General features: G+C 35.1%; 2 protein-coding genes across 3 annotated transcripts; one reads left to right on the top strand and one right to left on the bottom strand.

The window, feature by feature from the left end:
• The first annotated feature begins 8646 nt into the window (after nucleotides 1–8646).
• Nucleotides 8647–9405, top strand: LOC145671544 (zinc finger MYM-type protein 1-like). The gene has a single exon (XM_081740731.1). It carries the CDS (start codon nucleotides 8647–8649, stop codon nucleotides 9403–9405), a length of 759 nt encoding a protein of 252 aa, XP_081596857.1.
• A 25167-nt stretch (nucleotides 9406–34572) lies between these two features.
• On the bottom strand, nucleotides 34573–71587 carry Elp5 (Elongator complex protein 5). Of its 2 annotated transcripts, none has more exons than XM_081739908.1 (6): nucleotides 71449–71587; nucleotides 61209–61571; nucleotides 56687–56868; nucleotides 51940–52127; nucleotides 49718–49868; nucleotides 34573–43598 (listed from the first exon to the last, which is right to left on the bottom strand). In XM_081739908.1, exons 2-5 carry the CDS (start codon nucleotides 61462–61464, stop codon nucleotides 49775–49777), a joined length of 720 nt encoding a protein of 239 aa, XP_081596034.1. In that variant the 5' UTR covers nucleotides 61465–61571; nucleotides 71449–71587; the 3' UTR covers nucleotides 34573–43598; nucleotides 49718–49774. The 2 variants fall into 2 exon arrangements, with proteins under 2 accessions (XP_081596034.1, XP_081596033.1); XM_081739907.1 differs by lacking the exon at nucleotides 71449–71587 and adding an exon at nucleotides 70818–71062.
• Between the last annotated feature and the right edge of the window lie 502 nt (nucleotides 71588–72089).

Below are 72089 nucleotides of genomic sequence, written 5' to 3'. Positions count from 1 at the left end.
TTATAGACTGATGAAAACTTTTTACTCAACAATTCAGAAAAGATGGCAATGAAAAATTCTAATGAACTTCGAAGTTTATTTTCAACGCCAGAAAAGTCACATGACCAAACAGGCTGTTATTATTTCAGCTTACTTGATCTGATGGTAACCTAGTTGTCAGTACACGTAGGCCAAAAGAAGGTACGTAAATCCTAAAGAAAGTAAGGTATGACCCTACATATACGTATCAGTTCTAACTGGATCTATTTATTCGAATCATTCTACCCAATTAGAATCTTTCGGTGCTATTCGTGCTGTTATTTATTCTGCTTTCGTGCTCAAATTGTACAAACTGCCGCTGGTTAAGCCACCAAGCTGTTATTCTAAATCCAATACATCACCGAAACTCCGTATCTATCCCTCTTCAATGGTCGCATTCAAATCGAGCTTCTGGAACTGATTAAAATGGACGCCAAAGATTGTTCAACAGACAAAATATATTCTGCATTTACCTTATGCTTTCGTGAGAAAAACATATGAGTGATAAGAGGCTTTGAGGCCTATCCATTTTCTTTCAGAAATTACAATGAATAAATTATGAACATCCTTGTCACAGAATGTTAGAGAATCTAAGTTGACAAAAAAGATTTTATTGTAAGATAAAGAAATCGTGATTAGCACCACTGCTATGAACCTTCGCGACCAGTGCCTCAGCCACCAACGGAACAACCGCCAAGTCACTGAGGAAATCGCGCGAGAAGACCTGCTGCTGATAATCTGCAAAAGAGACCGGCCTCAGACTTGTCGACTTTCGTTTTATGTATATATACACACAGCGTGCTCCTTCGACTGTCTCCGACTTCGATTTAATATGACAAACAAATATAGGACAAGAGCACATTATATTATTAGAGCATATTATTGAGTGGAAGTGTGTGTGTGTTTTTGTGATATTGTGAATGGCTTTTTATTTTTTATAAAAGTGAACGAGACAAAACGCCTGAGTGGTCAGAAACATAAACCTAATAGATTTCTTATTAAAAAATCCCCTATCTCAGTGCTCATTTGAAAATAAATGTATTATTAAAGAATGAAGACCAACGCCAATATTGCAAATAGAACAAACAGACGGTAAGAAGGTAAGAAAGCATGCATTGGTATGAAAAATATAAATGGCTGACTGGATACAACGATAAAATGTATTGTTTTTATTGCGTTATGTTTGGTAGTGAAGCAGAATGACCATAAGAACAAAATGTCTCCTTGAAAAATATCGCACGTAAAACAACGAAACAACAAGGGTCTGAAACACACACACACACAGCTGACACACACACACAAAAAAAAGTGAAAACTTTTATTTACTAAGCCAAACGCAAATTGAGTATCAGAGGTCATGTTGAGAACGCCGAATCTGATAACAAGGGGAATTATTTGAAGTTGTTGGAATTGTTAACACAAGAAGAGCAATTTATGAAAGAGCATTTTGAGTCTGACTCTGTTTTTAAAGGAACATCAAGTGATATACAAAATGACTTGATTGAATGCTTGTCATGTGTTTTGAACAATATAATTAAATACGAAATTTTACGCGCAGAGTTTGTTTCAGTGCAAGTAGATGAAACAACAGATATTTCTTGTAGAGCGCTGATGAGTGTGATAGTGCAATACTGTCTGATCAAATGTAAGAGAGATTGGTAGGGTTCTTCGATGTGTCACGTAATAAAACTGCACAAGGAATGTCAGAAATCATTCTTCGTGTTGTGAAAGAACTCAATGCAGACAAAAAGTTTGTGTGTCAAACGTACGACAGCGCGTCTGTAATGGCTTCTTAGAAAGGAAGTGTGCAGTATTATGAGAAGAAAGAATGTACGTATGCATTGTTTATATATTGTTATACCCAGAGGTTGAACTTCGTCTTACTACACGGTGCAAAAACCATAAAACGTGTAAAATTGTTTGTTTGTGACTTGACTGCGTTCAATACGAAGAGAAACGAGCTATTGAGAGAACAGGGTTTCCATCTTCCCTACCCAAGTTCCACATGGTGGAATTACCACTCACAAGCAATTGAACCACTTAAATCGCATTACGGCGAATTAAAATCAGCCATGATTCACATACGTGAATCTAATGATGAAAATTGGGATCTGGATTCAATAAGCCTACAATTACGCTTAAAGTTATTTGAATTTGTCTTTTTGTTGTGTTTGTAAAGCAAAATATTTGTGTTTACTGAAAATCTGTTTATTATTTTGAAAAAAAAAAAAAAAAAAAAAGTACTTCGAATGTTATACTATGTTGCAAAGGAGTCAAGCAAACATTGCGTTGAAAGAACTGCGCTCAGAAGAGACTGTGCACGAATGCATTATGAAAGGTAAAGATATCAGTTCGTTGCACTTCAGCAATAAGGAAAAGCAAACCTTAAAAATACTCTCCTACGAAATTTTGGACACCATGCAGTTCACATGGAAACGCATTATCGTGATTTGTCCTCCTTAGAATTTGTAATAATTACTTGATTGTGAACAGTTTCAGGATTACAAAAGTGATTTTTCTAGAAAGAAACTACATAATCATCTTAAACTGTACCCCTTTCTCGACGCAGAGCAGCTGCGAAATGAGCTGACAGTCATCTACTCAGACGAAAATAAATATCTTAAACCTATTATTCTACTTGTATATATCACATCAAAAGGCTTGCAAGAAGTGTACACAGAATGTCTTCGATTGTTACATTTGTGCTTGAGTGTTCCAGTTACTACAGCATCATATGAGACAAGCATGAGTGTCCTGAAGAGAACTAAAACATTACTGAGGAGCACAATGAATAACGATAGACTCAGGGGTTGGCTTCAATCTCTCTCTCTCTCTCTCTCTCTCTATCTATCTATCTATCTATCTGTCTATATCTATCTATCTGTCTATATCTATCTATCTATCTATCTATCTATCTATCTATCTATCTATATATATATATATATATATATATATATATATATATATATATATATATATATAACTCTTGTATATATATAAACTCTATATAAACTCCTATATATATATATATATATATAAGACAACAGCCACGGACCCATGGTGGAAAGACTACAAGGTGGTTGCATGCGCATGTCGCCTGTAGCGCTGTCGTGGGTGTGACGTCATCTGGTTTGCAAGGGACAACGGGAAAAGGCGCGGCTGGAAGTGACAAGTGGAAATTCTTTGTTACTTTGTTCTGTTAAGTGATATCGAGAATGCCTAACTGTGCTGTGTACGGCTGTAGTAATTACTACAGAAAAACCAAAGGAACTCCGCCGGCGGGGTATCCGCCATAATCCCGCTGCTCCCCCGCCTTTAGCTGATACCCAGCCCCTGAAATCACCCACGGTAAGTGGAAAGAAACAGCATCCATTCTTAAGTTAATAAATGATTGGTTTGATGTTTCTAATTCGTATAGAAATTTCGAAGGTAATCCTCTGAGACGAGGTTATGAAACTGTTTTGGAGGTGCAAAAAGTGACATAGACAGTCTCATGGATGATTTGCGCGTGAAAGGTAATACACAAAAGCTGCCTTTTCAGTATGGCATCCAAATGTGCAATAATTCACTTCGAATGTTGTTATTCGACATGCAAGCTCTATTTGGAGTGAAGTATATCATAACATGTAAATTAAGTTAAGATGTACTTGAGAACTGTGTTTCTTATATTCGTAGTATAGGTAGTACAAACGACCATCCTATTCCACTTGATTTTAAACATAGAATGCGCGGTTACATTTTAGGCTAGAATTCGTCAGCGATTTTAGTTAAACAAAGAAACACAACCGCAAATGAAGATGAAAATTGCTTGAGTCGAATACAAAACTTTGAAGATGAATCTGCGATGGGGTGCCAAACCGCCACTTTATTGGAAAAAAAAAAAAAAAAAAAAAAAAATGTTGAAGAACCACAGTTGAAACTGAGGATCCAGTTGATTCAATGAGAAACGAACTTGAAAACACATTAAAACTCGACAAAATTTCAGAAGAAAGTCTGAAGTATGTCGCAGGTTTTGTAGCCCATCATTTCAGGAAGGAATACGATAACCTAGATGTAACAGTGCTGCCAGGAGGAAATTACAAAGCTGCAGAAGGAAGTTGGGTAAGGTTTGTCGCATCAAAACAATTGACGGAGCCAAGTGAATACTTTTTTTCTGTGGTAAAAGTGTCAGAGAATTTCTTCCTGGTCTATCATGGTAGCTTCTTCAATCGAGGGCGTGGCATAATTCAAGTTTAACACAAATAATTTATAACCAAATTAAACACAGTATGCCTCTGGAATTTATTAATTACTTGGTGAAAATCAGGACATATATCAGGATAAAAGAATTCAATAAAGAACTGCGAAGTGCAAGGGCTACAGAAAAGAGAAAACTTATCAAGAAAATGAAGAAAATTATGTAATTTTATGGTTTATATGTTTTCTAGTCTAGCTGTAAAACATTTACATCGTCTTCACCTACGTCTAGTACTTTGTTTCATCCTTGAAATAGTCATGTTGTTTTGCAATTTCTTTGTTTGAGGTGATTTGTATATACATATTTATTTCTATATATTTTAGAACACGATAGTATGTGTAATGTTCTATTTCGCACAAATGTTTAATAATACAATTTGTTGTAGCGTAAATTTTGACACTAATATTCAGAGAACTGTCAATTTCACCAACCCTCTTATTCAAATACAAATTCTATAAATAAACAATCAGCGATTTTAAATAAGATGATTTTCTATAAATCAAAAATAAAAACGATGTTTAAAATATTAAATACGAGGGTCCCTGCTCAATAAAATTTTTAACCTACCTTGCGATTCTGATGAAACTTACATGGGAGCAACCTCTTTAAATAAAACTGTCCAAGCTTAACGAAAATATACTTCGTACAAATCTGTTTACGAAAACCATTAATTCGCCCCTGAGATATTCTCAAAATTTATATGCGGTCATCAGAAAGAATTCTCTTTCAAGCAAAATAATAATAATAATAGTAAATCGAAACCGATCAATGTGCTACAAAAATACACTTTAGCATAATGAATATATAATTATGAAATGCGTTAACGACACACTGTGTTATAGACTATTCAAGCCTATACATGCTCGAGTGTATTACTTCAGATGTTAGAAAAAAGAAAAGAAAGAAAGAAAGAAAAAACAGAGAATGTAGTGAGCAATATTGGTTTGTTCAAGCTTCAAAGTTGTTTAATATGAACTGATATTGCTGTTTCTTTTGCTATTGTAAATATCATTCTTTGAATTCACTTAGCTTAATCATTGAATACATTACGTTTATATAATTACTGTTTGTACTAAAATTTTCACTTAGTTGGAGATCACTACAAATACAAGAGAAGTTTGCGTGTTAAAAGTTCATCTGCTTGCGTGTCGTTGGCCACGTTTGAGACCAAGATGGCGTCATGCGCCAGAGCGACAAGAATGTAGCACTGCATTGCATCCACCTTGTAGTATTTCCATCATGCACGGACCCAGCTTTTAAGGAGAAAGTAACATATGTATTTGCTGAGAAGAAAAACAGGCGTTTGCAATATAAGTTCCTTGTTCTCTTTTAGCATAAAACAATCAAACAGAAACATATATCTAAGGTCAACGATACTTAGGGTATTTAAGGACAGCGAACTAAAAGAGAAAGGAAAGAAACTTAAAAGATAATTAATGCCATTTTTTTTTTTACTGTACATAAATATATATTGTGGACTACGAAAAGAATAACAGTTGGTGGAAGTGTCTCTGTACCCTGTCCTGTTGCTTTTGCTCACTGCTCTCAGTGTCAACTCTTAACCGTGACCCTTAACCATAGAATTAAAAATAAACTAAATGGATCTGTAAGATATAACTTTAAAGAAGCCAATTATGACTTGCTATACAGAGAATTTCTGAAAGTAAACTGGAATTTTCTCAATAGATATTAAGATGTAAACGAGGCTACTGAGCATTTTTACAATGTAGTTTATATGATTTTTGATAAATGTATTCCTTGTGTAAAAGGATCAAATGTAAAATATCCATGTTGGTCAGTGGCGGCGAAAACGGCCCCGCAGACCCTGTGGTGCGAAGGAGGGGGGGGGGGCAAGCTGAAGTGGCCCTCGTAAGAGGCTGAGGGACAACCTAGGATGTTATGCATCATGATGTATGTTGTTTTGGCAATATTTGTTTGTTTTTATTCTGGGGTTGTATATGGATTAGGAAAAGTCGTCTTCGTTCATCCTCTTCTCTCTCTCTCCTCAGTGGCTGACTGGCCAAACCGTTACTTGCGGCTGAAAGATGTATTTGCGAGGTGATCGAACTGCTGGAGTTTATTCTAGGATCACGGACACTTGGAACACTTTCACTTTGGTCAGGGGGAAGTGAGTAGTAGTTTCTTGTAGTTTGTTTTGTTTACGTTCATATTCAGTGCATTTTCCGGTGTATATTTGGTACCGTCTATGGATAGTTTATCGTATTATCACGCGTGAAATCTGACAAGGGTTGAGATGGGGTCAGAAGAGAACATCTGATACCGTACTGTCAAGAAAGTTATAATTGTTCAAGTGCGGGGATCTACTGCAGACTTCCCTCATTCTCTATATATTTTTTCTCTCTCTCTCACTTGCCGCTACCAGTCGAGTAGGGGCCTACGTGGAAACCCTGCACGAACAGACTTTTTTCTTCTGCAGCGCCTCCCTTCGTTCAAACGCGTAGTCTTGTGTTTGAGTGAAGTCGATAGAATCCGCAGTGGTCAGTGTTTGTACTTTCAAAAAGTGGACGACTGTTATATTCCCAGGGTTCCTTTTCTTTTTTGTGAAAGGAATTGAATTTTTCCACATACAATGTCTGACAAGCGTAAATATTTAAGCAGGGCTAAGAAACGGAAAAAGAAGCTGCTAATAAAAGACTAAAGAAAATAGAAAAAAATTTTCTTGCCAGCAACGAAAACTTCGACGCATACTGGTAATGAAAAAGCAGGAAGTAGTGCTAGTTCCCAACAAAAACCTAGGGATATTTCGATTTTGGATAATAATAATGGTGTTGTAAGGGCCAGTGAATGTGATACTAGTGTAAGTAGTGCTCAAGGTACTTCCCAAAGAGAAACATGGGATTTTTCAATTTCGGACAATAATAATGACGTTGCAAAAGCCAGTGAATGTGATACTAAAGCAAACGCCAAAAATATAGGCGGGTTGCGCGCGCAACAAAAAATGGGTGTAGAGAGGAACAACCAACTAGCAACCTACGCACTAACCACATTTACATTTGTCTTGCTCAATCACTGTCAAGGTTTCATGTTTCGCGCGCGTTTGGAAGTTTGCTACATTTAGATTACTTCATATTTTAATTTCTGTGATTTGTGATTCCGTGTGACTGCTTGTGTATTTGATTTGTGTTTGCTTTACCTTCATTAATATGTAAGTATTAATGCTTTATGAGTGGAGTTAGTGGTTATTTGAAATACATTATGGATGAGCTTCCCGGTCCGTCAACTGAGTGTGTAACGCCGAAAAAAAAAAAGACACCTGATCATCGGAAAATCTCGAAGAAAATTGTAGATAATGTTTATAATTGGTTTAAGAAGTTATCTGATGAAAATGTAAGAAGAAACATTGATTGGTCAAAATGTCAAGAACTGACGGCTGAAGCCTGTGGAATAGGGCTAAGAACTGATCAACGAATAAATTGTGAAATTAAACGTGATGGACATTTTCATTCTCCTAAGAAAAGAAAATACAAGTCTAAAAAAACCGCCACAAAGCTTGATGACTTTGAAAAGGATTGTGGTAGTCCCCTCCTCTCCCACAGAACTCTGCAGGTGGTCATCCCAAAGGTTGGCAACACTGCTGTCCAATCGGTGAGCCTACGAAGCGGCTATACTTGGCAAGCAGCGGGAGAGACTCGTTCACTTCGTACTCGACGGCCACAGGAGGAGGGAACTGGGAATGCAGGAGCATGTAGTGAGCTCCTAGTGAATCAAGAAGTGGAAAACACGTGCTGCACGGCAAACAATAATAAGTATCACAGTATAAAGGAACATTGGACGAATATTTTGAACAGATATTTACTTGCACTGTAAAATACTCTGAATGTATATTTAAATATTTAGGCCCTCAGCCTAATAAATGTTGTGATTTCAGTTCGGTTGTTTTCGATCATCCACCTGGTTAAGTCGCGTGCCATTAGCTTTAACTTTTCTTGCATGTGTTTTATCTACGTTTTAAGTGAGTAACGAGGAAGCGTATTCCTGCTGTTAGCTGCCGTGGCCGACAACGGCGAAATTTTCACTTGTTGTGAGGGTTTGTTGGTCCCCGGATCATTTAATTTCGAATATTTCTTCAAAATTCTTTTAATTAAATGAGTCGGTGTCCACAGGATGTCGTGAGACGAACTGTTCACGAAATGTACGACAGAAGTGAGTTTCCTACCGCAGATAAGCTTCGTATTCGCCTTCAACAAAAGATAAACTTTTCAGTGTTGTTGACATCTATGTACCGAATTTTGTACAAGTTAGGGTTTAAGTATAAGTAGTGCAACGATGGTCGATGTTTCCTAATGAAAAGAAGTGATATTGTGGCACACAGGGCTAAATTTCTTCGGAAGATGCACGATCTTCGCTAAAACCAAGATACAAGACCTAGGATGTATTTAGATGAGACATGGATTAAGCGTTCATGGCAAAATGGCGATATTCGGGATTGGAAAGGGCTCAGTAAAAAAATTAAGGTGCACGAAAAAAGCAAATTTCATTTGCAAGCATGTGTTACGTATACTGTATGGAAGAAAAATGGCACAGTAGAAGATCAAATGAATGAAGAACGACGAAAATGGAGAGACATACTAACACGTATTGTTGATGTTGTGCGAACTTTAGCGAAGTGCGCGTTGCCCTTTCGAGGCCATAGGGAGGACAGGCAATTAATTGATCCAGGAAGTGGAAATTTTCTCAATATAATTGATTTGCTTTCAAGATACGATTCGTTACTAAGATCGCATGTAACAATCAAGGAAACACGAATTAAGTATTTACATCATGATATTCAGAATCAGATAATGGAACTACTGTCAAATTCTGTTCTGAACGCGTTAACAACAGAAATAAATTTGGCCCCGTTCTTTTCCCTGATTGTAGATACCACACAAGATATTTCTAAAAAGGATCAACTCAGTCTTATTATTCGCTATGGTGTGTTTAATAATTCACCTGAAGGTCTGAAGCTTCAAATAAAGGAATCTTTTCTAGGATTTTGGGAAATAATATCACAAACTAGTGAGTCATTTCAAAACAAAATTTTAGGAATTCTTGAAAAAAATGGAATAGACATTAATAATTGCGGACGTCAAGGTTACGATGGCGCAGCGAATTTGAGTGGTAAAATAGTGGTTTTCAAACGAGAATAAAGAAGAAAGTTATTAATGTAGAATTTGTGCATTGTGCTCCTCATAATTTAAACTTTGTTCTTAACGATTCTGTGGCAAATGTTAATCAGGTGAAACAATTCTACAATATTCTTCAAGAAGTGTATATTTTTTTCAGTGAAAGTTTACCTCGATGGCAAGAGCTGAACAAAACATTAGCTGAGGACGGTGAAATTTGTATCACATTAAAGAAGTTGTGTCCAACAAGATGGCCATCTCGCTATGATTGTCTTTTAGCCATACGAAATAACTATCAATCCGTAATGAAATGTTTGACCAACGTACTGTTTAACGTACCAACGAAGTGTTTAAAAGGACTTATCAATGAGAAATTTCAGATAAAACTTGTCTATTTGTTGACAAATACAAGAATGACATTTCGGGAAACCTTTTAGAACAAGTGTTAGCGTTTCGTTGTTTATTTTCTAAGGAGATAGCTCAAAGGAAAACAATTCGAGACATAGCGATATTACTAATTGAAGAAAACAGTTGTCTTGTAAGTAGTTTACCGGAATTGACAACAGCCTTACAACTTTACCTCACACTCCCTGTCACAACTGCTACAGCAGAAATAAGTTTCTCAAAACTAGAACTAATCAAGAATTATTTACGGAGCACAATGGCACAACAAAGATTACGTTCACTGGCCATTTTGAGTATTGAACATGATCAAATAAAAAGGATCAACTTGGATGTAATTGTGGATCAGTTCTTACTCCTGAAAAAGCGACGATTTTCTGAATAAACTCACTTCTGTATTTGATATTTGATAAGGGACAGACAAGTATCTGGATTTGTCATTAACCTCTTGTGTAAGTGAAGATTGTGAAATGTAGTGAACATTTTTAATTACTGAGAACCACTTTATGCTCGTATGTAAGTGTTAATTGAAGATTGTAAACTGTAGTGAACACTTTATTTATTTATTTATTGAAAACCAAAACACACTTTTCGTTTTCTTATGGTACGTTTTATGAAGCTGGTGCAATCTAATAGTGGTACAAGAGGAGTGTCGCAAATGGTGTTTCAGACAAACTACGCGGAGTTAACGGAAGTACAAATTAGTCTATCTATATTTATCTAAATTTTTCTACCACAGTGCTAATGTCTATGAACACAGCTTTGTGTGTATTCACTGTTCTCACCAAATATCAACTAGAACCTATATGCTCAGTTTGTAAAATCAACCAGTATACTACGTCCATAATAATGGTATTACAGAAAACACTAGGAATCATGATTAACATAGGGCCCCTTTTAAATCACTGTGGGTGGATGGGTGGATGGGAAGCCGGTTTCGCCTAAGATGATCAAAATGATCAATATCAAAGGAATGTATCATCGCAAACTCAAAATGAATTAAAGGGACGGGTGAATATGGCATTTCATATAAACACTTCAGTAGTTTGCGTAGGAACATAAAAACCAAGTAAAATTAGAGTACTCGAATTACACACAAATTATGAAATCCTACTACCCCAGCAGGCTTTGGAGTTTTATTAACTCAAAAGAGAAACACTTGCGCAACAATGCATTAACATTTAGCAATAAAGAATTGCACAGTAACAAGGACATTGCTCACTCCTTTGCAGCATTTTTTAAGTCTGTGTTCGGAGAAAATCATGTATACAACACGACACCTGTGGTAGAGCACAACACCAACGATTTCCTAGGCATGCTACATATTGAAAAAATATATGACGAGGTTAAGGCAGCCATTAAAAAATTGAATCCAAAAAGAACATTGGGTCCTGATACTATACCGAGCTATATATTGAAAGGATGCGAAGAGATCTTTATCTACCCCTTGATTATTTCGTTCAACTTATCACTAAAAACAGGCATTACCCCGACATTTGGAAAACATCACAAATCTGCCCCATTCCTAAAACTCAGACTTGTTAAACAATAGAAGACCACAGGCCTATTGCTATATCATTGTCATATTCCAAAGTGTTTGAAACCATTCTGTTTGAACGTATAATGGCTCATACTAGAACCGCTATCTCTGAATACCAGCATGGCTTTCTTACACAAAGATCAACGGTAACAAACTTGACGTTGATAACAAACTTTATCTCCACTACACTTGACAATGGCAAAACACTGATTTTACGAAAGCGTTCGACAAAGTACATCACCAAACTCACTAACTAAACTCGGACACCTTAATTTTACTCAACATATTGTAAAATTCTTTTCATTCTACCTAACAAACCGTAAACAATTCGTAGTGTACAGATCAAACAAATCATTCACATTCTCACCAAGCTCAGGCGTACCCCAGGGATCGAACTTAGGACCACTCCTATTTCTCATTTATATCAACGACCTACCGGACTGTATAAGTAAATCACATAAGTTACTATTTGCTGATGATCTCAAAATCTATGTGGAAGTTAACTCAGTTCAAGATTGTGAACTGTTGCAAGCGGATCTGCACCACAAAAGCAGTTGGTGTAAAAATAATTATATTGAACTAAATGCTAACAAATATAGTGTAATGTCAAATACCAGAAGACAGTCCTGTATTTCATTTGAGTATGTAATTAACGAACAGCCACTATTTAGAAAAGATGTAGTCAAAGACCTACGCGTGAACTTTGATCCGAAATTAAAGTTCAGTGTCCATATTGAACATATTACCAACGAGGCATTTCACAATCTAGGCCTAGTCATAAGGTTAGGTAAAGAATTCGAAAATATCAATACCTTGAAATCATTATACTATGCGTACGTACGCTCAAAGCTTGAATGTGCGTGTACAATTTGGGATCCTCAAACCAGTAAAGATAAGTTCATGCTCGAAAAAAATCAAGCTAAATTTCTGAGATTTTTAACGTTTAAGGACACAGGTTTTTATCCAAGTAAATTTAGCTCCTCTACCCTGTCTAGTAACTATAACATGTTGACGTTGGAACAAAGAAGACTTCCAAATACTCTTTTATATTTATATAATATTTTGCATTCGAAAGTCGATTGTCCAGAAATTGTATCCAGCTCAGTTCCGTCGACTAAAACACGGAACATGAATTATAATTTCTTTAGTATTAATAAATCACGCACTGACATAATGACTAAGTCACCGATAGTAAGAATCAGTGCTGCCTACAATAACACAGTCAAATTATGTCCAAAAATTGATGTATCTACAAACAACATTCGAACATTTAAGAGAGATGTTATAGATATAATGAAGCAATACGCCAAATAAGTAAACAACTAATATTGGTAATCAACACATTATTGGAAATATTATACTTTCACTGTAGTAAGAATTATGTATAGTCCGAACACTGTAATTGGGAGCTATCCTGTTGTGTTCTACTTAATAAATAAATAAATAAATAAACTCTTGACAATGATTTGTGTGATATTTTTCTGTTGACCGCCGAATTCTCTCCTCTCGTACGATAGCGTCTTTTTCAGCCTGCGGGCTGATAGACCTCGTCTCCTCCCGTTAGATTTGTAGCTGAAAATATATTTTAAAAAAAACTAATGAAGTATGTAAATAAATATTAACTAAACTAATGTTCTTGGAATTTTCGTTCTTTAAAACAATGTTTCCCATCCTAATACCCTTTCGTTTTTTGTTTTAAAGTATGATTTAGTTTATATTAGTTTTAGCTTCAAAATATGTAGCTTGATGCACTGTCGGACATCGTCTTGTCCAGCTCTCAAAGGCAGACGAAATCTGAGAAGCGCCTGGTGGAAATATAAACAATGAAAGACAGTTTGGCTAGAGAGCGAGAGAGAGAGAGAGAGAGAAAGAAAGAGAGAAAACGTGTGTCCACAAAAGGGATGTGAGTTGCATTTTCTTTAGTTTATTGTCGAAAGCTGGTAGTGAGAAGAAGCAGTTTGTGTGTGTGTGTGCTGTTCACGAAATTCATAGTGACAACAAAACTTAAAGGAACTTTTGGCAGACGAGTCGTAAAGCTATAAAGCAATTTTAGGATATTGAGATATTTGACATTAGGATATTTGGATGTTATAAATTTATTTACTTGTCAAAAGCTCAATATATATATATATATATATATATATATATATATATATATATATATATATATATATATATATATATATATATATAATATTGTAGAGGAACTCGATTTTCGAGAATAATTATTTGTATATTTCAAATTTATTGTTATGTTTATGTCTTGAAATTATTAAGAAAGGTTATGGGAATTTAATGTTGAATGTGTAAAGTTAATGCAAGCTGCACAATCTCGCTAATAGTAGTGTCAGCAATTCATTGTAAACAATGTTGTATAAAAATGTCATCGTATCGTGTCTGGCAATGTAGGAAGGAAATGTTGAAAATGTGTCTTTCCTCACATTAGCCAGATTCTGGAAATTGTACAAAAACATGAATTTGTGGGATGGTATGAATTTCATGAGATTACGGATGTACGGAGAATTGCTTAGGATCGGAAAATCAGAACGTGTCGAGGGTTGCAGTTTTGAGTTTTGACACATGGAAGGAATTTGTCTCTCCATGTGAAAACGGGGTCACACGTGCAACAGCAGACGAAACAGCAGACGATGGTAGTTGGACCCAGCCAAACAAAACCACAGGACGAGAAGGTTTTCGGATCAGTTCATGGAGATCGGAGGAGTTCATGGAGTTCGGATGAGTTCATGGAGATCAGTGCATGGAGATTGGATCAGTTCTAGGAGTTAAGATCAGATCTTGAGAGTCAGTTCTAAGAGTTCCAAGATTGGTCTTCGATTTTGAAGATACTTGGGTTCGAGTCTGGAGAACCAAGTTACATTTAATTAGCCACCAGATGATAGGAGAAGACAGTACGTTGTACTTCGACAGATTATAACGACGCAGAACTTCGAGGGAGAATTACATTGAGAGGCCCATTCCTCAATGCCAGCTTTCATTGTCCAACAACAAGGAGTGACAGCTTAAGGTGCAGAGTTCAACACCAGATCGACGTGGGACAACAACAGATTGAACCAGGTATGTGTGACTCCGAGTCAGAATTCAAAGCTCGATGCTTGGTCGTACTATATCTTACTGGCAAATGACTCCGAATATCCGTTATAGCAACTATTCAGAAATCTCACAATTCATTCATCAGATTTTAGAAATACAGAGTTTTATGTTAAATGAAGTGGAAGTATATTTATTTGTTAAATCCCCAAATAAACCTCTCGCAAGTTAAGTTATAAGTTACCCACTCATTTTAGATGGTGAGTGGAAGGCGCCTAGTAGCACTCATTATTGCATCCCCAAATAGGCACTGAGTGGCTAGGTTGTCATGGTGGTGAGATGCTGGTCTTAAGATCTTTTAGATCAAAGGTACGATCCCAGGAGTAATTAGAAAGCATGATGTAGATGCTGGTTTGCTTTTGCAAGTGTAACGATTCCAGTAGTTATTTAGAAAACATGTTGGAGACGCTGGTGGCTTACGCCTTTGGTAACGGTCTCAGTAAAAGTAAAAGATTCTAGTAAAATTAATTCCCACCCTTCCCTCCCGTTTAATAGTGCAGAATTACAGTGTTTTATGAATTTGTATAAACCCCATTTTTAGAGTTATCACACGGAAAAAAGTAATTAGATTAACATGGTAAGAAACAATACTAAATTTAAATCCCTCCCGTCCCACCCATGGTGAATTATGTGCGTATAGTAAATTTAAAATCACTCTCGATGGTAAATAATGTTAAAAGTTGTAACTAAGATAATTGTTAATGAAACCCACCCATCCCACCCTCGCTTCAATACAGCTTAATGGTAAAACAAGTGCGTCGACTACTGAGTTCGATTCTTGATCGAATGACAGAAAAGTGTATCAGTTACATTAAACAACGAATTACGTTTATTAAACATAGTAACAAAATGCTAGTTTGTGTTGTAATAATAAGGTTAATAAAAGTGACAAATACAATAATAATATTACGAGTTTACAACAATAATATTAAGAGAAAAGAAAGTGAAATAATTTCGTTGTATTTATGTTCTGGACACACAGAACAGATGCATGTATCAAGCAGGTTGTGTTGAACGGAGGACGAGAGTCGCTCAAGCGATTACGCACGAGTGTACCCGAGTGGACACGAAGGTACAAGGTCACGGAGACGGCCGCACAGAAAATTTGCTCCGTGTTGAAGCAGGCAGAACAATAGAGTCGAACCTGTTGTTGTACAATACATTAAATATAACTTTCATTAATTCTAGGATTAGACTATTGATTATTCAATTAATAGTAAATAGTAATAGTTACAATGTTGTCCCTAAAGAACAATCATAGGGTGCACTACCCTGTTCTTAAAGACAATGGTAAACCGGCGACAATGTTTAGTAAATCTAGGTACTATTCATTAGATTTAGGAGTTTTGAGATATTTTGCGGAATATTTTCCGACATATAGTGTAAACAAAGAACAGACATTTAGAGAGAATGTTCTGGGTCACCAATACAAAAACTATTACATGATCGAATTTTCTGAGAAGGATTTTAGCGTTGATAAGTTAGTAGAATTGGGATTTAGGAGACATTTCTTATCCATAATTACTGGTATTGCTGAAACAAATACATTAATACGCAACGCTATATTTTTCGCAATAAAAGAGGAACAACTTAAATATAGAGTATGTGCGTTATTTACTAGCGGTGCTAGTCAAGAGCTAGTGAATACATGGCTTGATCATTTTAGAAATAGATTTGACTGCACGCAGGCAGTAAAGATTTCTGAGTTTGTGAGTACAGTAGCGTTATACGAGAAAAAAGCACAAATCATGGTAGCAAGCGATAAATCATTGCTTGATTTAGTAGCTTTTGCGTTGTTCTTCAAACAACGAACACCTTGGTTATTAGCCTAGTGATGGTCAAGAAACTACAAGAGTGTTATGTAGATATTAGTATTAGTATTGGTTATATATATATGGGATAAGGATATATTATTAGTAAATTATTAAAGATTTAGAATTTAATAACGATAGTAATTTAATTATATGATATTTTGTGTTAGTAATATAGAACGTAGATATATGGGTAATTATAGTATTATTATTATTATGGGAAGAAAATCTGACTATCAATCGGTTATTATAGTATGTCTTTATGGCATATAGTTTTAATATAATTTTAAATAGTGACGTAGAATAAAAATAGGAAGACTATGGAGAAGAAAAGCAAAACAAAGGAAAAGAAACATGAATGATTTTATGTGATTAGTTTTGCGTTAGGATTTTAGATGTAAGAAAAGGCAAGAATAAAAAAAAAAGCAAAAATGAATGATGCAATTGAAGTAGAGTTAGTCTAGACGTAAGTAAAAATTAAGAAACCCTGTTAATTAGGCCAAACCTTTCATTAGGGGAAACTCTAATCAGGAAGGAAATCCCATTCTCTTCGAATTAAATTGGGTGATTACCAAACGTCGATGAGAATATTTATTTATAATGCAACATAAGTCTTCCGTGATTGTTGAAAAGAGACACAGAATTGACTCGCACATCACGTGAAAGCAGTGCAAATTTTTTTTTGGTGGAGATATCCTTCATTTTTAGCTAATCCCTTAGAGTAAGATTAAAATTAAGTTAGAATTAATTAGTTATTAAATTGTCGATATTCTAGGAGTTCTAGGATAGTCAGAGAAGAGAGAGAGAGAGATGTTAGTAGAGCATCTAAAAGTAAAAATAATCTAGATTAATCGATTCAGTTGTATTAGTTAGGAAGAAAGAGGAAAAGAGAGTTGGATTTAGGAATGTGCGTATTGAGAAGAAGGAAATTTTAGTGATAATTAGATTTAGAATATAAGTAATTATAGACGTAAGACGTAAAAGAAGAACATCAATAGATCTATAACATAGACTATAAGCTAATAATGAAATGTGGAGAGAGAGAAGAAGGTAGAAATAATAATTAATAGTAAATAATGTTAAATAAATAAATAAGTAATAAGATATAAGTAAATATTGACTTTAGAGATTTAAGCATACATCGACGAGTATATATATAGATAATTAAGTATGCATATATGAGCGCTAGGAGTACTCCATGAGAATAGAAGAAATAGTTATATAAATGTAGAATATATGAATAAAGCGCAAGAAAAGAAGAAAATGGAGAAATATTATCGGGGATATGCAGAGGATTTTTCCTGCAGAAGAGAAGCCCTGAAAAGATATAGAACTTTCGGAGTTGGAAATAAGAAGTAGTTTTTAGACTTTCTTCAATAGTTGTCCTACTCACAAGCTATAGGCCCTGTCGGCAAGTGTTAAAATAATGTAATAATGTAATAATTTAATAATTTAATATAAAGATAAGTATAGTATAATAAGTTAAGAATAATAATAATAAGAAGAAGAAGATGTTAACCTAGTGTAATTGTTGCGGAATGGCCATCCTAAACAATGAAAGTAGGTAAATAAGTAAATAAATAAATAAATAAATAGTCTATGACAATGATTTAAAAGAAAAAGAGTCACGTCTTTGATATGAAAAAAAAAATGAGAATCACGTCACGTTAATTTTGTTAAATTTAGGTATGGAGAAGAATTAAATTTTTGAATTTTGAAAACCCGTCAGATTTTGTTAAACCATGTATAGATAGTTATAAATATGCTGACTGTAGCCAATTGTTGATTGAGATGATACGGCAAGTCAGGCTGCCGTATTTAACGACCAAAGCCTTTAGGATTTTTAGGAAATGGAAAATCCATCATTTTCTGAATCACAATCAATTTTTGTATACAGTTAACAAGTGTTAGGTTAATAATAATTATAGGTTTAGGTCAAGTAAATAATTGTAGTATTTAAATAATATATATAGTCGCGTGTAAATTTGGTACTTACCCATATAGTTAATCCATTAAATAGTCCGTTGTAATGTCCAAGTAATTATATATCCATTAGAGTAAGATCACATATTAATCAATAATTTTTCACTTGTAAATGTTTTAATCATTTTATAACATTTTAACTTTAACATATCACATTTTGAATATTTATTCACGAACGGATATGCCAGATAGATAGAGTAATGGTCAGGTAATAGCATGAATTTTGAATGTCGGTAACACTACCGTAGTGCAAGAGATCCCGTACGCAATTTCACGAATAGAGGTCACGCATTGGAACATTGTTAGTGAATTCCAATAAACATTCGACGTAGATAAAACATTTACGTACATCATGTGATATTGTTGTTATATAAAATAATGTGTTTTAAAACTATTAGTGTAAAATTGCGACGCAAGATTGGAACTTGATGTTATCCAGTCGACGATGACGCGCGAATAGAACGCAGAAAGTTGAATTAACCTTGACAAAGCTTGATTGAAAAACTGTTGAGCTTGCAGTTACTAAGTAGCTTGAAGAATCAGGATTTCCAATGCCCTGCTGCAGGATTTTCTTTCTGTTCAGATTAAAAATCAGTGAATAAAAATTTTTATGAAAATAAAACATTAATATTTTCAAGCTATATAGTGCAGATGTGAATATGTTAATTGCATATGTTCTAATAACTTTGTGACAAGTTTTTATTTTTACAGTTCCATCCACGGAAAGGTGGAAAGAGACGGAGTTAAAACATTACTGATACGGCCAATAATTTCATTGGTTGGCAAGTATGAACATTCAGAGTGATGGAAATTTTTGGTTACTTGATACTGTAAAAGCGTTGTTTCTAAGAGGAGATAACTCAAGAGTACTTGCAAATGTGTATGCACATTCACTCTTGACGAAATGTGCTGTGCAAGTAGTTTAGCAAAAACTCGTTAGATGTCGCGAGGATATACTTTGTGACATGACATTTTGAAATGTCGTATTTTATAATGTTAAAAGAGTAATACAAAGATTAAAAATTCGAATATATATATAATTTTTAAATAAATGTTAGGTGAAGGAAGATTAATCAATATTTATATAATCATGTTGAATAATAATACATATTTTGTTTCATTTTAAGTTGATATTTATCTTTAATATGGTGTCAGTATATATATTATGTACAGGGTGTTTGTAGAAAATCGCCCTCTTACGACGTCGAATTTGGTTTGCGGAGCAACCAATTTTTTAAGGGGGGACATGTAGAGGAACTCGATTTTCGAGAATAATTATTTGTATATTTCAAATTTATTGTTATGTTTATGTCTTGAAATTATTAAGAAAGGTTATGGGAATTTAATGTTGAATGTGTAAAGTTAATGCAAGCTGCACAATCTCGCTAATAGTAGTGTCAGCAATTCATTGTAAACAATGTTGTATAAAAATGTCATCGTATCGTGTCTGGCAATGTAGGAAGGAAATGTTGAAAATGTGTCTTTCCTCACATTAGCCAGATTCTGGAAATTGTACAAAAACATGAATTTGTGGGATGGTATGAATTTCATGAGATTACGGATGTACGGAGAATTGCTTAGGATCGGAAAATCAGAACGTGTCGAGGGTTGCAGTTTTGAGTTTTGACACATGGAAGGAATTTGTCTCTCCATGTGAAAACGGGGTCACACGTGCAACAGCAGACGAAACAGCAGACGATGGTAGTTGGACCCAGCCAAACAAAACCACAGGACGAGAAGGTTTTCGGATCAGTTCATGGAGATCGGAGGAGTTCATGGAGTTCGGATGAGTTCATGGAGATCAGTGCATGGAGATTGGATCAGTTCTAGGAGTTAAGATCAGATCTTGAGAGTCAGTTCTAAGAGTTCCAAGATTGGTCTTCGATTTTGAAGATACTTGGGTTCGAGTCTGGAGAACCAAGTTACATTTAATTAGCCACCAGATGATAGGAGAAGACAGTACGTTGTACTTCGACAGATTATAACGACGCAGAACTTCGAGGGAGAATTACATTGAGAGGCCCATTCCTCAATGCCAGCTTTCATTGTCCAACAACAAGGAGTGACAGCTTAAGGTGCAGAGTTCAACACCAGATCGACGTGGGACAACAACAGATTGAACCAGGTATGTGTGACTCCGAGTCAGAATTCAAAGCTCGATGCTTGGTCGTACTATATCTTACTGGCAAATGACTCCGAATATCCGTTATAGCAACTATTCAGAAATCTCACAATTCATTCATCAGATTTTAGAAATACAGTTTTATGTTAAATGAAGTGGAAGTATATTTATTTGTTAAATCCCCAAATAAACCTCTCGCAAGTTAAGTTATAAGTTACGCACTCATTTTAGATGGTGAGTGGAAGGCGCCTAGTAGCACTCATTATTGCATCCCCAAATAGGCACTGAGTGGCTAGGTTGTCAATATATATATATATATATATATATATATATATATATATATATATATATATAGATAGATAGATAGATAGATAGCGAGAGAGAGTTTACAACCGAAACGGAAAATATAAAATAAGTGTCAATAATCGACTCAACGACGAAAGTGAGATAGCTGAATTAAGTATTAATAACATGACAGTGCATCTACTTAGTCGAAGCACACCAAATAAATGTGATCGTGACGATATGATAAATATTCTGCATCAAAAAATATATATTTTATTATTTTTAAAATTCAATTACTTTCGTTGAAAATTCAATTAACCTACTAAATTGATAGAGGTGACATTATTTTATGGTGAAAAAAGTGAGAAGCGAGCTGTGAAAGTTTTTTTTATATATATAAAAAAGAAAAAACTAAACAATTCCTACTTCAAGAAGACTAATTGTTCTGCTCTAGTCTTCTAGGGAAATAGAACAGTGATTCTAAATAATTTGTGAATTAACTATAGAAGAAATAGCTTGGGGACACTTCAAGAGTGAAGACTGAAATTCAAGTTTAAGTATGCACAAACTTTAGAAAAAAGAAACTTAAAAAAAAAGTAAGATAAATCTTCTAGTGCTGCGTTACATATTAATATTAGTCGTGCCATATGGGCAGAGTAGTGAGGTATGTTAAATATGATTAAATATTACCTAAAAGGGTATGTATTTCATAAAAAGAGTTCATCTATTGTAATTTTATTCTTCCTATGACCACTAGGTAAGTACGAAATCTATGTCGTAATATCTCTCTTTCAGGTTGAGCAACAGGATTTCTGATAGATATTTTGAGTAATCTCTTTATAAAAGTTTGTCTGGTGGAAAATTACTTTTGGATATTAAAATGGTAGATAATTTGAAGTCGTAAATCCATTTATCCAGGAGAGGTCACTAACGGGATAAGTGACCTAAATTTGAATCCACGAATCCGGGAATGTTTACAACTGTATAAATTATAAAATATAATACAACTCTTTTGGCTGAAGTCTTTATTAAATATTGTTATTTGATTAAAATTACTTTAATCTTTTAAATATATAAAATATATAAAAAGAAACAGGTGTCAACATTCTCTGTTGCTGGACTAGCGATTAGCATTCATAACGCCTCTAGCTACCTGCACTTAACAAAACATGGCGCCAAGCGTGAAGCTTTTCTTAGATAAAAACGCTGTGACTTCAACGAAATAATCATATCCATGTTAAGTTTATTAACCCATTAGACAAGGTATTTGGTTAATATTCGCGGTGAAATATGTTATCTGTCCCGAACTCCAAGAGCATGAATAATAACAGAGTAGATCAGAATAGTACAGGTAATCGAACCTTTGTAGTAGTAGGATCCCAAAATATTGGTTTAGAACAAATTATGGAAATCATAAAAGGTTCGATGGCTGAACTACTAGACACTTCTAATAAAGAGTTAGAGAACTCAGTAGACAAAGAATTAAGGGACGCGAACAAAGAATTAGAAAACAAAATTCAGAAAACACTAGAGTGTAACTCACGGCAGCTTCACAATGAATTAGAAAATACAACAAATTTCCTGTTCTCTTTAAGTTTAAGTTTTACGTCCAACGGTTATGCCGGTTAGGCTAAAGGAGTTCCTGTTCTCTTATTTCTCGATGGACATAAATCGCATATTAACGAAGAACTTTAAAAGTTTTGCATAGAAAGTCGCATTTTTCTATTCTGCCTGTTGCCCAATGCAACACACACAATTCAACCATGTGATGTAGCAATTTTTAGGCCTCTTACAGTTGAATGGAAAAAAAGTAGTACAGCAATACAAACAAGACACCACGGGCCCTGTAACAAAGGTAAATTTTGCACCACTATTTCATAGCACTTATCAAGCAGCGATAAAAAGAGAGGTAATTCATAAGGCATTTGCAGTGTGTGGACTCTATCCTTATAATCCCAATGCAGTCGACTATTCTAAGTGTATCTCCAGTCGGCAAGAAGAAATACAAAGAGCAGGTATGGAAGTGCGAGATGAAATCACAAATAGTAATCCATGCACCGTTGAGGATTACACAGTTGCTCTCAAAGTTATAGAAAATGAGTTGCCAGTCGAAATTATTGAGGCTTTCCGGTCGTCGACAGTAGTCCGTGACATGAAACCTTTATACGACCTTTGGGTAAGAATCAAAGATGAAACTATTCCTGAAGAACGCAATTCTCTTGTTAACGATTTGATTGACTGTCAACAAACTGGCACACCACAAGAAGATTCCACATTTCATCAAAGAATACATGAAGAACTTTCTAGACTTGATTCGACAATATTTCAGTATCTAATGAAAGACCTAACTAGTTCATCTTTCCAAGTTCATCAAATACAAAGAATAGTGAGGTAATAAATGCCAGTAGTTCTACTGGTCCTCGAGGAAGCACAACGCTAAAAGACGTTTGGGAAACTCATTTACGCTGGCCGAAAGACGTAAACTTAAAAAATCAGAATACAAAAAGAAGATCCGGTACATTTCCATTTGCAGTAACATACAAGAAATTGAAAAAATATCATGATCTGAATGCCCAGTAGAAAGAAGATAGGAATAGAAAATCAACTTCTAAGAAGAAAGAGATGAAGAAGCGTCCCAGGAAGAAGAAAGAATCTTCAGAGGAAAGTGAAACAGAGACAGACTCTGATCAGATGTCCTTAGCGTCAAATTGCGACATTGAGCTAGGCCGAGAAATGTCTTTATTTGACACTCACAATAATGAACACTGTTACACACAATGTGGGTGATTATGTGATAGTGTTATGATGGTGAATATTTCCCGGGTATAATGATTCGCATGTACGAAGATTAGTCAGAAGTTCGAGTAATGCATAAATATGAATATAGTAAATGGAAATGGCCTGAGAAAGATCAAATTTAGTACAAGCATTGTATCATGTTCCAATGGACTTAAGCAATGAAAAAGTTATAAAAATTTTATAATCACATGTACTTCAGGATATTACCTCGACGAATGTAGTTTCAAAACTGAACCAAGAACAAAAATAAGAAACTAATCCAAGAACAAAAACAAGCCCTATGACCTTGTTGCAAAAGAACCAACACGTAAATGGAATTTCCAGCAATAAACAAAAATATGTTATATAAACACTTTCAAGGTGATTATTTTAAAGAAAAAAGGAAAACATATTTTCCTTCATAACGAAAACCACGTGTAAACAAGTGCTTTTCTAAAAACCAAAATAGTCTCTGTAACAGTATAAAAACTAGCATTTTCAAGCGCCATAGTATGTTAAAAGACATTCCAACTAGTATGTTTGTACCATTAACGTGTATCTGCTTCATTCATACGTAGTTAACTTCTTAAGTGGTCATTTACTGGTGCAGTCACCCCTACACGATCCAATCAACTTCGATTATTATGGAACCGTAACTAGTCTCTAAGCATAAACTCCGTGAACTTGATAATTTTATTGACGATTTAATTAGGAAAGGTGTGGTTGAAGGAATTAGTACGTCCTCCTTTATATCATAGTGCTTCCTTGTTAATAACAACGGATCTAAGAGGCTAGTAGTTAATTATGGGGAACACACAAGGAAGTTCCCGTTACTACATTTCCTTCTACGAAGATTGAAGCGATGATTGCTAATGTAAGGAGGCATAAGCTGTACTCTGTACCGGATAAAAAGCACTCCTTATAGCTTTCTACGATTCCTAAAAATTCCTATGGGATATACAAATCATAAGGAAGGTTCTGATATATTAACTTTGTAAAACACAAAGACTACTTTGTATTTTTATAAATAAATCGGTGAAGGGCTAGATTTCTGATCCATTATTGACTCTACCTACATAAAATATTGCAATATTATCGAGTCTTACGCATAAAATATTTAAGGATAAAGAAAGTGATTTAGATGTTTTGTGACGATATAATTTTGCATTCTGATGTTTTAGAATGACTTAAGGAACTTTTAGAGAAGGCGTTTCTATCTTTGATATCTGAAAATCTATAGAGTTGTTAGTTCTCCTTTATACTTTGAAATATCCAAAAATGCAATTTGTTTGGGGGAAAGAGGAAGATAAAATTCTCGAACAAATTCAAGTAACTATAATTAATCATGTACTTCAGGTTACCTGAATTTTTGTAGCATTTGTAATCCACATAGATACGTAATTGGGTGTGCCTATTAAAATTAAAGAATCCAGATTGGCGTTCTGCAAATAACCAAATTCTATGAACAATTGAGCTCTTATGATTTCCACGTGTAAGTGGATGTGTCCCGATCTCGTAAGTTTTTTTCAGTAGATTCTCTCTTCGGAAAGAACTTTAATGTGAAATTATATACAGGTATGTGTCTTTTTTCAAGAGAAGATAATTAACTTGACACAACCGATGGGGAGACGTAGTCAAAGTTCGCGATTTTATTGGAAAAGGTTCAAATGGTATGTTGTCATCAATATAATTTTGAAAAAAATGAAGCGTAAAGATTATGAAGGAAGAAGAGGTAGGATGGTTTTTTGGAAGCGTGAAAAACGCTTTTTGGAAAGAACAGACACGCACACAAACTAGTGTAACTGAGGTTGTCATAAACTCGTTTGTGCATTATTTTGACTGTATGCGGCTCAAGCAGTTTAATTCTCTTTTATTTTAAAAGCACTGTCACTTACTAGCAGACGACGTTTTTATGTGTGCGTTTTCTCGCTCAGAGGAGCAGACGACTGGCTTGACCTTGGCCAGCGCTTCTCCAGCCAATCACAGCTTTGTCCGCTCTTACGTCACCCAACAGGAGAAACTCACGCGAACAGCGAGAACTAAAGAGATTTGGCGATAGGCAGCATTACTTGGCGCCGAACAGATAGATATGTAACAACCTACGTTCACTGCTGCAGAATTCAATCATATTATCATGTAATCCAACATTTATAAATCATTGTATATTACATAAGATAAAATGCATCGATAAGTATTTCTGTCATAATTTCATTTACCTAGTGTAAGACAATGTGAGTATATTTTAATTATTAAAATTTTAAGTCTATTTGTGCGTATTTGCTACGATTGTGCATGCCATCCCCTCAAGCCTCGTGGTAATCAGTTTAAGTGCATGGTACACGAAATACTTCTTACTTATTGTTTGTGGTGTTTATTGTCTTTCGAGAAATATGATGCTGAATCTTTGGTGTTTTTAAAGGTTGTATTTAGAATTTTTGCTTATGTGTAGTTGGCGTTGAAAGGAGCTACTACTTATAATAACTTGTTTCATCGTCAACGCTCGAGCAAACGTCCTATTTACGACTATCTAATGTAATGTTTGCTCTATTTGGATTACCATCCTATGGAATAAACGTTATAAGGTTGAACGCAGGAAACTGAAATGACAAATGTAACTTGCCAAATTTACGAAAAATAAGTGATATGGGGAAATTTGGTGTATAAGTAGAATTATTATTTTACGAGTTGTGAAGTGCAGTCTTTACTCTGTACTTCTTTACATATCAACATGAAAATCAGCTTATTTGCATATTATATTTAAATTTTTATTTTATTTTTTTATTTATATATAATCATGGAACAAGTGTAAGGTAATATTACATTCATTTCGTATAACAGTTAAGGATAGGCTCTATTACATACGGTTGCAACTATTTATTATCAATCTCTTATATGTTAAAACTCATTGATCAATGTAAATGTAGGGTACATTACTTTATTATTACAAGATGCAGTCGTAACTGTTCGAGGTAACGGCAGTCGTAACTGCACGATAACTGTTCGTGGTTCTAGTTCTAGCAGTATGGCTACAGGAGGAAACGATCCACTTCCGCCCATGCACGGCACGATTGTGAAACCGGAGCCTTTTTACGCCCGGTTAGGCGACGATGTAAACACGTACATCAGACGATGTGAGACCATCGCTAGCATAAATTCATGGAATGGTATGAGACGAAAATTGGTGCTGGGGAGCCTACTCCGTGGTCCCGCTGAAAGCTGGTTTGCTGGCATAGAAAGAAAGCCAGAATTTGCCCAAATGACTTATGACCAGTTCAAGCAAGCTTTTATAAACGCTTTTAAGGACAATTTGGTGCTACAATTACCTGAAGCTCAGATGCGAGCCCGTGAACAAAATGAATCAGAATCCGTTCTCGAGTATGTTTATGCGAAGCAGGATTTGATTTTACGCGCAGACCCGACTGCCGACGAAAAGAAACAATTACAATTCATTGTGGAGGGACTTTTACCCGATTACTTTAAAATTGTAGTACGAAAGGAGTATAACACGGTCAGTGACCTTTTGAACGACCTAATTATCGAGGAAAGGACTAAACTGTTACTGAAGCGTAAGGAATTAGAGAAATTCTTGAAAAAGAATTCTGCTGTTTTGCAGTCGTCTTTATTTTCTCCGGCTAGCATAGATGCTAATACTCAGAATAATGCTGAAGTAAGGGTTCAAAGTCCGATTACTGTTCAACCGTATAATACACAGTCAGCATACTTGCAAAACCAGCAGACTCAACAGAACCAACCGGTAATCGACCCGTTGACTGACATACAGCAACAACTGTCAAAGTTGACGCTGCAGATTTCAGCCTTAGCTCCTTCAACAAACTGTGAAAGAAGCGATGATTCTCAATATAGGAAAAAGCAGTTTAATCAGCCGAAAAATGTAGGTCAGGATTACCAAGGAAAACGGAACGGTAATCAAAACAACAGAAGTCAGAATAATAATGCTAATACTAATAAAAAGTCTAGCAGTGATTTTGCGTCCTCAAGTAATAGTAATTCTTCGCCAGGTCAGGGTTTGACTCCGGATAGAAGCCAAATTATTTGTTACAAATGCAAATTACCCAATCATATTGAGGGATATTGTCGTATGCCTTCTTTAAACACGCAGACAGAGTAGATGATCGGGACGAATCTACTCAAGGTTGCGTTATAGTCCCTATAGTGTCCTTTAACGAATTGCCTCATGTGTCAGCTTTTATGGACGGGAAAGTCGTAGAATTGATGATTGACAGTGGCAGCCAAATTAGTTATCTGGGGGGAAATTTGGTCCCGGAAAATGCTAAACGTTTTCGTATTAATACTAGACTTTTTGGAAGTAACAGGGAAGTCTATACAAGTTTCTGAGATAGCTTTACTAAAATTTAGGATTGGTAAGAAAATGGTTTACTCGTGTATTCAGAGTTATTCCAAATTTTGATTATGGGCCCTTGATTGGCGCCGATTTTTTTGGAAAAGCACAGGGCTGTTTTAGATTACAATGAGCAAACTTTAACCCTCTTTCGATCCAGATGCCTATCTATAAGCATGAATATTTTATACCAGGAATTATTATTATTTGGAATATCGTCATCACTCTTCTACTTATTTATTTGCTAAGAGAACATGGGATTTTCAATTTTATATGGTTTTGTAGAAAATGTAGTGCGTTTACGGAATTTTCCTTGCAAGAATTGAGCTACTTTTTAGACATTGTGCAAAGCGTTATTACAATTGTAAGTTTAATTTTGTTCTATAGAGTAATGAAAAGTTTAATGAAAAAAATTGGTGATGATACGCCACTGCAGATGAAAAGTTTTGAGAATAAATGTAACGAGAGGATTGAAGAAAGAGATCAAGAAACTGAAATGACACCAGAAAAGTTCACTACTTCGAACAGAAATGAGGATGCACATTCAGTGTCAGAATTGAGTTTACCTCCTCCTCCGGAAGAATTGATAGTTAGTGACGGAAGTTTTGGTACAGAGATTATAGTGCCGCCTTCTACCGTCTTGGAATTAAGGAATTCTAACGTAAAATCTTCATACATTTCCAACTATATAGTGTATTCTTAAAAGTGGATACGGAAACTGAGATGTCGAGCAATTCACGCATTTTGTGAAACAGCAATTAGAAGAAGATATTAGAACGTATATACGCACGACCATATAAAATTGAGAATCATTACCGGACATACGTATTTTTATAAATTTAGAGACCTTTTTTTCTTCCTTCTCTAATATTTTATTTCCAACATCATTTTACTAACACAATCGAGTATTGGGCGATAAAACCCAATCCAACCTCTAGTTACCTTAAATTCCCAACCTAATCAGGAAATGGGTTACGTTTATGTTGGAAATAATGAGCCCCCCGACCCCTTTAGATTATGATATTAGGGAAGTTGTATTTAAGATATTAATAGGAAATTGTTTAGACATTTTGGGCATTTGGTCGGATCATGAATATGAAGTACTTATACAAATACTAATTCTTTCTTTTTCTTCTTTTTTATGTTTTTCTATTGTCCCAATTTTACTGATGCCTCCTACCCACTTCTACTAAAATACTATGATCACCCTCAGACTTTCATAAAAACCACCCTCCCAGTCCTCAAATAACGACACTTCCTTTATTTATTTTCCCTGATTTTTTTTTTTTTTTTACGATACCTTGATATTCTTACCTGAGTTGCCAACCCTGTTTTTCATCGGAAGTAAGTCTTCGGATAATAACTTTACCGCATTTCACTCTAATTTTCCTTATTTTCAAATCTTCTCCACAATTCCACTATTTTGTAAAACCAACCCCCCGAGACGCCACTGGATCCACGCTTAGGTACTTTGACTTTGAAATCGCCTTTCAAAAACCTAATAATAGTTATTTTAGTCAAATGTTACTTTCCCAATATCATTATCCTTGTTTTTGAACTCTTGTGCCCCCCTCTCCTCCCGAAAAAAACAGCTATAATAACTTGTCATTCGTTTTGCTCCTATCCTTCTGTTTATAAACAAACATCGGCCATTACTATACCGACAGCCTTTGCGAAAACTCCCATCCCTCCCTCATAGCGTCATGGCAGCCATCTTGGAAATTTTCATGTTTACATTTTCCCACAGCTTAGAAACTGTGTTCCTTTGCCAAATTTTCGCTGCAATTCCTATTTCTTTATATTATAACATCTATATTTTTTACTTTTTGCCCCTTCTGATACACACCCTTTCTAAATGTTCATCCTAGATACACATATACAGAGTCACATGTTTCTGATAACTTAAAACATTATTCCTTTTTTCCCTTTATTATTATTATTTTCTTTTTAAATTTTTATCTCCCCACAACCTCTTTCCGTACCTCAATGCAGCATAACACCACTAAGAAGAAGAGGATCTATGGACATCAAGAGATATCAGCGCTCAGATTTGAACCTCACAATTTGCCCACCAACCGACGCAAGGAATGATACGTTGCTGAACGTCTTCATTTTCTTCTTTGTTTACACTCTTTTTTTTTTTTTTTTTTTTTTTTTTGATGCACGTGATACTTACCTTATCACCGTCAAATAAGTTTCTTGCTTCACTGACATATATATTGTTACTATAAATATATTATACTCATACATTTTCAAGCAGTTCACAGTTGATGTATTTCGTCACACCCAGCGACATCCATGCAGCCTAGCCGATAACATCTGCCATCTGGTGACAGCTATTTCAACTTCACTACGTCCTTTGCATATGGTCAACGATCAAGTTGGCCTAGATTATCTCGCAGCTGAGGCTCTGCTGATTCAGCATTCTACAGTTTCAAGTTCAATGTTATAAACAAGACCACGTGCTTCAGTTTATTTTGCTATGTATCTTAACGATTACGTCAATTATTTATGCGGGAGAAAAGACAAGAACTATCCAAGACATTGAAAGATGATGCTTTCAAGATACATATACTTACATATTGACAAATTAACTCTTTCTTGTGTGTTTATTCTTCGTCTATTGGTAAAATATTGATTGATTGATTGGTTTAGTGCCACATTTTATTATTTGTTAACGCTAGTGATTTAAGTGGTTTTTTAGTGATGTGTGATTAATTATTATTTTTTTATATATAACATACTTAAAGTTCATATAGTACAAAATATACAGTGCGTTCAATAAGTAATTGGACCTGAAACGACAGCGTTCCTTTTCTCGTCGTTCAGTAAGATTTAGTGGCGGGAATGTAGAGATATTGGATTTCCCTCATATTATTAATATTCAGTATATAAACAAATCAAGATTTAATAACGATTTTATTTTTTATTTTTTTTTCTCTTTATTTCCTGTGGATGATGAGAGACAGTCACAACTTGGAATAATAAGACAGTCAGCAAACATTTCAAAATTCTCTTTAGTAGACGATTCCTCATTCTTCATTCTTGGTAAATTTATGTAACTTATGTAACCTGATGTAACCGAAGTGTTCTGTAACTGTTGACAAATTATTAAATAAGTTCAGAATTCCATTTACCTTGCACTTTCCTGAATCCTTACACGTGCGTACTTTGGATGTTTTCCGTAATTTCGACGGCCATCTTCCTACTTTGGTTGATATAAAAACGTCCCAGGACCCGGAAGAGGGGAGCAGCACACGAGAAGCGGTGAAGTACACGAGGAGCGAGTGTGAGCAAAGGCAGGAGAGATCTATACCAAATCCCACGCCAATTCGATACAGAGGCCGAGACATGGAGACGACCAGTCGACGACCAGGAACTGAGGTACGGAATACACATCCAAGGTCCTAAACGCCCAAACAACCTTCCTTTCCTTTTTTCCTAAACAGACTCTCGACTCTCTCTCTCTCTCTTTTTTTTTTTTTTTTTAATTTGTTCTTATTTATTTCTACCCACATGCCCTACAAACTAAAAACGCTCGTCGTCTTCTCAGATACCTCTCAATTCTACCAGTGAGCTGTATTTCCCAAATTAAAGATTATAGTTTCTTTTCTTTCTTCAAAACGACGACGAAAGCATTCCAACCGAATGCACAAGCGTAAGACTTGTAACATTCCCATGAGCAATTATTCTTATGTATTTTTAATATATAACATTGAAAATTATTTTATATTAGAACATTTATTTTTGGCAGTCAAAGTTTTTTTTTTTTTTTTTTTAAGTAAACATCTCTTCTTCTAACCTCCGAGAAGCGTTTGCCTTGCATCGACCACCCACTTTAATCGAAGAAGTGCCAGAAACGTTCCCTCCTACTTTGGCTATGAGGGAAGCACACCACCCAAGTTGAAAAACGTATTTTTTTTTTTAAGACAGCAGAAAACTGGACAAAGGTCATCTACTCTAAACTACGCTATCCTTCGCAACGGAATTTCTTTTAAAATAAACCAGCCATTAACACAGAGAGGTTCTAAGTTGTAAATTTTCAAAGAAAAGAAAGAAAAAAAAAAGATTTTTGTTTGGAGTTCGTTGAAAAGCACTCGGGGAAGTCAGTTAGTGTAAGCTGAGGATTCTCTAAAGAAACAACCTAATACAACACACACACATTTCGTTCACTTGTATTTTTTTGTGCGTGCAAAATAAGAATGCGTGACTAAGTGGATAAATAGTGGTGCTTTGCAACGGTAACCCGCGTGACAACTTAAATTATACTCACACGCTCCAGAACCTTTATATATATAATCTATATTTATATACATATATAAAACCTATATCATTCGCAATTTTTTTTCTAAACATTTTTGAAACTTTTTTTAAACGGCGTAGTAAGCAATAACGTAGTGCAGTGGCAAAGTTACATTCCCACTACAAGTAGTGAGACAAGCACGCTTATATTAGCGCTTTACGAAGAAATTCAGTGAAGGTATGCGATAAAATTCAATTAAAAAAATAAAGGAAGACTAGATGGCCAGGAGAAGACTAAAGTATTGGGGTGCAAAACTTTCCAAGAAGCCAAGTCTCTAGAGGAGGTAGCTTAACGATCAGAAGAGACTTATCTACCAGAGATGCAGCCGTCGGGTTATGAAGGAAGGACTTCCATGATCCACGGTGGAGTGAATAGCAGGAGCGACATCGCGTGCAGTGTAGTGCGGTGGATTCGCATCAATGAGGAGGTAAATACATCTATAGTGGACGATCCAAAGATGCAAGGCAACGGCGAAAAGGTAGGAGAAGTTTTAAAACTTTTTCTCCCTTATTACAATCCAACGCCGGAGTACTTTGGCCGATCCCATTTGCTTATCTACAAACTCTGTTTAGCATCAGGTCGGAATAATGATCATCATTCAAATTTTCTGTCGTTGGACGGAATGAACAATTTATAAACTTTATTTTTTTTTTTAAATTTATAAATGATAGCCACCAAGAGCCAGGATGAGTTTTCTACATTTTTTATTTTTTTATTTTTATTATCATGACCATGCAGAATATAATTGAAGTTTCTGCTATGATTCAGTAACGTAATGTCATATATTTAGAAATGAATTATATCTTAGTGTAAAGAAGTTACCAAATAGATTACCAAATAACCAGGGTTCATATCTCAGGTCAGCATTGCAACATTTCTATTGTAACATAAATTTATCAATTGTACTTTTATTCGTTTTAATAATTCAGTGTTGCAAAAATATCAAATTTAAATTATTGAATGTGCATTACTTGCAAAGAGAAAAGTTCTCACCTTTTTCAGAAGTATGTAATTGTAGGCTCAATATATTAAGCATTACTGTTTCTATAGATATGGTAAATGTGTCAACAATATATATATATATATATATATATATAGGTTACATAAGCCATGAATAAGAGTATGTTGGATGACTAACACGTTATAAGGACAAGAATATGTAATTGGAAGTTGCTACGTCCAAACGCAGTTTATTAGACCAAGTGATAAAGGATAAATACGGAGAATGAAAGATATATTAAGGCATCAAATTATTAATTACTATATGACTCGCATTAGATTAGCTTAGATTAGGAATCTTAGGATTAGCCATATCTCTCGAGAAAGAATTAGTAAGAAAAATAAATATTATTCTTCCTAATTATCGTTCCTACGAAATAAATAATTATTTTTAAATGTATCTAAAAATTACAAATGTCGACATTCCATGGAGTACTTGGCCAAATACTCGTTTAACTTCCCTAATTATCAGCATGAATATTTGTATAAATGTATATATTCTGTGTATGTATCAATGTGTATAATAATACCGTATATTATTATTATAGACATAATTGAAATTATTAAATGTCTTGTCTTGATGTGATTTAATTTTCTTTTTAATGCAGAATATGTATATAAATTTACTTATATGATTACTATATAGACCAATGCGTAAACATTAAGGTTTTATAAGTGCACATCTGTCTTATCTCCTTTTCTAGATTTTTTGTGATTGTTCTCATCTTGCTAGCAAGTCAAAACCTATTTTTTTTTTTCTAAATTCAAAATTACCTAATTATCTCTCGATAACACACACTTTTCTACTTTCGTAAATTTCTTTTTATGATTCTCCTTGATAGATATCATTTGTGCTTAATGAGTACTTTTATTTTCGCTATTGTGTTAAGTTATACAAATCATAAAAACAAGAATTAGATTCCTGATGTATCTAGAATCGATGCTAGTTTAATCTTTTTATGTAACTGTCGTAAACTGTCAAAGTAATAGTTTTCCTAGAAGTGCTCTGATTTTGTAATACGTTATGAAAAGAATAACGAAAATAATCTACAAACTGGAAGCCGAAATCCTTCAGATTTCGTGAATAGAACCTAATTTAGCATCGGAATAAAATTGTACTCAGTATAGAAGGATCAGGTTACTGAAATATTCTTATTTGAAGGGATGGAAACATTTCTTTAATTCCTTTAAAAAAAATCTTTTATTCCTTTTTTTTTTTTGGAGATCCATGTCATTGTTATTTTGTTAATTAATTTATGATGTTTTTAAAATTCATTTTTAAATTCTTAAAAATAAATTTTATCACTGTTACCTAAATTTCATGTAACTGTTGTCACTTGTTGCATTGTCATTTTAACTTTCTACCCTCTCCAAACTTTGGTAGATCAGTTTTTTTTTATTGTAGCACCAGCATATTGAGAGACTAGCTGAGCTGACCGTTTCAGGTTTAACAATCTAATTTATTCTTCTTCATTTCATTTAAAAAAAAAAAAAAAAAAAAAGACATTTAAGTCATTCTGCAATTCTGCAATTGTCTTTTTTTTTTTTTTAATTCACTTGCTGCATGTGAGATAGTCAGCACAACCCGTCTCTTGAGTACCAGACTAGTAAGTCATATCTCTCTCAGCTTTGCAGCATGTGGATATTCTGCGAAATTAACCTGCGATTTCTATACCTAAAGTTCGTAATAACTACGCACCTACTTTTTCCTAGAGCCCTTGTTACACCGTTTTGGGGAAAAAGTAGAGTAAATATTAGTTAATATTATCGCTCTTACTTTCTCTTTTATCTCTCGGAAAACAATAATAAATTTTAGACTTGGAGACCTGGAGTTCGAGCCCCGTGGCGTTAACTTCAGCTTTCAATGAGCCACGTAGGAATCGAAATCAAATTTATCTCATCATAAATTTGATTCCATGTATCGTCTCTTTACAATCTATTACTATTTTTGTTCTATATCGATCAATGTTGAAACCGAAAATGGTTATTTTAAACAACTTCCGATCTGAATAGAGGATTAATGGAAAAGATAGACCTATTTCTTGGTAGCTGAATCGATTGCAAAAATCTACATCTCGATATCTTGTAATTCAGTATTGAAACCGGAAATAATAGTAAATATAAACAATTTCTGGTTTTGATTGAATGTTGTGGATAGTTATATGTTGTTTTAAGACGCTAAATTGCTTGCAATAAATCGTTTCTTGCTATCTACTACTCTTTTCGTTCTATAGCGATAAAAATTGAAACCAAAAAAGGGTATTTGAACCACTTACGGTTTGAATGGAGGGTTAATTGAGGAGATCGAACCTATTTTAGGGCCTCTAAATCGACCGCAAGAAACGACTTCTCAATATCTGTTACTGTTTTTGCTCTGACACCTGTCGACAGACAGACGGACAAAGCCATTCTAAAGATTTCCGACACTTATGCATAGCTTCATGTGTAAGTGTAATAAGGGCGAACATTGAATATATTCTTGGGACACTGAATTGGTTCTGGAAAACCGCGCCTTACTGTATATTACCCTTTGTATTCTGTGGTGATCAACAATGTAACAGAAAGCGATACATCTCTACCACTTCTGGATTAAATAAAAGTCAAATGCATTAGATGAATCTATGCGTGTTGCAAACCTATGCTTCTCGCTATTTCTTACCGCTCTTGCTCTGATGCCAGCCGACAGACGAACGGATGGATGGACAGACAGATGAACACAGCCGTTCTATAAGACTTCCTATACGTATGCATGGTATACTATAGTTTGGAAGTACTAACAAATGAAATGAATTCAGTTTGTTTTACGAAAATTACCCGTTTTCCGTTTCTCGAAAAAATTTTAGTTTTTCGTTTCCCGAATTTTTTTTTTTTTTTTTTTTTTCGAAAAAATGTGGGCATCTCTATCATGGATTCACTGCACAATTCATACGGAAGATAGGGAAGTGTTGGTGTCGAGAACTTTGTCAGATGTTTTTAAAAGTGTTTTAAATACTGCGGTGAACCCACGAGAGAGACCTCGGTCTTCGCAAGACATCTTTCGGAACAGAGAAAAGACTACCATATGCTGAGAAAAAGAGCTAACAAAAGTTCTGAGGGACATGCGTGTGAAAATCCCGGAACAAAAGTCAATATAGGAATTAGTGAAGACAAACTTTCCACATGTATTGTTCGGTTTATTGGCGTCCGTATACTTTATTTTCTTGCTCACTGTTCTCGTTTTGTCATCATTTCTCGGTAATGTCAGAGAGGGAGTTGGAAGTAGTTGTTGTTGTTCTTCTTTTTTCTTAAAATTCTAATGTTTGGGTGGTCAATAGTTGGTTGCTTTATTTCTATTTCGTTCGTGTTCTCCCATTTCCATATATATATATATATATATATATATATATATATATATATATATATATATAAGATTAGTGAACTTAGACAAACCTAAGAGTTATTAGACATATTCGCTTTCACATCTGGCCAAGATAGAGCGAAAGAACCCTTCTCTTAGTTAAGTTTTAATATGCGCTAAAAGAATTTGTTTAAGAAACCCGGAAAGCCTGTTAGGCATGTATTCTGCGCGGCCAGGTCTGATAATAGTAATTCAATAGAGTTTCTACTGGATTACTGTTATCAATGTGGACTCAAACAGAATAATAAACGTAGATCAAAATGTTCTGCTGATATTAACCTTGATCACAAGATTCGGATAGTAGATCCATCGACATGTTAGATGCAGGAGATTAGCCTGCTGCAAAGTATAAATGATACGGCACCTAGTCAGGAGCTTTAGGGAACTAGTTCGACTCTCGGTCGAGTTCCTCCTCACGAGCACGATGCAAGGAATGACGACGTTTAGTGCATGATGGCTTGTCTTGTATTTATGTGTCAAATTATTCTATGTAATACATGTGTCAAATATGATTTCGTGTCATATTTCTTTGTAATGTCTGCTAATACGTTTATTTCAGCAATAATTTCGTAATCCATGTTACATATGTATTGTGATGTAATTATTACATCGATAACATAATTTGGATAAAATAATCTTACAATTCCATACTGTGGACTTTTGAATATTTCTTATTCGTTAATACACGCCTCTGATAAAACTTTTGTTACATTTTGTTTACTGACAAGCTGTATTGTCAATTCTGATGAGTCGTACATGACTTCTAAAACCAATATCTCGGTCGTTCACCATCCGATGGACTCAAGATAAACTTCTTTCCGGAGAACAATCCGGTGGCGATCTATGGGCCGTGTTTGATGTTCCTAGTTCTAACAATTGTAGACACAGGGCGTCGAACAGAAAATCACCGTTGCGCAACAACTGCCACCTCCAGTCTGATGTAATGTCACACGTCTGTCAACGGGGAGGATGTTTTCGGGGCTGCAGACCTGGACATCGGAACCAGCGCTTGCGTGACCGGCATTACGGGCAGTGGGGTAGGACATGTTTTGACAAGAATTTTAGAATTTTCTTCCTTTAACCACTGGTCGTAACACTAACGTCATAGATATTCCTGTACCTAATTCTCCAGCAAGAAGGCAGCTAAAATTTTGAGGCCAAGGGAATTTTAGTTATGCGGACTATACTGTGTATGTGTGTGTGTTGAACGTTAAGATCAAATTTTGGTGCAACATAGAACTGATCGAGACTTTGAACGATTTTTATGAGTTAACAAATGTATTAGTTCAATATTGTTTTGTTTTTTGATTATTTTTCATAAGTGAATAACAAATTATTGAAAATAATGAACAGTGGAAAAAGAACTCAAAGAGAGAGACTGTCACACAAAGATTTTTTTTCTTTTTTCTCAAAGAGGTAGGCTATATTATAGCACCTCTGGTGTATAGCTGTTTAATTTGTATATATATATATGTATAAAATTGGTAATTAATTTACTATTTAATATAGTATTGGCAGTTGTGGTAATAAAAAAAAAAAATCCTTGGTCAAGGTACTTTATAGTGTTAATTATTTTTCTTTGGTATTATGTATTTTAAAGTTTTCTGGTTTTTCATGTACTTCTAAAATATTTAGTAATCTTGTACTTCTAATACTGTATATTTTTAATTTTAGCCATTTTAGAAAGTTATAAAAAAGAAAAAAAACTATGGGCTTGTTTCCTTGTACACCGTAGGAAGCTTTATTTATTTATTTATTTATTTATTTATTTATTTTTTTTGAGGGACGGGGGACATTGTTTGAAAAGCTAACCATTTGGCGTGGGGCATAAGAATATACATTTCAAACCACCTCTTCCTCCAGGCTTCACTCGCGGAAAAGCTTTAAGCAGGTTCTTCGAACTAAGAGATATGGTAAGAGTTTTCTTCATGAATCACCACTTCGAGCTCGAAGAATGTTTGAGGGATCAGCAGTGGATGTTTAGGCTTGCCTATCTAGCTGACGTATTCATGAAAATGAACGAAGTCAATCTGTCCCTTCAAGGAAAGAATGCAAATGTATTTACATCTGAGGACAAAATCAAGGCTTTTAAGAGAAAGTATCACTCAGTGTGAATATCACGTGTTTCCTGCATTGGAAGATTTAATTGAGAACGAAGGGAATCTCGGAGAATTCAAATACATTAATAAAGAATTTATTGAACATTTGGAGAATTTGCAGTACACAGTAAATCGAAATTTTTTACTGTTTTCTTTGAAGTACAGCAGATACTGAATGGACATTTACGTCCCCACAGATTTCTCTCTTCGGAGAGGTGCCACGGACCTCAATGAACATTCCGAGTGATTGGAGTTTTATAACAGCAATTGTTTCTCTCTCTCTCTTCTTGTGTGTGTGTTTATATGTATGTTCTGGGCCTCTGGTAAAGAAAGAAAGAACAACCAATGCGTTGTTTTTCCTACCCTAAATGTGTGCAACAATGAGTGGGGCTGCAAAGAAAAACAGTAAATTCTAAACTTCCTCTATTGCCTCTTCCCAAAATTAAAGGCATAGACTTCCTATTTGTATCCGAAGTTATTTTCACTTCTAGTTTCAGTAAAAGGGTGGTCGTGAAAGCATGCATTGTATTGCGTTGTTAGTTTCGTCACTTTTTTTTTTTTTTTAAATTTAAATTTAGCAATTACTGGTGCTAGTGTCAGTTCGGGATATGTGGATGTGTTTGCAGTACTGTGATTAATTTTTATTCCTTAATAACGATTATTTCTATTTCGCCTTTGTGTATTGAACAAATGCTTCTTTTTTTATGAGTAATGATGAAGTTTAAAAAGTTAGTGACGTGCTCCAAAATTACTTGATTGAGGGAATATTATCTACGTGACATTATTTTGGTTCGATATCTGCATTTGAAGACCTTGGGCAAGTACATAGACCGTTCATTAATTTCTAATTTGTATCTGCACGGTTTATATTGCATTTTATTTATCGTAGTTGGTATTTGATCACGAGGAAATTGATATAATGTATTTCGTTTGATTCAGAAAACTACAAGAGATAGCTATTTAAAACGTATTTAAAATACTTTTGAAGTCATGACTATTACAGAATATATAAGTTGTATATATTTGCTACCTCATTATCTGCGGATGGGGATGCAGATAGAGATGTTGCGGATGCGGATCCGATATTTTGTATCCGCGCAGACTTCTACCTAAGAAAGGTAGATGTACAAATTGTCCCAAAGGACAAACCAGTGTTCACCGCAGTAAGCACAATATACGATTGTGCTTCACTGAGAAACGCAATTGTTTTGTCGACTTCCATAGAGGAAGTAAGTGGCAAAACATTGTGTCAAACTCTGGAAAAATTGTTGAAGATCAGTTGAAGATACGAGAGAAGATTGCACATTGCTCAAACTGTACTCAAACTTTTTGCAAAAGGAAGACAGTTTTCTAAATATCTATTCTATTATTATCTATACAGTACCCATATGTTTTTCACCGATTTTGTAATTTACAAAGATACAATAATAAAGTAATTTGTAATAAAGTTAAGTTAGTAATCTTTCAAAAATTTAGTATGCGAATTATTCAAATAGAAACTATGTACTTTGGAAAAGGGCAATATATCCTAAGAGATACATGAAATTTATAATCCCAAATTATCTTTGTAACCTGTGGGATACATCTCATATTTCATTGTTGCAGTGACTTTGTTGAATAAATTGATACAAATATCATTATATTGATCGATTACCTTACCAACCCAAGCGTTTTATAATTTTCTTATGGTAGGAACTTAGTGTGCTCCTTTAAGAGTTAATTGTAGAGAGTGAACCACAACAATCGTTATACATACGGAAGCGAATATATAGATTTTTTTTTTCGCAACCTGCAACATCTGTCTTCGTTCATGGTTGCAAGGAAAATATAAAGTGTAGTCATGTTTTTATACTAGAAGATATCATACCAGAAATATACAAAATAAAGCAGATGAAACAAAAAAGACGACACATACTAAAGGTAATTGCTGTACAATTCAAGGAATTAAACAAAGGGAAATGAAACGAAATATTTAAGTTTTACGTCCCACAGTTATGCCGGCTAGGCTAAAGGAGACGGTGATGATGAGAAATGAATGAAATGGTGGAATGAAGAAAGTGAGAGGAAACGGGAGAACCCCGAGAAAACTCATACACACGGTGTTTGCCCACCTGAAAATCATTTGGCGCGAGCTGGGATCGAACCAAAGACCCCATGTACCAGAAGTGGACGCTCTATCACTGAGCCACCGCGGCCCCAATTAAACAAAGGGCTACAAATGCTGGCAGATACTGGTTCACATATCAATTACGTAAATTTGAGTAGTTTAAGGACGCTATGTTCAGAAAAGTGAGACAACGTCAATCTACTATTGTTCAAGGTTTTAATAACTTTAAAACTCCCACTTAAAGCACAGTGGGAATTATTGTGCTTCAAGTTTCAAATTGAAGGTTCTGACATTACTCAGGCCTTTCACGTAATTCCAGTTGAGGTGGCGAATAACTCACATTCAGAAATGAGAGATTTTTTCACTAAACACAATTGTGAAATTAATTTCGATCAGGATTGCAATGGAATTGGTGTTGTGCCAAATTTAAAATTAGATAAATGCGTGTTTATACCATATGCATTAGTAAAAGCGCAAAATCATGAATGTTTTTGCGTCCTAAATTTAAATGACGAACAAAAGGAAGTTAACATCCCCACAATAAAACACAGAAACTTTCAGTGAGAATAACTCTTTCTAGCATTGGTAGAAGAATGTAAACAAGACGCTAGTAAATTAAGAGAACGTTTAAACTTGTTACAGAAAAACCTATGATTAGATCATTTAAACGAGGAAGAATGATGATCAATTTTAAAATTATGTAAAGGATATTGTGACTTGTTTTATCTTGAGGGAGGTAAATTAACATATACTGACACCATTAAATTCGACTCCTATTCAACCGGAAGATAAAGGAGCCATAGTAACCCAGAAACCTTGTCGTATTCCAGAAACGCATAAGAAAGATGTACAAAAACAAATTTTAAAATTGCTTCTAGTAAGAGACCTACAATTTTCCAATTTTTAGTGATTTCCAAAACAAAACTCGATGTCTCCGGAAAAGCAAAATTCCGTATCATAATTGACTATAGGTGTTTAAATTTAATGACATATCGACCCTGTTATCCACTTCCTATCAGCAACGAAATTTTCGCACCCCTTACGGATATTACGAACATAACAGAATGAGTTTCGGACTTTGTGGACCATCTACTACCTTTTCAAGGTTACTGGACATTTTCTTTCGAGACTAACCAGATTAAATTGTTTTGTATATTTAGACGATTGCTGTATATACTCAAGATATCTTAAGGAAGATATAGGTCGTCTCAGAGAAGTATTTGATCGGTTTAGAAAACACAACCTTAAACTTCAACGGATAAGTGTGACTTTTTACGAAAAGCAGTAATCTATTTGGGACATAGAATTACGCGTGAAGGTTTGCAGCTAGGTCCTCGATTAGTAGAAAAGGTCTTGAAATTTCCCACACCTACATGTGCGAAGCACATCAAAATATTTCTAGGTCTTGCTTGGTATTATAGGTGATTTGTAGTGAACTTCAGTAGCTCTTGCCAAATTCGAACGGAGTGACAAGTAAATAGTTGCTCTTAACAGACTAGAGATAACCTTTTCTTCGTTGTTGTAGTACTCTGATTTTAGTCAACCTTTCATTTTAACAACGGATGCCTCTGACTTCTCAACTGGATGAGGCAAAATAAGGATCTGACAAACCTATTGGTTTTATCAGGCGAACTCTGAATACTGCGGAACGAAATTATTCTACTACATAGAAAGAAAGAAAGAAAAAAAAATCTGATTTCATGAAAATCACTAGAGTGTCCATATTAATTAAGTCAACACTTAGGACAATTAACAATACGGTTCTTTCAATACAATCAAATAAAAAGATTATTGAAAATGTTAAGAATGAAATTAATGGCGAGAGGCTATCAAGTGACGAAAGAGATCAATACATTAGAGGTTATGGGAATGGGTTAGTTATGCATACGATTGATATGTTATTGATAGAATAATTATATGAAACTCTTGTTCAATGAATCTTACATGCTCAAGAAGGGTATTGTTTCTCCACAAATAGTAACACATAGGAAGATCATGTAACTTTATAAAGTGAGTTCTAATATTGCTCGCAGATTATCTCAGTTCCATCCAGAAATTCAGTTGACTTGCTTGACTCTTCCATTATTTTATAATTTCCCAATAGAATCTTAAATTTATGCTTTTAACTGCACTTTTATGAAAAGCCCAATTTTGAGATTTTTAAAAAAGTTTCCACGAATTTCTAATTAAAAATTTTGAAGTTTCGAGAAGAAAAAATTAAATTCACCTCCTACGGCCTCATTGTTGTATTAAAGGAAAACTGATGAAAATAAGTCTTGAATGACACTTAAGTTTATACCCGTATCGTAATTAAGAGCAAAAATACAAAAGGAAAACGGGAGATGGAATGAGGGAAAACAATTAGAATTATACGAAGTCAAATTGGTCAGAAAGTTCGCGTTTTGCAAAAGATCTTAGTAAAAAGAAAGAAAAGAAGAAAAAGCTGTATACAGGGCATTTTTCTTTTTTACAATGACTTTTCAATTTTCTGTATCAGATATGTTTTCTATCGTAATTAGGGAAAAGGTACGAGTGTTTTCAAAACATATGTTCATCAGCAATACTAAAGAGTGTCACTATGGAGCACATCACAAAGATAAAAAGCATGGTAAACTTAGATTAAGGGAAACCTTAATTGTGACTTGCACCACACAATCTTGTCGCCGACTTAAACTCTTCAATAATCTTTTACACTATGTCAATACACATTATGTCAATGGCATCTACAATATCGAATAATCCACTGACGCTGCAGCGCTATAGGTTCTCTAATGATAATGACATTTGTTTAAAGAAAGGCAGAATCTTTCTGATTTTCCTCACACATTTCTCTGGAAATTCCTCAGCTATTTAACTCCACTGTCTTAGTTGCGCCTGCTTATAGTACATTGCCGTATTTGATGATAGTATAATTATCTGGATTCTGCAAGAAACAGAACAAGAGCAGAATTAGAAACACTGAACTGTAAAATAACATTAGAAAACTACACATTAATCTTCAATAACAAAATTGTTATTATCACGAATAATCAAAATACTTTTATGCGTTTTATCAGTGGCATACTATTTACCTAGGCTCTTTAGGAAATTAATTAATATTATAAAAAATTAACTCGACACGTATAACGTGTAAAAATATTAGAATTGGTAACAGATAAAAAATAAATAAATAAAAAAATAAATTTTCAATTTGCCATCTATTTTTTCTTCTAACATCATTTAGCATTTCGTTTCGTTTTAGAAACACATTACCTCTTGATATCTAGGGAAATTTCTTTTTAATTCTTGCAACCACAAAGTTTCGTGAAAAGAAAAAATAAATGAAATCTTTAAGTTTTATATCTACTTTTGGGAGTACTTGGAACCACTTCATTTGAAGATTATAACAAATTTAATTCTAATGCTAGACTATTATCTGCTGGGAATAATATCCACCGTAATTTTATCTTCCATGTGTTCCTCATAAAAAAGTATGTACCTTGTCACAGTGGCCAACCAGGAACAGTTTTGTATTACTGGCAACAGCTGTGTCTTTATGAGTCGTAGTAGTTAAGAAAGTACTCTACAAGAAGTTAACTGCAGCTTTCTTGTAGAGAAAACGACATATTGTGTTATATGTGCGAATATATGTACACTTATGAGTTCACATAATTTAAAACAACTCCTTTACCATTAATTATAAAAAGGTACTAGCTGAAGTGTCTCTTCTCTGAGAGAATACGTTTATGGAAAATGTTTGTATCCCCTTTCCCTTAGGATTCGTACTTCAAGAAAGTGTAATGATAAAAACTACCGAAGATACTCACGATTGGCATAAATTTTGAAATATCCTATCCACTAAAATGTACCGTTTACTCAAACTGATGTGATTCAAACACCCAGCTTGAGGTGGGTCCTAACTATGTTTCAAAATTTATTTCAAACGGGTCAGCCGTTTCGCCGACCGGGGAAACTATGATTTCCACACTAATTTCATTTATTTTTGAATTTTATTTTTTACCTTTCACTTCCCTTTCTGCTGATGGGGTGAACTTGGATTTAAACGGCATGGGGACCGTTACCATTCATTTCTGCGCCCCGAAAACTATGGACTGCACACTAATATAGGTCGTTTTGGATTATTTTTGCATGTCAGCTTTTCCAATACCCATCCCTTGGGATGTCTTACTCCCACAGCTTTTTCCAGCTTGTAAGTCATAAGTTCACAAACCTGGTTGAAACTGCTCCAGGTATTCCAGAGTTACTACAGAATATACATTAATTCATTCACAAACATCCAAATGTATATATCCCTCGGTGTTGTCCCTGTCAGAAAATACGGAACTGAGTATAATAAAAAACGAGCAACACCTTTGGCGTCCTCTGTACATTCACAATCCAGTTGACAAGCCCGTTCTTGCCTGAACTTGGGCTTAAATGTTATCGCGCTGTTACCAAACAGTATAGAGACCCGAAAACTAAGGATTCGACATTAACCTCAGTCACTTGAGTTATTTTATTTTTCACCTCTTCTCATCCCCCATGACGATGAAGGGTGAACTTGGATTTTAAGGCTATCACGAGTGAGACTATTCATCTCAGCGACACCAAAAACTACGATTCGACACGAATGTCGGTCGTTTTCCATTATTTATGTGTCAGCCGCTCCCACTCCGCCCCCTTTAGATGTGTTCAGAGTATCTCCACAGTATTCTTTCCAGATTGTAATATGTATATCAAGTTTGATTAAAATTGCTCCAAATACATACATACACCCCCCATATATATATATATATATATATATATATATATATATACAGTATGGCGCTAAATTCGTTGTACAAAAGCAGATGAGTGATTCGTGAGATTAAAACAAACAAAAAGTTCCAATAAATATAGGGCGAAAAACGCGTCGTTTACGTGTTATAGGCTGCCGAAAGCGTGGGAAAACAAACTTTAGAGTTAAATATTGTACAAACTACTGACCGTAGACATGATGCGGCATGGTATCGTCAAAGGATCCTAACCTGCTCTATCCAAATTTGCAGTTTTCAGATTTGTGCAATGGCGTCGCAAGGGAGATTCCCGGACATTTTATGATGTAAATTGAGTGGACAAGAGCATGTGAAGGACACCTCACTATCTGGGAATAATACTACGTGGCAGGTCAGAACTCATACACGCAGGTTAAAAGATGGCGGATGAGGTAATAATCACTGTGCGTGGTTGCATACCTCCTCAAAAAGTGACGTTGTACAAGAATTCACTGGAAACGTCACGTCGGTACAATGTAAAAATACATACAACACAAGCCGATAGGTAACAGAAAATAAATTCCGATTGCTGATCTGCTCATATTAATGATATCACAACCATTTTGAGAACGCGTCTAATTTTACAGGAATTGAACAAGAACTACTATTAAAAGAACGCGTAATAATAATAATAATAATAATAATAATAATAATAATAATAATAATAATAATAATAATAATAATAATAATAATAATAATAATACACATAACTAAGCACATTCATTTCGATAGTACATCACATAAATGCGACTACAGTACGTTTTTTTTTTAAATCAATGTTCTAAACAGCCGGACGTAAAACAAAACATTCGATCCACTTGTCATATTTGCTGTAACAAGGACTGGTATTTCTGGTCCCAAATTGTATAACGGGGCTGCATACCGACGAGAGTTGTAGTGAGCAAGGTACACAGGAGAGTCTTTGTTGAAATGAAAAGAGGATGGTTGTCAGAACTGTCACTACAAAAGGTGTTCAAAGATTCGACCCTCCACTTCAGTGCAAAGGTTACAGTGGCGGCGAAGAGACCGGAGACGGCATTTGCGCATGTTTCACGTTATTTCTCGAAAAGTTTGCAACACTGATCTGCGTTTACCATCTCTTTTTTTACGTCTGATAGTGTATTTTTAGAATAGGATTTCTAGTATTACTTGATCGTAAAATTTTAATAAACAATGGTACGACAGCTCTTTTAATATATATATATCGTAATCAGTGGCGTATTTACTGTTTTGTTTCGGGTGGCCTTGCTACCTTTATTCTTGGAAATGTGAAAATTCTGTAAGATATTTGATTTACTTTAAAATACTTTAAAATGGTAAGTAATATTTCGGGGGCTTAAGCCCGGAAGCCCCCTTAAATACTCCACTGAGAGTGATCATAACAATATACAGTAATAGAAATATACGTATCTTATGGTAGTTTACTCTAGACATATTTCTTTTATTCTTTTTGGCACATGTACACATTCTAATTTTGTAGTTCTTGGAAGTATCCTCTACCGCTTGTTAATGAGCTACAAATGTTTCCCTCGGAGCAAAAGATGTTTTGAGAAAATCATATCTTAAAACCTCCGCTACCTTTCGACAAGCCGTCAGGTGCCAATAGTTGACAATTAAGATGGTTAGCTTTCATCTTGAATTACTAAAGCTCCCCACTGATGAAAGGAGCCGTTATGGCTAAAGGTTTTACCACAAGAGACATGGTAAACAAATACGTACAGTCATTTCCTGAATTCCTGTACGTGATTTGTCTTATTCACATCTTCCTTCACCACCCAGGGTAGCGTTCTGGCCATTGACCTACAAGAACAAATCGTGGGAATTCATGCTTATTTGTCCTCAGACATAAATACAGAACATCTGTCTCGGGAATACGAAAGAGTTAAGAAAAATAACAAAATGGTATTTTGCATGGCCAAGATACGCAGGTAAATTTTTTATTATCATCATAGGGTAAACATTGCTTCAATGCGGCCAACTTCCAAGATAGACAGGTGGCCAACTTACAGAGTAATAAGTAACCTATGTCTTATGGGAAAATGCAGGTTCAAGACGAACCAGTCCAAGATAAGCAGGTGGCCAACTTAGAGAGGTGGCCAAGTTTACAGGTTTTACTGTAATTTCATTTTTTTTTAATCGTGTAAGGCACTTACAGTAAAACAACTAAAGATTATTATTATTATTATATATATATTTTTTTGGTTTGTTTGTTTTACCTGTCCATACAAGATTAATAGAACATATTCTACCATAGGTTTTGGGCATTGTAGCCACATTACTTAGTTCTTGTATACGTGGATCCTTGATTCCCAATTTATGTACAGTACTAGGGCTGATTTTTATCTTTCTTTCCTTTCTTTCTTTCTTTTCTTTTTTTTTTTCCCCGAAAATCCAGTTTCGCTTATATATCATATATGAATTTTTGTGCACATTAGCTGTACATTTTATATAAGAAAAATATATTGATGAACAGTCAGAATATGAATGATCATGACTGAAATAAATTTACAAATATATCTTATTTGAATTGAGATCTCCTATCAAATTATCAGATTTTTCTTCGAATTCTTAATTTGTTTACAACTTCCTTAATTTATTTTCACAACTTCCCAAGCCATCTTCCTTTTCTTCAATTATTCCAGTTTCATAGCATTTTTCTTTCAAGTCCAGTTGTTGCGTTCTTAATTTCCAGGGGCTTACGCATTTCTCACTGCATGAAATAGTTCTTACGACATTGATCTCAGTAGGATGTAATGTGTCTAATCTCTGAGAAAAATAGGCTCTTCATGTATATTACCTACAAGGTATTATTCAAGGAAAAAAACGTTCGTTGCGTTTCCGTATGATAACACTTGAACCTACTGAAAAGTTATTGCTGATTTTAGCATTGCCAAAAATTGTAAGCGGTCCACACGATCACCAGATACGTAAAATTTGTTTATTCTTATAATAACTAAGTGCCAAAAGTTTGCGGCATTTAGATCTATGTCCAAAACGTGCGAGAGCATTTAGTGAAATTGTACAGGACTGAACTTTATTCTTTAAGGAATAACTCCACCGATTGATCATCACCTCCGCTCTCTAGGACGCCTGGTCTCTGAGAGTTCCTTTTGTTAGGACACCTGGTCTCCGTAAACACCTCGCCACTCCCTAGAACACCTGGTCTCTGGGTTTTATTCCCCATCTCTACAACGCCCGGTCTCTGAGAGGTACCTATCTACACCTTGGTCGCAAAAGCCTTGGTTCATTCGCCCTAAGACGCTTGATCATTAGGCTCCTAAAAATTCACTATCAAACCTCCAAGATATTTAGGAACTTAATATTTTATCTGTTATAATTATTATTACTGAATATAAGAAGGAACTTTTATAATAAAAGGTGACTGTGAAAAGTCCAAATTCCCGTTTAATGTATTTTAGCTCTACCCTAAAAGAAATAATTTTGCAATATTTAACTAAACAAACTTTTTTTTAAAAAATAAAAATCATCCTTGTTTTATTTTAGCTTACGTTTAGGAACATACTGACTATGTTCACCGGCAAAGTTTTACTGATTTGGGGAATTGTTGCACATATATTGTAGTATAATTTTAATTGTTACAATTTCACCTTTCAAGTTTAACAATCAAATATTGTTATAATTTGCTGTTTCATTCAATTTTAATAATATAATCGTTTTCTTAGTTAATAGTATTATCAGTAAAATAAGTAAAACAAAGACGGAATTCCAATAATAATAATAATAATAATAATAATAATAATAAATAATAATAATAGAGATATATCCGTGAAAATTATGTAGAATGTATTAAGAAAAATATTTTGCTCAAGTATGTGAAAACACATACACATCAAAATGCACGATACTAAAGTTCAGGTAACTTCTCTGAATCTAAAGCTGTCTGGGTTGCAAACACAGAAATCCTTTATTGCACATAAACCCTTTTTACAGCTATGTACCCAAAAGTATCCCGAGGTCTTCAGAAATCGTTTCTTCATATTTTCATTATCATTCTTGAAATAATCCTTAATTCCACTGTTCTGTTTCTGTTATTTCAATATAAACTTCTTCATATTGGCACACACTTGAATTTTAGTTTGGATCCGTTTAGTAATTTTTGAAAGAGTTTTTTTCAACCGTTATTGATAGTTCGTGAACAAGATTACAAGAATTCCCCACAGTCAATAAGTACAATATTCTAACATGTTAAAAATTATAATATATAAAAAAACGATATTTTTCAAATTACCTTATGTGTATGTATAGATACATTTGAAAACAAACCAATTTCTTCTTTTAATAGCACTTAAATATTAAGATCATCATCAGGATCTTCCTCGTCCCAATCATCTGCTTCATCCGGCTGATAAAAGATTTGGCCGCCCTGATTTTGTTCATTTCTGTAAGATTTAAGAGACATGTGGATTTGCATTTACTTACTTGTTTGAAAGATATGTTACACAACTATACAGGGTGTTACAAAAAATTGCCACAATTTTTGGGAATAGATTCCTCACATCAAAATAAGAAAAAAAGTTCATATGGACCTGTGGTCGAAAGTGCATAGTTTCGTAGTTATAGGATGCCGAAAACGTGAAAAATGAACCCTAAAGGTCCATAGTTTCACTACTATAGGACCGATTGTAGTCGGGTCAAGATATCACTGAGGAACTAGTAGTATGTGAACTATCCAAATATTCATCATTCAAAACCTCCGGTACTTGCATAATTGGCTTTCAGAGAAACTATTGGAGAGTACTTCCTCACTCTCCACCTACACTCTCTAAACATTGGTGTGCAAGTACTGGAGCATTCTTAAGCATGGATATCTGGATAGTTCACATGCCAGTTCCTCAGTGATGTCTTGACCCGACCACGATAGGTCCCATAGTAGTGGAGCCATGAACTTTTGAAGTTCACTTATTTCACGTTTTCGGCAACCTATACTTCCGAAACTATACACTTTTGAGCAAGGTCCATGGGAACTTTTTTTCTTATTTTGATGTGAGAAATTCCCGACATTTTGTAACACCCTGTATACCTTGTTCATCAGATACTTTTGTTCTGGTTCTTAACAAAATCACTCCTAATTCTGAGCGCTTTTTAAATGAAATGAAATAAAATTTTTAATAACATATACTGACGTTATACCCTTTTACGCAAAAGAAGAAATTATAAACTGCTAAAGCGGGGTGCCCACAAAATTTAAATTTAAATTTCCTGAACAGATTTTTTTAAAAAAAATTCTTGACTCTTCTATTATCCAATTTCGTACTTTTTGCATTTTCTTTCTTGTACATTGTACTATATTCTGCTTGCCATGGTACACATTTACGCAACCTTGTTCAACAACACACTGCTTCCTACGTTACTGGGCACCTCAGTTGTTTTCTGAACAGTACGACGTTGGAATTTGAACGCGTGATTTCGGTCCATCCATTGGTTGCATTACATCTTAGTAGCTAACGCTTTCCATAGGTCTTAACTGCAAGCAGTTCTGAGTTCAATAGCTGGTAGGAATATATTGACAGGAAGGTGTACAAAATACTATTCTGACTGGAGTTTCTAGCCCCCCTTCGTCACACAAAGTAAATACTGATATGGTATAAAGGGCTCCCTCAGACCTATGATGACTTACAGTATTAAGGAACCCACGCACCAGAGGCGACACCTGAGCCCCCTGAGATATATATATATATATATATGCATACCTTTTATCCATTTATCATTAATGTACATTTTCAATCGTTGTCTCCCTACTCACTTACGGTACTAGTAAATATTTTTATTAGAAATACTTCACTGTTAACGGTTTCGGATTTATAATACTTTTTATTCTTTTTGAGGTTTACTCTTGTGCCACCCCTATTCCACGTCTGCTTATATAATACTGGAATCTAGGGGTTAGAAATAATTGCTAGATCTTTTTGCCTGACCTTGATCCGACATGTCGTTCTCAAGCTATGGTCGTTTTCAGCATCAGTTATGAACTGATGCCTTTTTTGCACCTATGATGGTCAATATATATATATTTTTTCACATCTTCGTGTAAGGATTCAATTCCAAAAGTTTCTTGATGTTATATCCGAGTACCTCTCTTCTATATACTGAAGTCTTAGTAAACGTGGAGATCATTTGCATGAATACACCTTGGACCTCATAGGGCTTATCATAGGTGCTCTATACTTTCTGCATTTACTTTTGGAAAAATATCCAAATATTCCCTAATTACTTTGCAGACTATCCTTGTGTAGCCCCTGCACCACATCCAATAATATATTAATGAATTATGAGTGTTTTTACATTTTTCCGATAAATTTTCGATTGGCCGTAGAGCCGAAAGGAGGCAATTCTGCACCGAGGTTGGTCTATAATTTCTGTCTTATTTTGGTGTCAGGAATCACCCACCATAAGCCATGCATAAGTATACCCCTGTATATGTATATGGGCTATATCATCTACTTTACTTACCGAAGGTATGGTAAAACTAACTGACTCCTGGCTGTCCTTTCCGAATCACGAAGATTAAGATTAAATGTTGTAAGCCTTGGAATGACTTCTGCTATGGAATCAGAGTCCGAGACACTTTCACTCTTTTTTACATCAACAGTTTTCACATCTATTAAATGTCGACTTTTATTTATACTAAACTGGTTCAACTAAAAGAAAAAGAAAAAATAAAATGCTATACGACATTCCTGTATTGAAAACAAACAAACAAACAAACAAACACAAACAAACACAAACACACACACACACACACACACACACACACACATATATATATATATATATATATATATATACAAAAGTTGCTATATTAAATAATAAAAACGAAGTAAATTAAAATCTTATTTTATGAGCAAGATTTGAACGCTAAAAATAGACACATTGAAAATAATTTGTAACGTCCTGATTTTATCGGCGGTACAAATACAGTTCCTTTTATCTCAGAGTTATATTTTGTCCTTAATTACAATAGCAAAATGATTTGGGTTCCAATATGGCGGAACACAGAGATTTTTGCTGTGCTCCTTGAACTATGAGGAAGTGGCTGAATTTTTGTCGTGCACGGTAGGGAGACTAGAGAATGGATTAGGTCAAAACCAAGAAGTGGAAGACCGCAGGCAACATCAGAAGTTCTAGTTAAACAAGAAGGACCATACTTCACGTCATCAATCTGTCTTCAAAGACAAAGCAGTTGAATTAGCATGTTCACATGAGGCATTAAGGGCTCCAATTTATTGCAGCTGACTCACGCACTCACGTCAAGCCACGAGACGTCCATGTCCAGTCGAAGTCACGTCCAGTCCAGACCAAGGTCCGTCGACCCTACTGTTCCGCGCTTTTACAGGTCCCTTCATAACTCGCTGTTTCTGCGTAGCCACTTTCTCCAGCTGTAGTGTGACGTCACCGCGGTGAAGCAGGGACAAATATTGTATGCTAAGCCTATGTTCCGCCGTAGCGATTTGCAAAGAAAAACAAATTTTTAAATGCAATAAAAATAAAGACTACATACAGATACAATATGTACTCACTATAGCATTGAGTAGCACTTGAAGAATAGCTTTGCATCCACTATCTTAAAGAACATTCCTCCTGCGGAGTTCCTGTGTTTTTCTATTCAAAAACCGATTTCTGAAGTATGTCTTAGCCGTGTCGAATATGTCGAAGTGTCTTTCTTAGGACATGAAACGGTCAGCCAATCACATTCTTTTTCTTTTCTTCGATTCACAGTTTTTTGTGAAATGTTCGAAATATAATTTCATACTATTTTATTGCTTCCATCCACCTGGAAGAAGGTAAAACGAGACCACAACGTAGCCTCATATTGCCACCATTGAACTTCGAAAGAATCGCAACTATCTTGAATCCTGAGACTTCAACTTTAGATATGATTTCGAAGAGCATTTTTTTACTTTTATCGAAATCATAATGTACTGGCTGTTTCCACACATCTATTAAGCCTCGAATCATTGTCACCTGGACATTTCTGTGTAGTCCTAAAAATAAATAAACCTCTTGGTCATAGCATACGCAACTATTAACATTCAATTCATCACATATAAGCACTGAAAATTTTTCCACACTCTTTAAGTAGCGCCCTTGCTAAGTCAAAATTTTCAAAACTGGGGTAAGAATACCAGGAAAAAACGGTAATTTTTGCATACAACGTCGAAATGTTGACACATTGGGTACGGGGATTCGAACTTGTAACCGCAGATGACTGTATAATTTATCAATGAGGTGTGTTGTGTTAATGCACGAATGATATCTTAATCAATCCACCTTAGTTTTTTCTTGCCATTTATTAGCATATTTACTTGGCCTTGTGTAAAACTTTTTCGTAATATATCATCACCCGCTTATTAACCACTTTATTGAAACGATCACAATATTATATTTTAGAACTGACATTTGAAATTAATTCTTTATTATATTTGCTTTCCAATTCTCTTAACTTCGTTTGTAAACATATTATTTTGGCTTTACGCAAAAAGGAGAGCTCTTCTTTTGGTTTATGCCCCTCACTCTCCACAGAACAAACGGAAAATAACATAAACAAAGAGTTATTTTTTGTTTCAGTCACAATAGTTATCTCATCTGGCTGCACCCCAATGTCTAATTTGTTTTTTCTTTAAACACCTAACTTCCGTACATTTAATTCTTTTATTATTTACATCAACACGGTTCCGTATGGTAATGGTAAGTTTAGAGAAGGCACATCTTGTTTAAACTTTTTCTTGGGTAGAATATTTAGAAGCTCACATTTTAAATTATGTCCATAAGCTTCGGGAATAAAATGATCGGAATAGACGCTGGCGTTTTCAACTTTAAAGATGTCTTTCCGACAGCATTTCTTTTGCCAAACTTTCCGCAAAAAATCCGAGGGAAATACATGATAAATAACTTTGGAACCCGTAGTATTTCTACTATAATTACGACAAGTACTTAGTGTAGAATTCGACATGCTTATAGGCTAACACGAGCACTACAGTAATTAATGTTTTCTTAATACAGGAAAGCAAGAATCACTCACTTTCCTGCAAAAATCAAAGAAACAAGCAAGGGTGAATGACAAGGACCTTGGGTGAAAGCTGTTTCTGCTCCCGCCGTGACGTCACAATTTTACTGCATCTTCGGTTTTCAAAGAAGGGTAGTTATGACGCGACCTTAAAAGAGGAAAGGAACAGTAGGGTCGACGGACCTTGAGTCCAGACATACTAAGAAAATCTAATTATTTTTACGAAAGCTACCATAATATATCTTTTCTAAATTAAATTCATTCTCTCATCTTATAACCAAGAGTTGGAGGTGATTAGAAATATTCAGATTAATTAATATACAGGGTGTCCAAATGAAAAATCCTCGATTACAAATATTAATTGCACGGAAATTATTAGTGTCACAGAATAACGGTTTGCGACATCTTGAAGAGCAACTCAAACAGTTTTTTGTTGTTGATTGTTAATTGTTGTTATTTGCTGCAAGTGTTCAGTAATGAAGTTTATATGATTTTTTTGTTATTTGTTGCAGGTGTTCATCAACAAAGATGACAACAGCACAAGAGACGGTGCAATGTGTGGTGTGGTTGGCTGAGACTAAAACATCAGTAACCGTGCAAAGGAACTTCAGACGAAAGTACCAACGGGACCCACCAAACGTCAAGAGCACTAAAACATGATTTGAGAGGTTTTCAGCCACGGAAAGTGTCAACCGACAGCCTGGCTCGCGCAAAGCACGAACGTCTGAGGAAGTGGATGAGGTTAGGGAGGCCTTCACTAGAAGCCCAACAAAATCAGTTCGCAGAGCGTCACACAAGCTCAACATCCCACGTTCAACGGTCCATAAGGTGCTGCATAAAAGACTGCGTTTGTATGCATATAAGGTGCAAATCGTTCAGGCGCTACAGCCCGATGACCTACCAGAACGAACCAGGTTTACAATGAAGATTCTGGAACGGATCTAGGATGATCTAGATTACTTGGGGAAGGTGATTTTCAGAATTGAGGCAATTTTCCACACATCAGGCAAGGTGAATCGTCACAACCCCCACACGTTGCACGTGAATATGTCAGAGATAGCGAGAAAGTGAATGTGTGGTGTGCTTTGGGACGCGACAGAATTATAGGACCATTTTTCTTCATGGTGCACATAATAACTGGTCCCGTTTATCTGGACATGCTTGAATACTTTGCTTTTCCACAGCTACTCCCTTTGCAACCAAACGTGATATTCCAACAGGATGGTGCACTACCACATATGTTCGCAGAGCTTTACACCGAACGTTTCCACAGTGATGGATTGGACGCAATGGACCCACTCCTTGACCACCGCGATCTCCCGACATAACCCATATTGATTTCTTCCTATGGGGCTATGTCAAACACAGAGTCTACGCCACATCTGTACGTAATATTCCTGTTCGTCACAAAATTGAAAAAGCCATCAACTGAATCACACCGGACATGCTACACAACACACGGCGGGAGACTGAATATCGAGTGGACATTCTGAAAGCTACTAACGGGGTCCATATAGAAATGCATATCTAGACAAAACAAAAACTGTTTGCGTTGTTTTTCAAGATTACACAAACCGTTATTCTCTGGCACTAATAGTTCCCATGAAATTAATATTTATAATCAAGGAGGTTTCATGTGGACACTTGTATATATTCCACAAAAATCGAATACTTGTTTACGAAAAGTTATCGTGGGTCATGTTTATTTGATTGGTAAAACAAATCCACTCATTCTTTACGGACTTTATTCAGGGGGAATCATTGAAAATATCAAAGAATATATGCGCTATATTTCTAGGAATGAAATATATATTTGACAAAATGTATCGTGGAATACATTTATTTTTTTTCATTGGGATTCAGCCTTAATTTCTAGACAGACTTTAACCCAATGCAGGGGAATGACTGGCAAGTCTTAAAGAAAGGATACTCTCCATGGTAAGTTTTTTCTATTAATTTGAAAATTTTATAGATTTTTAAGGTCTGAAAACGAAATTCACGGCTTATTCCAGTTTTTTTCGTGGTATACGAAATCCACGGTTTTCACAATTGAGCAAGCATCCTGTCTGAGGAACTACGAGAACGATAGGGGATATGTAAAGTATGATTTTCATTAATATAATGTACTATCAGTTTTCTAAGAGGTGTTGATTACTTTGTAGCACTTCAATAGAATAAAACAAAAATTCTTACCTCCTTTACAACCTTCCCACTCGACTTCTTATGGATAATATCACAGATTACACTGCCAGGAACTTTATCAGAAGATTGGCAAAGTTTTAATATTGTAGTTGCTAAATGGGATAACTGAACCAAAGCAGCTTCCTCTATTACATCTTTATGCACTAAGCACACGAGCTGGTGGACTTCCACTTCTGTAAATAGACATTAAAATACATCACGTCAGTATGCTCACACTACTAACAAAAAATAAGCATATTATATATAGTGTTTTTCTCAGGTTGTGACTGAGTGGTCAACAGACGATTCTTCCTACTGTTATTAGTTTAAATAATTTGTCACTTGTTGGTAAGAATACAGGAATACTTCGGTTATCGCGATTTTCGATTCATCACGGTTTATAATTTTATACCAATATTGAGTTGAGTTGATACTGAGTTTAACGTCCTGTTCAGCAGCGAGGCTATATCAGACGTGGACCTACTGATTAACGTGGAATCCGAACCACATGAGCTTCCGCCGGGAATCGAACCCGAATCTCCCAGCCAAAGGCGCGTGCGCTAACCGCTTAGCCACAAAGGAGCTCTATACCAATATTCCATTGCGCTCCAAATTCGAATTATCGCGGCCGCGAAATGTAGCCTACTACATATGAAATCAGCATTATATTTATTAAAGTTTCCAATCTTCAAGTAGAGCTTCATTTTTACCCGACGACGCCTGTTTGCCATTTACTTGTGACCGAAGTACACGTGGATATTTTTCCTTATACACTCCTTATACATTTTCCATTGTACAAACTTTGCTTTTAACAGACTTAAATCTGATTTAAACTACTCGCTAAGCAAAACAATACGCCTATTGTTAAAAAAAAAAAAAAAAAAAAAAAAAAAAAATTAACGTGTAACAGTTTCGCCAATTATCCACTTTGGCTTCATCTGATGAAGCCGATATCATAGTAAAGATTCATATTATCTGACGTATTTTAAAATGCAAGAAATGTACGATTTTACTTATAGACTTGTAAAATTCCTGAATACTATTTGCATTTCCGAGCTTTCGACTCTCCACTCGTGTCTTGGTCACGTAGCAGTAAAACAGGAAGAAGAAAAATAAAAACATCAGGGAAAAATAATAATAAAGGAATGGACTTACCAAGGGAAAAGCGGGGCTGGAACAGTTTGTCAAAAACAACGATCAGTCATCAAATAATGATGGTGCGAGTTGCGATATAACGGAATTGATTTGCATGTTCTTTAGTTTTTTAGTGAAAGGTTCCCAACTCATGTTGATACTTTCGCTGTTATGCTCATGCTGTGTGAATTTTGAAATTACTGCTTCCCATTCATCACTTAATTACCTTTCATCATCCAATTTAAGAGTTATTACATGAATTCCGAAAAAATCGGATATTTACGAAATAAAATGCAGTTGCTTGAGATTTAAATAGGCAAAAACAAAAGAAATCTCAAGGTACGTGTCAAGGAATATATTAGGGTAAATGAGCGAATGAACACATTATATCAGAAACTGACCTGTATAATGTTCTTTTCCAATTAATTTTTAGCCGATATTCCCAGTATGTCCCACGGGTACTCTTCTTCAGAGCTAAAGCTTAAGAATATCCTCTATGCTGTTATTCACATGTTTATGTTATAACAACCAGTGATGTGAAACTATATGCAAACTCTTAATATTATAATAGTTAATGCACTAGTCCTGTGATCTACTTTCCATATGTCTTCCAACTCTCCGTCATAGAGCTCGTATATATTTTCATACCATTGGTTGTTATAAGATGTGAATAACAGCATATAGAGAATATTCTGAAGCCTTAGTACCGAAGAACCGTACCCGGCGCTGTAAATATCGGCTAAAAATTCGTTAAATAGAAACATTATACCAGGGTGGAAAAAAATAATGATTTTTCTAAAAAACATTTTTGTTGATTTTTTTATTTAAATCAAATTTTTCTCCTCGTATAATACTTAAACATTAAGGAAAAGTTACAGCAATGTTTATCAACATGACACTTTTTTTTTAAAAAAAAAAGTTACTGATATTTGGCAGGGGAATATTTTTAAAAAATCTGAACTAGCTTGCGGCACGAAATACATAAATTTCGTCTAAAGTTATACAATAAAAAAAAGTTTTAGAGATAGGATTGGACCCCCTATAAATACGCCCCTATTATCTGGGAACAAACAGACGCACACGCAAAAGAATTTTCGTCTTAAATGTCCATGATGATTTCCCCGTTGGTATAGTTAACGATTTAGAAACCCTCTGTTACGAAACCATTTCAAAATGGGATTTTCCCTAATCATCCTCTGCATATGACACTCGTTTTCATACTGTGCTCTACATACATTTGAGTCTCATTGTATTATGATTATTATTTTCCATAATCGAAATAACAGAACAGAAACGAGATTTCACTTTAAATTAATTTACTTCGGAATTGATTTAAATCAACGATTTTTATTTAAAAAATCAAGTTATATAAATCTTGATTTAAATCAATCCACCCTGCATTATACAGGTTAGTTTTTGATATATAACATATTAGGGATTCAAATGCAGAAAGCTTAGCGTCAGGTCTATTGAAACATTTAAAAGTAACTCACCGCAAGGTGGAAGATTCAACAAACAAACAAACAAACAAATAAATACAAAAGGGGGAGAGAACAAAAATGAAGTGGAAATTTGTTTACTTCTTTAAAGAAACCAAAATTAAATTTAGACACACATACTGTACTATTGACATAACAACAAGAGTTGGTGATCTTCCACTAAAGAAGAAAAGAACGCGCAAATCAATTCCGCCATATCACAACTCGCACTACCATCATTTGATGTCTTATCGCTGTTTTTGACATAGTGCGTCTTCTGCTCTTCTCTTGGTAAGTCAGTTTCCTTATTTTTCTTTCTTTCTTCGTTTATATATATACACAGGGGCGGATCCAAGGGGGGATATAGAGGCTATAGCCCTCCTTGACGCTTAGGTAAACATTGAATAAAATGAGCTTCAATTCTGCTTTACACTGGATAAAGCGGCAAACTATGGTTTAGCCCCTCCCTTAATCATATCCTGGACCCGCCGCCACTGTATACATACATTATATATATATATATATATATATATAGATACATATATATATAGATAGATATCAGTAGCAGTAGTAGTAGTAGTAGCAGCACGAGAACCATGAAATTTTGTACGCACGTACTTGTGCCCTTTATGTACATACGCATGTTATTCAATGGATCTTCCATCCGCTGTGATACATTTAGCCCACCATTTGTTACATGCCATAAACGAACTTTCGTAAAACCCAGGACGCTGACTATTTCACAGACACAATGAAATCTTAGATACTGGAAAATCAGCCTACCATGAAGGTAGGACGTTCAGACGACCAACCAGAAAGAAATCGGACGGGGCTACGTCCGAACTAAACGTTGTTGATGGCTCACTTCCATCTCGTACTAGTGGTCTCGCGTAGCGTAGTCGCTAACGCACTTGCCTATGGGGCCAGTGGTCGCGAGTCAGATTCCCGGTGAGAACATTCGGTAGAAAAATTGTAATAGCATTAATGAGCGATCTTTGGCGAGTGTGGCCGTCTACTTACTTCTCAATTTTGGCCGTATTTGTAAACAAAGGGAGAAATTTAGTTATGTAACTTCAACATAAAAGACTCAAGTATAAGCACAAAAAATTATGGTCCTAGTGCTTCATAAAAAAAAGTTATGGGTCATTGTGCAAAACTTTTTGAGTGCCGTTTGTATTAAACTTCGAACTACATCATTTTTACTATACATAATGGTCAAGAACAAGATTTCATACATCATGTCTTTAATGCAGCAACGATTATTTTTTAAAATGTAGTGCCTCGAAACTGTTTGCAGATTTTGTCTCTTTTGGTTTTGAGGTATAAGAATTTTTACTTACTGTTAATAGATATGCACCCCATATTGTATCAATTAATAAGAATATAAATTTGTTCTGATATCTAACGAGAATAATTCAAATGTATGTCTAGAATATATATATATATATTATTATTATTATATATTATTATTATGTTATCATTACAAAAAAGAAATTAGAGCATAATTTGCATATTTTTAGAAGAATGTACGCAGAAATTAAAAGCTGAAATCAATTTCCTTAGGCTCCTTACGGTACATCGTTCAAGTTTATAGTTCTAATATTCCCTACTATTCTCAACAAGATACAGCAGTGTTCAAAAAAATCCTTACTTTTTTCTTCTCTTTTTTAAATAAAAAGCCTTAAGTACGTTTTGAGTTTACCTAGCAGTTGCACTATAAGTCACCTTATCAGCTGTAGTGACTACAGCTACAGTGAAAAATTCCCCACTTTCCAATTAAATGAATAGTAATACTTCCTCTTCCATGGCAGAAAAAATACTGGAAGAATAATAAGTCTACTAAAATCCATGATACGCTTCCCTAACGAACATTAAAAATAAACAATAATGCACAATACGTAACAAAATGTTTTAACACTTACCGTTCCTAAATGGCTGACACAGTAACTTATGAAGCTGCCTGTACGTTTCTTGTAAACCATAACACATGATAAATGAAGTCAAGGAGTCAATTATTACTATTATATTGTTCGAATTTCCTACCACTTTATCCAAATAAGCATGCGGAGTTTTATTTAATTCCACACAATCAGCAGATCCTCTCCAGCCTAAATGATCAGAAAATCCATCATGAAAGAACACAGACGCTTCATCGCTAATGATAAATTTCTTCTTCATGACATCAACACTTTGCTCACAACAAATAACGTGCACATTTTTTGCTTTGGTAACATGGTGCTGAATATAGGCATCTAGCAGACGCTGACCACTTTGATCAACAGTATCTACAACAAAAAAAGAGAAACGTTAATTTATTTGAAGTAACGATACAGAGTCGAATTGCCTTTGAACATATGATAACGTGAAGTTTTACAATGCCTAAAATGAATTATTTACTAGAAAATAGTAAAAATCTAACACTATAGAAGTACACGATCATTTTTTTTTTCTTCGCTAAAACGCTTCATCAGATAGGCTTAGAAAGGAGTAGCAGGGGGGAAAAGAGAAGAAAAATTAAAGAAAAGCCAAGAGGTACATTGTTGGAATGAAAAATATCCATTCCAAGGCAATAGATTATCAGGATATAAAGGAAAAAAGAAATAATAACCCAGGGAAAAAATGTATAAATGTAGGGGAAAAGCGTTTGAAAAAAAAATAAAAAAATAAAGAATTAATGTAGGGTGGATGAGTTGTAAGATTTCAATGTATTCTTTGTGATAAAACAGTAAGTGTCAAAGGAGAAATTAAGGGCCTACAACATCGTAAGGGAGCCATAGACACACATACTTGCATGGCCAACATGCACGAACGATTTGTTTCATCATTCATGTTGGAAGGATTTTTTTCCCCACACACGTACCAACATGCGGTTCACACGTGAATTCTTACGCTGTCATGATTGGCGGATCTAAATATAAAACAACCAACTTGCAAGAACGAACACATACACGGTAAACATGCACGAAGAACGGCAAAACTATCATGCATGTTTACAGAAAATTTTGAAACTTTCAACATACATGAACGAGGCCATATACGATCAACTTGCCTGTGGTTTTATCATTTTTCATACATGTTGGAAAGTTTCTTCATGCGTATGTCTGCGTGTATGGGTCCCTTTAGAGACAAGATAATGTGATGGAGAACGGTCTATACATATACTGAGGGACATATCGTATAATAGACTGTGTCCCCAACAACTGCTCCAGATTCAAGTCTTGATCGTGGTTTGGAGCCCATGTTTAGAGTAGGTCCGCAATGTTATACGGAGCAGAAACTTGGGAAATCATGAAGACGCAACACAAGAAACTAGACGAAGCGGAAATGAAAATGCTCAGATGGATGTGTGGTGTTGCCAGATTGGATATGATCAGGAACGAAAGAGTTAGAGGTAGCGATAAAGTGACTGACATGTCGAGATAACAGTAGTATGGTTATGTTATATGATGATGTCGGCAAGAGATTGGGTAAGTTGAAAGGCAAAAGATGAAGCGGAAATTCAAAAATAATATGTATATATTATGTAACTACGACTTTGAAGAAAACAGGTTAATATAAAAAGGCGTTTAGGACCGAGCAAGATGGAAGCGAATCATCAAAAATGTCGATCCAGTGTTAGCGGGAAAAGACAGTAAAAATAATGAAAATGATTACAGCAAGCATTATCGGAGCTTGTATTATTCGACTCGATTGGCATTTGTGTGTCTGTACATCTGTTTTAAGATAACTCTCATAAAACTTAGTCGACCTTGAGGGCGAGTAGCGAATTCAGGTGAGGCGACAGCTTTATGGTATACAAAGTTCGTGAATTTCTTCAGGTAATGGAGACTAAATGGTATTTGATAAGGAAGCTGGAAGTAAGAACTTTATAATGCCGACCTTTTTGTTCTTTTTCTTCACGACTAAATTTTGTACTGACAAAGGGAGTAGTATCCTCGGTTGGAGAGTGAAGACGAGGATCTGAGTTGAATGTTGAGAGACGATGTGGTGGAAAAATATGTGTTCCTCGAATCTACACTTCTGGTCACAAACAGTGGGACTGCCTTACTGAGACCAAGTTCAAAAAGTTGAATTTAAAGCCTTACATCCCTCGGATCTTCTTACAAGGGAAATCTATTTTCCTCCCATTCTGTTACAGAGCAATGTACGTATTCTCTAATAGAAATATGACATTGTCTTCAAGTAAAAATTCAGGTGGTATGTAGAAAACAACCATAAAATATGACAAAAAATACACCGAAGTAAAAACTGGCATAATGTAAGATTAAAGCCTGTGGAAGGTACACCGTCAACAGAACAGTAACAGAAACAAATGGAAAACGCTAATAATCACGCGCTTTTGGTCTAGTGGATAACGTAATGGATTTGCGTAATCATGTTTATTTTTAACATCGGTTCGAACTCTAACAAGGTAAGCTTGCTTTCGTTCTTTGTTTTTCTTAAGTAAAGAATCAGCATTTCACTGACAAAGATCATTAACATTTGAAAGCGAGAAATTTGTGGATATATATCACAGCTCTGTAATATAGTACATTACAAAATATAACTTATATATTAAACAAAATCACAACTCCTTTTCCTCTTGTCTCTAATGTTTACTCCGGCGTGACATTGCAAGTGAGTGTGATTTTAATTTGAAGGGTACGGGGAAAAAACAAGGAATGTCCATGTATGTGCTTTTTCGGGTGCTTTGTCCTATCTGTTGGTGACTCTTGGCACTATTTGACTTTCTATGTCATGCATGCGTAGATGTAGAAATGTTCATCTAAAAAGTGGCAAAAGATTTCATAATCCTATTCTTTGTACGCGGTTTTCAATATTAAAACGCCGTTATCTCGAAAATGCAGTTTTGTGACATTCCTTCTTTTTTCCCCTTACCCTTCATTTGTTTCCTGAAATATAATTTCCTCTCAACCACCTATGCAAAAGACGTGTTAGATGAATCACATATTATACCAGAAAACAGAAGAACGTTTTCAAATATTCTTGCTTTTACTCTTCTGACTTCAGTGAATTTTTCATAAATTACTCCCTAGTTTTGGATCCAAGGAAGGTAACTGAACAAAGGTATGTTTTGGTGGACACTCGAATCGGCAATGAAACAACTAGCAAATCGCGTGAAGCAGATGATTAGTCAATATAGTCTGTTTGTAGTTACGATATTTTCCCTACTTCCATCACTTATTTAATCGTTCAAGATTAAAATTATACGTAATTTATTACCGGTACATTTGTGGCTTAAAATCACCGTGACTTTCTGTATTGTAGCTATTTTGTTTGTCTATAATGAAATTATCTCATGCATACTGCAATATTATCGTTCAATTTCCATCTTTGACTGGTAAAAAAGCAGGGAAAAAGAGCCAAACTTAAAAGGAATTCATAAGGATCTAGATCATTTGTTCAGATTTAGTCTCTGAAAGGCAGTCCCACTTTTTACGACCAGAACTGTAAAAGACATACGGTAGAGAACGTATGATGTGTACATCAATCTCGATCCCGATATAGGCCTACATATATCGGAAGTATCACAGTCTCTATTGAGACGACACTAGTTCATCATGTGTTGAGTGAATGAGGTGGAAGTGATCTCGTACGTAAAGTGGCTTATAATGTGTCCTATAGTTTCTATACGTAGATAATGGAAATGATATCACTTTTCGTCCTTTTGTCCTCATCTAAGAGACATTTTAGACGAAAAATATGTGTTTGTCACGCTATTAACTACAAAGTAAATTCATCAAACTTTTATCATGCACAAAGTATCTTAACGTCTGAAACTTGTAATATAACCATGGGGAATTTGAGAATAATAACTACGAGTTAACTAACTTGCGAAAATTAATTTATCACATACTTATATTCGTCAACAATTGTTATCCAAACGGATTTGCTGGTTGCACTATTGACATCTTGTTTCTCTAAAACTAATGCATTTCTTAATAAATTTACAGCTTTCCTGATTTTACTACCCTGAAAATCAGGGTTGGCAAAAACCATGGTTTTTATTTAAAAAACCAAAAGAACCGGTTTTTTTGGTTTAAACCAGGTTTTTATGGTTTAAATAATTTCCTCTATACATTCATATCATATATGGACAGAAATAAGTTTGTTTCGCCTTGATGTTATTACGCAACAACCGGGTTATGCTGGAAGGGGTCACATAAGCTTAAAGCGGAATAAAAACCGCTTCTCGAGTTACATCCGAGAGAAATTGTCCTCCATTTGAACTCGGAACCAGGACTAATTGGCCACAAATGCGATACGTCTGCTGACTCACTCACGAAGGAATCCTGATAAAAAAAAATACGTTGTACTGATCTTTACATGCTTCTTAGTATAACTGTCAAGAGTCATTTCAGAAGGACGAAAAGATAAACAGTTGCACAAGTGAAACCATTACACAGAATTACATATGAACAATTGCAAAGTACTACGGAGTACAGAAGAACTAATTTACTTCAAGTTAGTTAACAACGACTTTTATTGGTCCAAATTAAAGAAATACACCGACTTAATCTGCATATCAATAAGAAAAGTAAATAAAGATACGAATTATTTGAGTCCACTTTGGCTCAGACTCATTTATACATAAATAGATACCAAAGATACTTATTTCACTAAATGCCTCTCGTGGGGTCTGTATGACCCCCCCCCCACACACACACACAAAGTACGGCATTTTCGATGTATTTTATCAATAGTAAACATTGAAACGAAACAATATTTAGAATTTTTCTTCGATTGCAATTACATAACAATAATAACAACTACAAAAAATCACAAAATAAACATTTATAAACTTATATAAAAAAAAGTTGCTTTTGTAGTATAATCTTTTTGAGTAATGAATGGGGAATTTAGGTCTGAATATAATACGAATAATATACGGGAGTGAAACGTGATAACCCACAAATGTGTGTTCATCAAGATTTTACAAACACTTACACTTTTACGAACATTTTTTTGTTTTTTGGTTTAAACCAGTTGGTTTTTTTGAAAAAAAACAGCTGGTTTAAACCACCTTGGTTTAAACCAGCCAACCCTGCTGAAAATACAATCGAAAACGCTTAACTTGAAAAAAAAAATATACCTCTATCTTCTCAATACCATAACAATAATCAGATCGTGAAACTCCCGAATTCTTATTGTGCATCTAGTGGAGAATGTGACCTATAGTACAATTTCGTATATTACAAAGGAACTTTCATCATAAAATATATTGTAAGAAAGCAAATTGGTAACCGCAAATGAGAATTAATTTAAAAAAAAATCATTCATTTAGTAAAACTATTTTTCTTTTATCTCTGGCTTTTGAACTTGAGGCACTATCCCTGTATATGAGGGAAACTAAAGGAATCTTCAGTCAGAACGGCTGGCTAGGAATATGAATCCTGAGAGTAATAGGGAATTTTAATCCTACTGTATACGTTATTACAAAGAACTACCCACCTCTTCGTTACTCTGCAAAATTGTCTATTTTCTTCTTTCTAGAAAGCGAAATATAAGTAAGTTTCAATGGTGCAAAGCGTCTCTCACGAAACGCGGATGGGGCTTCAGATTCCCTTCTGCGATTTTTTTTTTATTTTTATTTTTAAGTTCAATGTCTCACTATTGTGCACCACAGGTAAGGTGAATGATAATGGTGATATAAGGAAAGTGGGAGGAAACGGGATTATCCATGCACACGATGTTCGTCCACCACAAAGACCACTTGGCGAGAGCTGAGACCGAACAAATAACCGGCGCCAGACGTATAATGCTTTCACTCAACAGTGGAGCAGTTCTGCAAATTTCTTTCAAGTTTTCTTTGCTGATTTTTACAACAGCATCCGTTCCTCCCTCGAACCCTCTTTTGCCCGCATCTACGGGGTTGCATCATCTTAACATCCACTGTCTGTTGTTTCTTCCCTATACTATGGATAATATGAAACAGATCTCAGGCAATATAAGAAGGAAGTTGGTCTTGGGAACAGGAAATCGGGTATTAACTTTAAACGACAGCATTTAGAAATGTAGAAACTAAGATTCCACGTGGAGTTGGCAAGCGACTGTCAATCGGGGGTGTGTTCCGCAAGATTCGTCGGACGATGATTTATTTATGGCACGAGCTACCACACGTAGAAGGCGGAACTCTTTATACACGAACTGCACTTCGCTTGAAGAAACGACTATAAGCAACCATTGGCCCACAAAGGAATTTCATAAATAGCCTACAATAGAACATAAATGTTTAAATAATATTTCTAGTAGGAATACAGCTTTAAATATAGGTACAAAAATTTGGGTTAACTGCTGCCAATTTAAGGAAATTTGCCGGGTAAATTGGAGAATGTATTTTGATTTGTGAGAAAGAGTGGGTGAAAATCAGGTGATGAAAATATGTAAGTTAAGAAGGTGGTTGGTGGTGTTGATTGTTTTTGATGTAAGCGACACTGTATGTGGAAGCGAAAGGAATTATTTGGCGGAGAGTTAGACTTGTTATTACTTAGTGGCGGGAAAGGTAGTGTTGAAATAGCGCGTATATGTCAAGGTCATGACACACCGTGTTTGAGTTTTATCGAATTATACAATAATGAAAGAAAACCTCCCGAGACTATTGTAGCCCTACACGATTTTCTACTCGAAACTGGAAAAGTTGCACGCCTCTGCTTTGATGGTAAGTGATTTTTAACTTCACTTAACCTTACCTAACCTAATTTAGTACAGTTGATACTGTTTTTCCGCTCCTCGTATGGAATGGCAATAGGCTACAGCAAAAATGCTCAAAATTATTAAACCCTACTTTACCCAATAAAACCCACTTTGTTTAAACGAGTTCTTCACAATCCTCGTGGAAAACTACTTAATATGGCATAAAAACGCATATCTTGCGAGTGCCACAGCTTCACGACACTTCTGTGGTTACGCATGATCACTGTATACACTAACTTCGCATAGCACTTCACTTCACTGATGTATGTTTATAATGTATTATACGTGATAAAGAGCACACTTTCCATTTCGTATTTCTTTTTATTATACATGTGAGAAATTCTTGAAATCTTAATGTTTTTTTTTTTTTCTTTCTTTTCCAACGTCCGGTAATTCAAACCTCTCTTTCAATTTTCTCTGACATTTGAATACTACATTATTGAAATCCGCATATCCGTTACACTGTTTTCGGACACTATCATCATTACTGTACGCTACTTCGGATCGCTAACTGGAGAAAGTGTTACACCTTTGGATAGCTTTGGGATACTTCGATAATTATGGATTATGACTTACAACACTGCACATTATTGTTTCTGTGATTAATAGTACCGATAAGTTTTTATATGCTTACAAGTGTAGATTTTGTATTACAGATTCTAGTGTTTTACGCCTGTTTCAAGTAAGATCCACATATATTCCGAATTTTTATATGACCCTCTTTCGAAATCAGAATACATATTTCTTTCATAAATTTTAAAAACTGTGCCCCCATAAAATGGAATAGCACCAAAGCTATATTTCATTTTACAAAAAGGATTAAGTGCTGTATCGCCGGACCAATTTTAGAAAATTTACTGGTTCAGTTAGAGAATCAATTTTCGTTGGTGAGGAACAATGAGTGAAAGTCAGAGGAGGAGAATAGTTAAAGTTAAGAGAGTGGTGATTGTTGTTGGTTCTTTTTGATGTTGTAAGATATACTGTATATGGAGGCCGGAGGGATTTTTTGGTGGAGAGGTACACTTGTTGTGATTTAACCGCGGGTAAGACAGTGTGGAAATGACGCGTATGTACGTGATTGAACATGGTTTTCTACTCAAAATTGAAAAAATTTACGCCTCTGTTTTTAAGGTTTAACCTAATATAAACTAATTTTGTAAATTTTGATTTTTATCGCATTTACTATCTCCCCTAAATCCACACACAATAAGGTGCTTTGTCATGGACAATGATTTGTACTATGATCGTTTATGTGTATACCCACCATCGCTGACGCCCCTGTTCTCTACAGACGCACCCTCTTGCTACTGCTCAGGCCATCCTACTGCGTTCCTGCCCTGACTCGGTTACATAGAATCGTGCCTTTTAGTGACCACCTGGAACAAGTTGGTTAGTGTCTCTTGTACAATGTACACTGAAAGCCTCCTAAAGTGAATTTGCACAGAGGAATGCAAGTACACACCCCTATCGACAATTCCGGAGCCAGTATTTGAGCCACAATCACTACACCTACCAAATGATTTAGGAGAGAAACTTAACAATACTCCTCTTTTTCCATTTCCTGGAAAAGTTTACATGCCTCTGTATTGAAGGTCTAACCTAACATAGCACATTTTGAAAGTTTTTTGGATTTTTCATGTGGTCCGGCGATACAGCACTAATGCCTACAAGTGTAGCGTTCCTAGTGTGAAACCATTACAAGTGCCATAGGAACTCGTATCACGGCGACAATTAACCTTAAGGTAGTTGTAAATGCATACTAGTCTAATTTATCGTACCTTACCCCACTATCCGTAATGGTACAGATGTCGTGAAATGTAGGGTATATAGTAATATCAGGAATTTTCCACTATTCCTGTTTATGCGTATTCACTGTCGCTGATGCCCCTGCTTCCTATGAACGGGTTAAGTTCCAAAGTTGGTCGTCCGCTTCTAGCAAAATTTTGAAAATTTGCCAGAAAGAAATGGGTAATTTGCTCGTTTGCGTTGTTGATAATATGTAAGGAGAGGGAAAGTGGTGTTTATTCTTTTTTATAAGCAGATATAATCATGAAACTATTAGACAAGTGGAGGGAACTACTTCGCGCAAGGTTACCATAGGGTTGAATTGTGGTAAAGTAACGAGCCTTTGTATTCTGAACATGGCTGCAGGTGTACAGACACCCCAATTGGCACCCTTCAGCAGAAACGAGAACTTGCATTCTATTTAGAAACGAGAATCTTAACAAAATTAGTCCAAACCTCCCTAACCCTAAGCTTTCCCGACAATACCCTACCCGACTTATCTCTACCTTATCCTATCCTAGTCTGTTATATCCTTTTACAGCGGTCCCAAAAATTGATGACTTAAATTTGCGTAGCTGTTATTATATTTTATTTCGAAAAATAAGTGGACGAGCAACTTCAGAATAAATATCTTACGGACACATTCCCGTGCCAGAGCACCAGCTTCGTCGTGCCCTAACTCGGTTGGATAGCATTCGTACATTTTTGTGGCTACTTAGCACATCTTCGTCTGTTATTGCGCTGTAATTTTTTGGCGTATATCTGGCCCCTGTATTTATACGCAAATACGAAAGGAACGTTTCAACAATAATTTCTGCTGTCCCCATTGAATTTAGACCATATTACGTAGTCACCCAGCCCATTTTGGAGAGAATTATAATTTTCTACCAGTTCTTTCCAGTGATGTACCTAAACTTAACCTGCACGTATCTCACAATCACTCTTATTTTAACCGTAAATTATCACTTGTTATGATAGTCTATTTATTGTAAACCTGCAGCATTCACATTAGAGTTCCGTTAATTAATAAGCAATTTTAGAAAGTAACTTACCTGCTATAAGAATAAAGCGACTATAAATTTCACCAGAAATTATTGACTTTAGCATGACTTATTAATATTTACTCTATTAACATTGATTTAACAGTATAATCAACTCCAAAACATATTCAAAAACATACGCATGCACATGTAACTGATGTAAGAATCCTTTCTAAATTTAGAAATAATCGCTCCGTTCCTTGAAAATAGTTAGAATTCAGTCTGAGCAAAATTGAAGGGTATGAATACGAATCAACCCACGGAAGCCCCTTCCGTATCAGCCGTCTAAAAATTTGCTAAGCGCAATGCTACGCAACTCATGGAAAAAGCAATTATAACTACTTTGACGATTATCATAAATTAAAACACAAATTTTACGAAACATTGACGCAAAACTGTTACGGAATGAGGCCAGCGTTATGGTTAGAAAAATGAGAAAGAGTATTTTGAGATGAGAAATGAGAAAGAAGTGTAAAATTAGTTCCAAAATTAAGTATACATTTACAATGTTTATTTAAAAATATTATTAGGGAGGCTAAACTTGTTTTCAAATGTTCTAGAAGTCTTGTTTTCTTAGCGACTTAAAGTGTCAAATATGGTGGGTTGATTTTCTTAAGATAATATAAGATAACTTTGTCCTAACCTGTTCATTCCCCTCTTTCGCCAGTAGTTATATCCGATGCAGTGGTCTTATCCAACCGGTTCGCTAGAACCGGTTGTTAAAATATTTCGAGTTAGCAGAAGCGTTTGTTATACCAATATAAACACACACACACAAACACTTGACCTAGCCAAGAGTAAAAGAAAAAAGCCAAACAAATTATGTGCGTGAACTTGGCAGAACCCATTTTCGGAAATCGAAAATAAACCATGCAGATCGATTGTTCATCGCTTGTTCACGAATGTTCTCATAAAAATTGTTTGTTCACGATTTATAAACAATTTATATAAAAACCTAATTGGCCGGTGCAAACTTCACGTAGCAAAACCATTTTTGTCAATCGAAATTAAACTATACAGATAAGATTTCTATATCTTCTGTATTTCTATTACCATAGCAAGTGCAAATTTCAGCGGAAGGGATACATTTTTTGTACAATACATTTTTTTTTTTTTTTTTTTTTTACAGTCAAAAGCAATTGACCTATTTCAAGAACATTACTTTGCCGTGTACATACCCCAAGATTAATGGAGGTAAGGGTAACTATAAATTTTATTTTAAGTTTCTTTCTTCTTAGAAATTCTTACAGTTACAGAATTAAATATGCAATCTCTCAGAACAAG

The sequence above is a fragment of the Thermobia domestica genome, chromosome 15, assembly GCF_964235325.1.
Source record: "Thermobia domestica chromosome 15, izTheDome1.hap1.1, whole genome shotgun sequence".
Classification (NCBI taxonomy): domain Eukaryota; kingdom Metazoa; phylum Arthropoda; class Insecta; order Zygentoma; family Lepismatidae; genus Thermobia; species Thermobia domestica.
Note: the sequence above shows the minus strand (reverse complement) of the source record. Positions and strands in the feature narration are given on the sequence as shown.

What these genes read in the sequence shown, in the direction of transcription:
- LOC145671544 (XM_081740731.1), top strand. Translation starts at nt 8,647, where the DNA reads ATGTATTTAGATGAGACATGGATTAAGCGTTCATGGCAAAATGGCGAT.
- Elp5 (XM_081739907.1), bottom strand. Translation starts at nt 70,872, where the DNA reads ATGCTAAAGTCAATAATTTCTGGTGAAATTTATAGTCGCTTTATTCTT. An exon ending in TCGCTTTATTCTTATAGCAG is followed by an intron (nt 61,572 to 70,817) that starts GTAAGTTACTTT and finishes TTTTTGTTGTAG; the next exon opens with ATACTGTTGATCAAAGTGGT. An exon ending in TTAGTTTTACCATACCTTCG is followed by an intron (nt 49,869 to 51,939) that starts GTAAGTAAAGTA and finishes TAAATCTTACAG; the next exon opens with AAATGAACAAAATCAGGGCG.